Genomic DNA, 72089 nt, shown 5'->3' on the forward strand with positions numbered 1-72089 from the left:
ACTCTTCAGACTCCTCTATGGGATTCTCCAGGCAAGAATACTGGAGTGGATTGCCAGGCCCTCCTCCAGGGGATCTTCCTGACCCAGGAATTGAACCCAAGTCTCCCGCATCCCCTGCATTGCAAGTACATTCTTTATTTGCTGAGCCACTGGGGAAGCCCCATACTAGACAGTAGTATCCTAGAAATCTGTAATTATATATTATTCATCATTTTGTCTCCATTCCTAACTGGTACATAGCGAGTTATTCTGAATGTTATTTAATGTCCTTAAACACAGATTACTGACATGACTGCAATTTTCTGATTATAATCCAATTTACTGTATCACTACACACAGAGAATGAGCTAAACAGAGACCTCCAACACAGAATTCCCTTTGACATTCCTTCTTATTATAAATTAATAACAGGAACTATAGGCTACATATTAGCATATTGTAAGTTTGGTTATCAAAAGTTATTTTTCCTAAGTGAGGTTATTCTGGAAATGCTAAGAACATTAAGTTTCTAGGCAGCCAAGTACAGATCCAGTTCTTACATTATAATGAATCTACAGAGTATGTCCAGAATTTTCAGATAACTCTTCTGTCTCCTTAAACTTTGATGGTGACCATGGTAATTATTAATTAAATCAATAAAACCAAGAGCTATTTTTTGAAAAATAATCAAAATGAATAAACCTTTATCCAAGCTTTTTAAGAAAAACAGGGAGAAGACCCAGCAGACAAAAAGAAAGAGCAGAAGCTACAATGGGTATCACATGAGTACAAACAATAATAGGAGAATACTATGATTAGTTATATGCCAATGAATTAGGCAACCTAAATAAAATGGATAAATTCCTAGAAATATACACTCTTCTTAGACTGCATTAAGAAGAAATAGATAATCTGAACAGACCATTATTGGAACTATATTTGAATCTGTAATTAAGAAACTTCCAATAAACCAAAGTCTAGGACTGCACAGCTTCAGGGAGGAATCCTACCTCCCTGAATTAATTAATTAGAAAAAAAAAGAACTAATACCTACACTTTTCAAACTGCTCCATACAACTGAAGGGGAGAAACCATTCCTAAAATCATTCTCTGAGGTCACTACCACCCCGATACCAAAACCAGACAAAGATATTGCAAAAAAAGAAAATTATAGGTCAGTATTTCTGATGAATATAGACGCAAAACCCTCAACAAATTAAAACAAGCTGAATTCAACAATACCTGAAAAAAGATAATAATACCATAATCAAGTGGATTTATTCCAAGGATGCAAGAATGTTTCAATACTCACAGATCAATCAATGTGATACACCACATTAGCAAAACAAAGGATAAAAATCACAGGATCATCACAATGGATGCAAAAAGAATCTGATAAAATTCAGTGCACACTCTTGATAAAACTCTCAACAAATTTGGTATATTTTTAAAGAAAACAAAAAAACAGTTTGAGAAAATGAAAACAAACACAGAAAAAAAAGTCAACTAATCAAATTCTCTATCATCTTTCATCTGATAGAGAATAGGTCCCTATCATCTCAAGAGACATACAAAAGAATCTGATGTTGATGAAGTATTCCTGGGTTCAGAGGGATATAAGCACGAGAATGATGACACTCATTGCTCCTCTGATCTGGTAGTTAGAGGCCTTACTGGTCATGGGTCCATAAATCCAGCAGAAAGGAAGGCATCAGTAAGCTCTGTCTGTTTGGTAATGTAATGTATCCTTTGCCTTAATTGGCAAGCATCTCATATGACTGAATACTTGAATAAATTCCTTCTGTTGACCAATTAAACTGTTATAGTCATGAAACTTCATTTGACCATGGAACTATTTAACAGTATATATTAAAAACGAAATTATGCATATAGTATTCCCTAGAAACTCCACTTCTTATAATATAGCCTTTGGAAGCATTTGCACACACGTATAAGAACACATGTTGAAATATTTGTTATTACCTTATAAAAGCAAGCATTTGATAAAACTAAAATGTTCCTTGATAGAAAATGTTATAGACATTCAATATCCCAAAACATTATTGGAGTATCACCACCACACAAGTCTGAATGAACCAACTTTTCCTTGCATAAAATATATATTTTTGGCTTTACCAGAGCAGTTGTCTCTAGTACCATAAAGAGTATTAGTCCCAACCTAATATGGATAGAGAACTACAATTTACAATATTGTATAATCCTCTGATAATATACAGTTTCATACTAAAAGAATAGTAGGATTTTGCCAATATGGTCCAGAGTATGGAGAACACGTATGTGAGAGCATTTTAAAATTATTATGCCAAAAAAGACAAAATATGAAGCTAAAGTAGAATTTATTAACATATAAGTACTCACCTGAGATTTAGAGAGTAATGTATTAACATGAATAAGTGCAGTGGTGTTAACAGCCTACTAGATTGGTTAGTTAAATCTTGTACTCAATGAAGATATTTCACGAAAATGTCCACCAAGGGGCATTAAAAAGAGTCTTAATAATCAGATGGACTAAATAACCATCCAGTGAATTTCAGTTAGCTCCCTAACCACTCCAGGATTTGATTAATGAGCACATGTGCAAAGAGGCCACGGTAACAGGGATGGAAGCTATAGATGGGCTCAATACTTTCCTTCAACAGACTTCCCCTCAACAAAGCTGATCTGTGTATCTCCATCACAGAGTTCCAACCTGCCAGTAGAGGAAACCAATCAGCATCATTTCTGGGGGAAAATAGCTAGCTACCTGGCAATATATGGATTACATTGGACCTCTTTTTTCATGGAAGAGGCAGTGATTTACCCTAGCAAGAATAGATACATATTTCACAATGAATTTGAATTACTAGTCTGCTGTCATGGCTTCATATTGTGGCAACTCAGTTAAACCAGACCTGTTCCCAGAATTTCCTTCCATGTATGTTTCACATTAGGATTCACCACAAGAAAAGTTTGAGATTTGGAGGAAGGAAGTGAAGCAGTACCATTTTTGTACCAAGGCCAAGACAGAGAAAGTACCGTTATAACTCATGCATGCAGCTGGCTCACCTCGCTGATGTGGGGCAACTTGGGCCTTCAGCTCCTTTCACTTCTGCTGGATTTCCACCTCAGTTTCTCAAAGTCCTGGGCCAGATGCAAGTGCATGTTTATGATGAAGAGCATCAGCTTACTCCGCAGGTCACCTGCATCATCAAAATTGGAAGCAAGGAGAGACAGACACAATTCTAGTTTATCCTTGGTCTCCTTCACTTCATTGGAGAAGGCAATGGCAACCCACTCCAGTGTTCTTGCCTGGAGAATCCCAGGGACGGAGGAGCCTGGTGGGCTGCCATCTGTGGGGTCACACAGAGTCAGACACGACTGATGTGACTTAGCAGCAGCAGCCTTCAGTTCATGTGCATTTCCCTTCCAGACTGCTAGTTCTGCAGGCTTTAGGCTCAGCAGAAGGTTCAATTGGCAATACACTTATACTGTTTAATGGCATCCACCATCGCATAAACCAGTCCTTCCCCATGTCTTTATAGCCCCAGGGATGATAAGAGCTTACTGTTCTTGCGAGCACTGGGATCCTTTACAGTCCTTTCTTGGTTCTTGTAACCCTACCTAAACCTTATTAGTAAGAGAGATATCAGAAATAACATATGCTAGTGAGAATACTAAGAGAAGAAAATCCTTGGGTACTGTAATGGGAATGTAAATTGGTAAAGGGCTATAAATACCAGTATGGAATTTCCTCAAAAAATTAAAACTAAAGCCTTATATGATCCAGCAACTCCACTTTTTGGTCTATACACAAAGGAAAAGAAATCACTGTCTTGAAGAGATATCTGTACCCCCATGTTTGCTGTAACATTATTTACGATAGCCAGGACATCAAAAGAACATAAATGTGTGCTGACAGATGAGTGGAGAAAGAAGATGTGGTATGTACACATGGCAGAATGTTGTTCAGTCACGAGAAGGAAGGGAATTCTGCAATTGTGACAACAGGGATGGACCTGGAGATTATTATGCTAAGCAAAAAGAGTCAGACAGAGAAATACAAATATTGTATGATCTCACTTATATGTAGAATCTTAAAAAAGCTCTGAACTCATAGAAATAGGGAACAGATTGGTGGGTTACCAGAGGTGGGTGGTGGATGACAAGGGTGAAAGTGGTCCAAAGCTACAGATATTCAGTTATGTAATAAATATGCTTGAGAAATTTAATGCACAGGAGTGGTGACTATAGTTAACAGTACTGTATTATATCAGATGGTCTCTGATTTATGATGGTTTGACAGAGTTTTTTCACTTTATTATGGTGTGGATGTAATATGCAATCAGTAAACCATACTTCTAAATTTTTATCTTTTCCTGCTCTAGCAATTTGTGGTGTGAGGCTGTCCTGTGGTTCTGGCAGTGGCAGTGAGCCACAGCTCCTTGTCAGCTTCACAATTGTGAAGGCAAACAATTGATATACTCTTAGCCATTCTGTACTCATACAACTATTCTATTTTTCACTTGTAGTACAAGATTCAATAAATTATGTGAGATACTCAACACTTTATTATAAAATAGACTTTGTGTTAGATGATTTTATCCAACTGTGGGCTAATGTAAGTGTTCTGCAAACACTTAAGGTAGGATAGGCCAAGCTATGATGTTCTGTATGTCAGGTCTATTAAATGCACTTTTGATTCAGATATTTTCAACTTATGATGGGTTTATTGGGACATAACTCCATTGTAAGTTGAGGGAGATCAGTATTTAAAAGTTGCCAAGAGAGTAGCTCTTAAGAGTTCTCATTACAAAAAACAATTTGTATGTGAAGTGATGGATTTAATTAAACATATGTGGTAATAATTTTGTAATATATGCATATACCAAGTTAGTAGGTTGTATACTTTATATATGTTATATGTGTATAACATATACAATGTTACATGTAATTATATCTCAATAAAACAGGAGAAAATATTTTACCATACTTGCTTTGTAACATACCTATCCATCTATCCACATATCAACACATTTTTTATTCTTTCCGAAGTGAATTGAGGATCTGTGTCCTGCATTCTAAGTGAATCACCATTCATTTATATCAAACATTTATTGAGGTCAGTCTGTGCTATACATTGTTTCATAAGAACCAGAAGACTCGCTTTTTAAAAGGGCATGTTCAAATGAATCATTCTTTTATAAAGTAAAATTTGCATTGATTTTATTTTTATGCACATTTTTCTCATTGAGTTTGTTTGGATGAAGGTCTTACACTTGCCAAAAAGATGGAATACTGGATATGTTGCTGGGGGTCAGTCCTTGGAGGGTTCTGGAAGAGGAGAGCTTTGAGCAGGTTTTGAAGAGAAGAGGCAGACTTTGCTTTTCTTCTGCTAGAAATACTGTCCACGACTCTCTGTCTCCTGGTCCTTCCGATCTCAGGTTCTTTGACTGCTTAACATGAATGATGGTCCACCCTATTATTCTCTTCAATGCAATTTTTTAAAATGTGAAAGAGGTTCAAGCATTTTTCTCCTGCCTATTCAGTATTATGGGTGTTTGAGCTGATTGAAATGTATAGTGAAGTCCACATGATTCTGATTTGTCTTCACAGTCCCCAGGCCTTCTGCCTCATTTTAAATCACCAATGAGTCAGTAATCATTGACAGATAAAATTGCCAAAGCTGATATTCTAAAACAGCCAGTCAGTTTTGTTTCCTCTCCAGTGACTCATTACAAGATTTTTCTTTCAGATGTCTGTTTCAAACCAATTGGGTTCTAGAGACAATTCCCCTGACCACATGAGCTAAGTGAACAAATGTAAGTATCTGCAGCATCACCTGGTTGCTATTCTGCAGAGATGTTAATTAATTACCTCGTTTAAGTCTTTCAGCTTTTTATAAAATGGCAATGGCACAAACATAAGCTCAGTTATTGAGGTACTTCAGCTCTCTGAAGATGCTGTGGTCTGGGAACAGGTTGGTGGAAAAATGAAAAGTCCAGTTAACAAAAGGAAAAAAATTAAACTTGACTATTGGTTTCAGAAAAATAGTCTTAGTGGGCAAATCTTCATTTGCAGATATCAAATGGATTTTTAGTTGTGGTTAGATAAGTTATAATGTAGGGAAGAAGAAGCAGATCTCATTAGGACTATGGATTATGGAGAAAGGTGAATAACTGACTTTGATTTTTATGTGGTCCTTAGACATGTGTCTTAGGCTTCCAGAGGGAAACTACTGTCACAAAGGACATAAAGGTCAGCACAATGCAATGTCTTTAGCACAGGGAAGTCACTTGAGAGTTCAGGCGATGATTTAGAAAAGAGTTTATTTACTTCTTACATCATTAACCATTTTGATAAGAGTGAAGGAAATTAGTAACCTCAGACGTTAGAAGGCAAGACCACTTATTTCGTTTTATTTCTGTATTTATAGAAAAGTGAAAAAAGGAAAAAAATCCCCTGGAGACTAGTTCTCCATGGTATTTCTTGGGACTAAAATTAAATGATGTACACAGAATCTGGAGAAGGACAGACTGATCATTTGTCTTTCTGAGAACAAACTTGATCCTGTCTGCAGGTCTCATTACTAACCTACTGTTTTCAGCTGTGATTTAGAAAAACTGCTATAATGGTATTGAAGGAAAATTAATCCTTCTACTATTATCCATGTTTGTTGGGCATTTAGCTATTTTTTCCCTTTTTAGTTTTGGCCACCACAATGTAAAATACCTAAGATTTAGGAAAAAATAATACATTTAGGAATCCAGAGGTATGAAAATTGATTTTAAGCAGAAAGGTGAAAGGAACAACTTAATTGTTACTTAATTCAAGGACAGTAGGATTTATTTAAAAGGGTTCTTGACAATGTCTCTATCTTACTTTCACAGAGCAACAGATAAATAGACATAGACTTGGAGAACTAGAAAGTTCATTTGAAAGCAGAGAAGTTTTAGACTGTCAAATTAATAAAGCATAGGGACAGCCTAACCAGAGAGATACTGAATATTTAAGTGTTATATCTCTGATGATTTAAGTATGCCAGTGATGTATTATTTGTGCTGGATCAGAAATTTATTTATATTCTTACTGGTTTATTTAGTAGGACACTAAATCCTATGGGATTTAGTAGTAGGACACCTATTCTCTTCATTTTCTTCAACTATAATCATGAAATGGATGAGAATCTCTTCTAGGAGACCAAACCCACATATATCTTCAAAACAATGATAGTGTTTAGAGAGCAAATGTTAAAGAGCTGTTGTAACTTTAATGACCTTTAGTTGAGAAGACATGGCAGTAGATGAAAGTCCTGGAGAACAAAAGATTTCAAGTGTTCTTTCAGAGCAAGCTCAGTTTAACTCAGAGCAAAAAACAGCTCAGTGTCACTCTTTGAGGAGCACTTTTTTGCCTTCCCTGGGTTTGTGTATTCAACCAGGGGCAACTCTTATCTTTGAAGACACAAGCGGAATCCATGATAATGTCTTCTGGTATTCAGTTCTTTATTTACTTCCTTTCCTATTTAGAACATCAGATTCATTTCTAGACTCCCCATTTTTCCTCTTTCCGTATCCAGTTCTTCCTCTGATGTACCTCACTTAGACTCATTGTACTTGGATGGTACCTGATGTTCCAAATTTATTTCGCTTTTTGTGTGCTGTGCTTATTCACCAGTCGTGTCTGACTCTTGCGACCCCGTGACTGTAGCCCGCCATGCTCCTCCGTCCATGGGATTCTCCAGGCAAGGATACTGGAGTGGGTTGCCAATTCTGGCTCCAGCGGATCCTTCTGACCCAGGAATCAAACCCTAAAAAGGCAGACTTTTTACCAACTGAGCTACTTTTTAGGAAATCAAAAGTCCCAATTGCTTAAATGCCTACATAAGAAGTAGCTGTTGCTCCCAAAAAGTGATCAGAAGAAATAATTTACAAAGCAATGTAAATAGTTGTCATTTCTTATTGTCTAATCCTTGGGGACATTAATATGTTATTTCCTAGATTTATCGTTTGAATGCCTAGAAAAGCTCCAAAAATATCTACAAAATTAAGGAATGGATTAGGAATGTGGTCAATGTGTTTGTGTGTGTGTGTATGAAGAGATCATGAATTCTTCTACAAAGTTTACATTTATATGGAGTATGGCTCATTGTTTGCTCCTACTCTTTCAAAAAATAACTAGTTAACCATTATTTAGAGATCCTTCTTCCTTTGCTTCTCTTTCATCATCTGTCAGTCCACTTGGTCATCACCCTTCCCTCTCTACATCCACCTGTCCATCCATCCATCCACCCACCTACCCATCCACTCAGTCATTTACTAATAACAGACACTAATTAGAGTCACGTCTTGTGAGGAGAATGGTAGTGGGGGGCCTGGGAGAGTAAACAAATGTAAGACTCCGATCTTTCCCTGAAAAAATGCATCATTAATGTACGGTTTCTCAACCTTGGCATATTTGGGGCTGGGTAATTCTTTGTCGTGGCAGGCTGTACTGTTATCTTGTGCATTATAGGATGTTTACCAGCGTCCCTTGCCTCTACCTACTAGGTGTCAGTGACAACTTCACTCTCCCTTCCCAACACACTTCGCCACAGTTGTGATAACCAAAAATGTTTTTAGACATTGCTAAATGTACTCTGTGGGGAAGTTTTTCATCATCCTCAGTGAGCACATTGTTTTAAGAAGAGAGATTTAGGAGGGCATAATTTTCCTGCATTTGATAAGTCCTACAATAAAGGTACATACACTGCAGAAGTGTTTTGAATACATTCTCTTTTTTCTCACCTATGATTATTACTAACACACTTCTGCAGTGTAGTTCATAGTTCAACCCCAAAAGGAGATTTTATGTTTCAGGAAATTATTCACCGTATCTCATGACTGATTTCTTTTGCTCTACAGTGATTTTGTTATTTCATGTGACAAATCTTCAGCCATGAATTATTCAGCCATACAGCTAATTAGATCCTACTGTTGTTTTTCTTTTTGATTATGTAATTTCTGTTGAAATGACTGCAGAGATACTTAATATAAATGCTTTTTTAAAAAGTAGTTATTAAATGTTAAATTATTAAAAATGAGCTAGCGTACAGATCAGGATGGGGAGAACTGGAATTTGTAATCACTCAGCAAATTAGATTTTTGAGGGGTATGTGTCTCTTCTTTTGAACAAAAAATTTTGATTTCTTTTAAACGAGGTTATTAATACCTCTATATTAGTAATTTTCAGGCACAGATTTTCAGTGGTTTATGTCACTAACAAAGGTTGGCAATAGGTTTATTTTAACAAAGGTTAAAATAAATAATATTCTACTAAATCTAACTGGGTATGAGAATTACCCAGTTTAAGCAATGATTTGCTCATGTAGGAGATAATAATAATATAAATCTCTTATTAATATTTTTCCTTTTCTTACATCATTTTAGTTATTGACACTCCAGTGCTGCTTTCTCTCTTATATTTTATATTGAAGCATATCTTCCTTCAGCTTTTGGAGAGTTATGATGAAATGTCATGTTTCTTTATATATTTTTATTTCTAACATTCAAGGAATTGTTTGAATATAGCTTCAACTACTTCCCCCTCCTCACTTGATCCTATAAAACTGGGTATGTATAGGGATTCTTTAACTATTGGCCATGGGTGAAAGTGGGAAGAACCTGCAATTTTCTTTTGCTGAGGTTTCTTATGATTAGTAAGTTTCAATGCTGGCAGAGTTGTTCTATTATAGTGTGGGCAATTATTAGTTCTTTATTTTCAGAGCTAACTATTCCTGATTGTTTAATTCACCTTGGTTATATAGCTATAAAGAGAGGTTAGTGGGGAGGATCTTCTCTGTTTCACTTAGAGATGCAGAGTAAAGTTAAATAGAGGTACAATAGACACTTGGCTATAATAGTCCAATGTTCACGTCTGGGGGTCTTTAGTTAAGTACACACAAGCTTCTACTACAACTCTAGATGTCTTGGCAGAAAGAATACATATAACACAGAAAGAGAATGACTTTCTTATACCATTTGCCATTTATTATAGAAAAGGTGGCTAATATATTGTTTATGATATATATAATGCAAAAGCTCCAACTGTTTTATGACAACATTCTCAGCCTGTATTACTACTTGGGCTGTTGAGTTCCATAGTTTTTTACTTGTTGTATAGAAGATTATTTTGTTTCCTTCAGGCTCTGTTCTTAAAGCTTCAAATGTCTCTTTATTGTACAGTCCTTATTAAATTTGGTGACTAAATATATATTTACTCTATCAGCAACTTCCTTAATTTCGTAGATTTGGGTTTTTCTTGTTTATTTTCATATAAAAACTCTGCAATGAAGTACACTATTTCATAGTCTCCTAACTGTCAGGGTGATTTATAGTGCTGGACATTTCATTATGCATCATCTCAATATATCCAGATTGTAACCATATCTTATTGTCTCACTCAGCTCAGTTCAGTTGCTCAGTAGTGTCCTACTATTTGCGACCCCTTATCACCCTGATCTAAGTCACCATCATCTCTTGCTTGGATTATTGCAATAGCTTCTAATAATCTCCTTGATTCTATCTAGCAATATCACTGGAACTCTTTATACTGGGATAAAATTTATTTAAAATGTTGTGTTTTTTCTGTTCTTGACTTTATTTCTAGTGTTCATACTACTCTTGGTACATAGTAGGTGCTTGATAAATATTGTTTAAGGGAATGAGTTAATATGTAGGAAAGATTTTAGTCAAATCATTCCCAAATATTTTTTTTCCACCACAAATATTTGCAAGATATTATATGAGGATAAAAATTTAAAGGCATGATGATTTATAACCTTGAGTAGTTTAATTATATGAAGAAAGTAGACATGTGACCAACTGTAAATAGAGTAAGTAAATATGGATATATAGATATGTTATGAAGGTTAGACAGATGAGGTACCATTTGATCTGGATACCAAAGAATTAAAAATATTTTGGGAAGTATAAAATAAGGAAGGATCATTTCTGGCTTAAGCAATGAAATTAGTCATAGGATCTTATAAATCTTTTTGTCATAAAATAATCTTCTTTGCCTATCTAGTATATATGATTAGTTATTACATATAATAATCAGGGAGAGTATGGTTAACACTGATCACACTGATAAAGCAATTTAACACTGAAGACCCTTTGCTTGTGTTTTCATCAGGTGCACCTCTGGGTACCAGTCCATAGACTGCTCACCATTCCTTGTGTTAGCAAGGCCACCTGGCACTCAGTTATTGTCATATGAAAGTACAGGAATAATGGCTAAAAGGATAATATTTGATTTTGGTGAAATTCTCAGGTAATATTTGACTTTAAAAGTGTATGCACTTTTCCATAGATGGCAGTAATGTAACAGTATTAATTTTAATTGTCTCATTTTCTTCCTTTAGGTAACAGGAGAATGAACAACTAAAGGAATCAATGAGTGGAGGCAACCACTCTGTGGTGTCTGAGTTTGTGTTGCTGGGACTCTCCAGTTCCTGGGAGATCCAGCTTCTTCTTTTTTGGTTTTCTTGTCTTTTCTACATGTCAAGTATGACAGGAAACCTCCTTATTGTGGTTACTGTGATGTCTGACCCTTACTTACACTCCCCAATGTATTTTCTGTTAGCAAATCTCTCCATCATTGACCTGATATTTTGCTCTATTGCAGCACCCAAGATGATCTGTGATCTTTTCAGGAAGCAAAAAGTCATCTCCTTTCGGGGCTGTATAGCTCAGATCTTCTTTAGCCATGCTGTGGGAGGCACAGAAATGGTGCTGCTCATCGCCATGGCCTTTGATAGATATGTGGCCATATGTAAGCCTCTCCACTACCTGACCATCATGAGCCCACGAATGTGCATCTTTATTTTAGTGGTTGCCGGGACTATTGGTCTTACTCACTCATTGACTCAACTGGCTTTTGTGGTACACTTGCCTTTCTGTGGCCCTAATGTCTTGGACAGCTTTTACTGTGACCTTCCTCAGCTCATCAAACTTGCTTGTACAGATACTTATAAACTGAAGTTCATGGTCACTGCTAATAGTGGATTCATTTCCTTGGGTGCTTTCTTCTTGCTCATCCTGTCTTATGTATTCATCTTGGTCACTCTTCAGAAACACCCCTCAGGTGCTTCATCCAAGGCTCTTTCCACTCTGTCAGCTCATATTATTGTGGTGATTCTGTTCTTTGGTCCACTGATTTTTTTCTATCTGTCGCCCTCTCCTTCAACACATCTGGATAAATTTCTAGCCATATTTGATGCAGTTTTAACTCCTTTTCTCAATCCAGTCATCTACACACTCAGGAACAGAGAGATGAAGATGGCAATGAGGAGAATGTTCTGTCAGCTTATGACTTTTAGGCAAAAAATCACTAGATAGCTTTATTGAAACAAAAAATTAACAAGTGGCTATTGATAGACTTTCTGTCCCTAACAGCCATTCCTTATGAAGAAGGGACCATCTTTCTGAGGTTTTATCTTTTCCTTTCATTTGCAACATATGCCTCTGTTTCTTTATTTTTGCTACTCTCTGTGTTGGTTTCTAGGCATTAGGTAAAACTGCTCCCTCTCCCAGTCTTGAAAGAGTGGGCCTGTGCAGGTGATGAAGCTTATGATTCAACCCTGCCCTAACTCTTTCTTGGCTGTCTCTCAAACATTTGTGAGTGCACAAACAGCCCTTTTCTTTTTAATGGTCCTCAGGAATTGAGGATGTGCCAAGACCTATCAGTGTTCCAAAGGGGAGGATCCTAGATTCAGGCTGATGGGAAGGTAGGCCCTCAGGCAGCAGCATTTAATGTATGAAATAGATTCAGTCCTGAGGGGCCACAGCATAAGCCCCAAGGTCCACCAGAGTCAGGTGATCTGGAAGTGTTCCCTGGGTGGTAAGCACAAAAACTGGGGCTCCAGATGCGTGTATTAGCTCCTGTTTGGGAGATACCAGTGAGCTGTAGTGAGGCAGAGGGATAGCAGAAAGATGCCCTGCACTGGCCTAGGTTCCCTGGAGACAAGTCCCTCATGGGCCCCTCCAGGAACTAAACCTGAAGCCGCTGCTCAGGCTGACGCTCCAGGACAAGATGAGCACAGAAAGACAGGTGGGTGAGTCTTCTGTATGTCTGGTGCCCTGGAGGTGGCAGCCTGCCAAAAACTGTCTCTCCAGTTGTTACGGTCCTGAGGGAGCGAGGAACGCAAGGCCTGGCGCCCTCAGAGCAGGTGATCGGAGGGCTATCCGTGGGCACCAGCTGTGTGTGAAAGCCCTGGGACGATCCCGGCAGCGCCAGCGGGGCGGGAGCCTCAAGATGGCGCCGCCAGTCTCGCTCCAGGAGGGCGCCCTGTAGGCCTGCAGCTGTTTGTCAGACCTCCATTCCTGCCCGCCCCAGGCCACCCTCCGGGACAAGCACAAAGCAAATGAGCTTCTCCGGCAACTTCTGGGCGGCCCTGGATCTGCTGTTTCTGAGCTGGGCCCTGGGCAGGTGAGTCTGAGCATGAGACCTTTAAGAGCCGTTTCTCAGATGTTCTGTGGAAATGGCCCTGTTGGTTTTCAAAGCTAGACGTTTTGGAAGCTCCTCATTATGGTGCAGGTGTTTAAAATCTGGTGGTGCTTGGTGTGGGGTTCAAACCGTTCGTTTCTCAGGGAGACACTGGATTTTGAGTTCCCGCCTGACTGTGGGTTGCTGCGCGTGGGGTGGGGGAGGAGGTTTACGGCCGCATTGTGCCCCAGCCTCCTCTACCTGCTTCCTTGTGGGCGCCTCTCCTTGGTCTGGCCCAGTAGGAGGTCCTCAGTCAGTTTTCAGAGGAAGTTGTTCCACGTGAAACTGTAAATCCATTGTGTCCACAGGAGGAGCAGACTGCTCCTGCTATGCCGTCATCTTGAACCAGAGCAGGGACTTTCTATTTTTATAGGAAATAATTGATAAAAAAATCTGTAATAGGAATAGAAGTGTTTAACTGAGCCAAAGTGAGGACTACAGCCCGAGATACAGATTCAAAAAGCACTTGAATTGTGCTCTATGGACTACAACAAAGGGGAGGCTTATTAAGGCAAAGAATGCAAAATTAGTTGAATTTTTGGTCAAGAATTAGGTTTGAAACTGGTAAGAAGTAAGATGCTTGTTAAGTATGGGTTGGGTTGGGGTCTGAAATGGTTGCAGAGTTACAAGGGAAGACCTTGAGACTCTTAAGGTTGCAGTTCACAGCTGTTAGCAGATATGATTTTGAGAATGACTGGTGGTGTCCTTGAGTTTGATACAGTTCAGAAAATTCAGGTTGTCAGTGATACAGGAGGGTGCCTCAAACCACATCCATGATGGCCACCTAGCTCTATTTTCAATGCCTGAACCATAGTTACTCCATTTTATATTTTTAAATGCTTTCTTTTCTTTAATGGTTAAAGCAGATGTATAGTGCGTGTTTACCAGGCTGCTTTGGTTCACCTAAAGTTCCAGTTAAATTGTGTCTAAGGCAGAATGATTCCCCCATACCTCAACATATGAAAATTTCTTTCATCACTACTATACATCACTGAGTGTTCATAGACCTTCGCACTCAGATGGTGAGTCTATTTTGTTCTCCCTGGAGAATGCATTACTTCTTTTTTTTTTTTTTGCTGAAAAGAAAGAGGAAATTTTCTACTAAAGGTGTAGAAATCACAGTTTATATTAACCCTTACTTTTCAGTTCCCATCCTGGTGCCAATAATACATTTTACACATATTAAATAATGATGTAAATATGTTTGTTTCTCAGGATGAGCACATTACTGTTTTTTAGCTACTCCACCCTATAATTGGTAGTTCATTAGCATCATGCTTTATTATTTGTTTGTATTTAATATCTCCCTTTTTACTTATTTTCTTTGTTTCAGTCTTTAATGGATAAAAAGCAGAAACCAGCTTTCAGATCTGTGGTTACTTACACATTTGAATTCACAAACCTTGTTTTCATGCTTTGTTCCATATGTTGAAGAATGTTCTTAACTTTATGTTTAGCCAAGGAGATCAGGTGTTGGCAGACTTATTCTGTAGAGGTCCAGGTTGTAAATAGTTTTGGATTTGTGGGCTATATTGTCTCTGCTGCAACTGCTCAATTTTACTGTGGTAGTATACAAATAACCATAGACAACACATAAATGAAAAGGCATTGCTGAGTTTCAATAAAACATTATTTGTTAAAAACAAGAGACAGGCCATTTTTGGGTACTAACTATATCATTCCCCCAACTATCAGTGTTTCTCTTAAAACAAGAATCTAAAATGAAAGGCAGTATAACATTGCACAAAATTTGCAGTTAAAATTCAGAGATTATGGTCCCAGCCACACCAACCCACTTGCTTTGTTATTATTTCTAAGTCACTTAACCTCTCTGAATTTCATTTTCCTCAAAGGCTCCCATAGAACTCATAGGTTATGACTGAATGAGATGATATTTGAAAGGGCTTTATCAATATAAAAATTAGCCTGGGTTCATTTCCTGGTCTGTAACCATTTGCTTGGAGTCGATCAGCTTAAGAATAAAATTTTCTTTGTCTTGCAATGCACATTATCTTCATTTTGTACTCTTTGTCTCCCTCTCTCCCTCACCCCCCTCTCAAACACATGCGTGTGCACACACACACACAAATATCTTGTGATGTAGCTCTATTATCTTGTCTTTTCATAGTACTGTTGTATGTACTTTCATTACCTCATATCACCTGCCAATTAAATATTTAATAGTTTATTCCTTCAGTTCATTGGAAAAATACTAATGGGAAATATTTGCAAAGTATATATTATGTGTCAGGCAATGCTCTTAGCTTTATCTGTATTAACTTGTTTAATCCTCATTGTTATTTTTCTTATAAAATTGGTTTAATATTGATCCTTAAAGAGTCTTACCTTTCCTTTCTTCATTTAGGGCCAATTTGTCTATATTATTATCCTCTTGTATTTATGTAGTTCTTTGTTGATAGTATAACCTTTCTAAATTAAATAAATTATGTTATGAACACAGTTGAATTATGTTATATACATAAAGCTCAGCTATTATATAATTAATATTTAGTAACATGGAAAGTTGCTCAAGATAGATTAATAATTGAAAAACATGGTAACAAAACAAGTTTTAAAACTTGCTATATTTCTAAAATATACTCTCTCTATATATGTGTATGTATATATATATATATATATATATATACAAGCCAAAATATTAGTAGTGATATTTCTTCCTGGGGGTGGGATTTAGATTTTTTAAAAATTATTTTATCTGTAATTTGAACATATTTTATAAGAAAGATTTTGTAATAATTAAAGAAGCTACTAAAATAGTCAAATATATTTTTAAAAAGTTCTTAAGCTTTGTTACTTTTCACAGCTTTTTGATGTTGAACCTTGACAAGGGCATTTTGCTAGCCTATATAAATCATAATCATTGGTTGTAATTTATTTGTCTTTATAATTTGCCTCAAAAAGAATTCTAACACTCATAATTTTAGTCTCAAAAATTGCATTGCTGTTCTCCTAGTGTGTCTTGGAAATCATTATACATTTTATCATCCTCTCTGATAGGGACATATGTCTAAGTGGTCTGCAGATCCTTCAGTCATTGAATGAGTTGACCTCTGAGTCTGGTACCACTAGGAATAATAGGATGCTTTCACATGGAATTGCTGGACCCTATAAAAATGGAGGTTACAATGGAAATTTCTAATTCTCTGCATGATTCTTGAGAAAATATACTTTGAACTGATTGACTCCAGTTTTAACTTTGGGTATTTGCTGTTGAACATAAGATACCAACTGGAGTTGTCACCAAGAATATCCTGCAAGCTGATTTAGAGACAAACACTGAAAGGCAGCCACACAAAAGAAAGCTAAACTCCTCTTAGCAATTTTAGAATGTAGTCAAACATGGTATTCCAAACATAGTAAGTCTGCCATAGTTCACATGGCAGACTTAGTATATTTGGAATACTGTATGTGCAGTATTCCAGGAGTTACAGATAGATGATGTGTAAATATTACAAACTGCCCTTAACTTTGGAAATTTGTACTCCAAAGTTGAACTGGTTCTTTGCAGAAGGAAAGATAGTTTATATTCATTACAGGTTAGTAGATGGGAGATAAAGAAATGAGAAAGAACTTCCTTCATGTGGATTTAGCAATAGTTGAAGTAAAGAGCTAGTTGATGTTATGGTCTTTGATTAGTCTGTTTGGTGTTGATTTAGTTAGATTAACAAGCTCCCAAAATCAGAGTTATAGCCATAGTAAAGGCCATCTGTGCTAAGCCTACAGCAAACATTATTCTCAATGGTGAAAAACTGAAAGCTTTCCCCTTAAGATCAGGAACAAGACAAGAGTATCCAGTTTCACCACTACTATTCAACATAGTTCTGGAAGTCCTAGCTACAGCAATCAGAGAAAAAAAAGAAATAAAAGGAATCCAGATCGGAAAAGAAGAAGTAAAGCTCTCACTGTTTGCAGATGACATGATACTGTATGTTAGTTTTAGTTTAGTTTAGCTGCTCAGTCACATCCGACTCTTTATGACCCCATGGATTATAGACTACCAGGCTCCTCCATCCATGGGATTTTCCAGGCAAGAGTACTGGCGTGGGTTGCTATAAAGATAGTATCAGAAAATTACTTTGGAGCTAATCAGTGAATTTAGCAAAGTTCAGGATACAAAATCAACACACAGAAATCATTTGCATTTCTATATATTAACAATGAAAAATCAGAAAGAGAAATTAAGGAACCAATCCCATTCACCATTGCAACAAAAAGAATTAAACATCTAGGAATAAACTTACCTAAGGAGACAAAAGAACTGTACACAGAAAATTATATGTCACTGATGAGAGAAATCAAAGATGACTTAAAACAGATGGAGAGATATTCCATGTTCCTGGATAGGAAGAATCCATATTGTGAAAATGACTACTACCAAATGCAATCTACAGATTCAGTGCTATCCCCATCAAATTACCAATGGCATTTTTCAGAGAACTAGAACAAAAAAAATCCACAATTCATATGGAAACACAAAAGACCCCAAGTAGCCAAAGCAGTCTTGAGAAAGAGAAATGGAGCTGGAGGAATCAAGCTTCCTGACTTCAGGTTATACTACAAAGCTACAGTCATCAAGACAGTATGGTACTGGCACAAAAACAGAAATATAGACCAATGGAAAAAGATAGAAAGCCCAGAAACAAACCCATGCACCTATGGGTACCTTATTTTTGACAAAAGAGGCAAGAATATTCAATGGGGGCAAAGGCAGCCTCTTCAATATAAATGGTGCTGGGAAAACTGGACAGCTACATGTAAAAGAATGAAATTAGAACACGTCCTAACACCATACACAAAGATAAACTCAAAAGGGATTAAAGATCTACATGTAAGACCATAAACTATAAAACTCTCAGAGGAAAACATAGGCAGAACACTCAATGACATAAATCAAAGCAAGATCCTCTATGACCCACCTCCCAGAGTAATGGAAATAAAAGCAAAAGTAAACAAGTAGGACCTGATTAAACTTAAAACCTTTTGCTAAGGAAACTATAAGCAAGGTGAAAAGACAACCCTTAGAATGGAGAAAATAATAGCAAATGAAACAACTGACAAAGGATTTATTTCCAAAATATACAAGCAGCTCATACAACTCAATGCCAGAAAAACAACCCAATCACAAAGTGGGAAAATGATCTAAACAGGCATTACGCCAAAGAAGACCAACAGATGGCTAACAAACACGTGAAAATATGCTCAACATCACTCATTGTTAGAGAAATGCAAATCAAAACTACAATGAGATATCATCTTACATCAGTCAGAATGGCCATCATCAAAAAGTCTACAAACAATAAATGCTGGAGAGGGTGCGGAGAAAAGGGAACACTCTTGCACTGTTGGTGGGATGATATATTGATACAACCACTGTGGAAGACAGTATGGAGATTCCTTAAAAAACTAGGAATAAAATCACCATATGACCCAGCAATCCCACTCCTAGGCGTATACCCTGAAGAAACCAAAATTGGAAAAGACATGTATCCCATCGTTCATTACAGTACTATTTACAATAGCTAGAACATGGAAGCAGCCTAGATGTCCATGAACAGATGAATGGATAAAGAAGTAGTGGTATATATACACAATGGAATATTACTCAGCCATAAAAAGGAACGCATTTGAGTCAGTTCTGATGAGGTGGATGAATCTAGAACCTATTATACAGAGTGAAGTGTGTCGGAAACAGAAAGATAAATACTGTATTCTAACACATATATATGGAATCTAGAAAAATGGTACTGAAGAATTTATTTACAGGGCAACAGTGGAGAAACAGACATAGAGAATAGACTTATGAACATTGGGAGAGGGGAGAAGGTGAGATGTATGGAAAGAGTAACATGGAAACATATTACCATATGTAAAATAGTCAATGGGAATTTGCTGTATGTCTCAGGAAACTCAAACAGGGGCTCTTTATCAACCTAGAGGGGTGGGATGGGGAGGGAGATGGGAGGGATTTTCAAAAGGGGAGGTATATGTATACCTGTGGCTGGTTCATGTTGAGGTTTGACAGAAAACAGCAGAATTCTGTAAAGCAATTATCCTTCAATAAAAAATAAATTAATTAAAAAATAGTAGGGTGATGGGTATTATTTCACCTCAGAGCAGAAACTGTAGTGCCAGTAGCCTTTAACCAATATAAAAAGGAGCCTGAGCCATCTCACCTAGTGTGTGTCTACACTTGAGTGTTTGTCTTTTATCTTTATTTGATCTCTAATCCTAAAGAATCAACTGGCATCTATTTTTGAGATAAAGGTATCCTTCTATCTTTGTTGAAATTAGCTACCACTCAGGAAATTTTTATTACACAACAGTCCTGGAATATTCAAGTTATTGATTTTAATGAATGACTCAATTTGTGATAACATAGTTTAGTTGATCTTAAGACCTTTAAAATCCAGTGTACTCAAAATAAATCTTTTATCTTAAAATGACAAAAGGCATCCAGCTTTAAAAAAAGAAGTTAAAATCCTTCTCATCAATTGATAAAAACACTCTGTCTAGCTTCATTGCTTTCATATAATTATCTTTCAAAGAAAAATTATTTTTGTCTCCTAAGATGTAGTCCTTATCTTAAAAGGAAAAAATATAATTAAACAGCATTTTTCAGCTGCATTCTCATCACTTCCTATCAACAGCGTTGGAATTTATCCAATTTCCTTTGCCAGAAGAGAATTTTGAGGATTTTAAAGCTATAATGAGAAAGATTTTATTAGTTTATGTTGTAAGTCAGTCTCTTCTGGTTAGAGGCCAAAGGATGATGTATTTGGTAATTTATTTTTATCTATTTTGTTCTCTCTCATGTCAGTAATTACTTTCCATATTTTCAATGTATTTAAATACAGATCTTTCTATATTATCTGGGTTTTTAGTTTATTTTAATATTTTAACAGTATAAGTCCTATAAAGTGGCTGCATCCATAATCTTTTAAAAGGTTATCTTTTCTATGGGTCACTAGTTATGAATGGGAAGAAATAACCCACAAGTTAAATGTCCATTACCTATGGTGTTCCAGGCTCATGGGGAGGGAAAAGGGGAGAAAACTGTTTATGAACAATTTTTCATATAGTTGTATCAGACTCCAAAGATGGGGAATTCAGTTTTATCTTCTAGCAAGAGAAAGAGCAAGAGAGGAAAAAATAAACTTTCTTTTAATCCAATATGACATTTTTACAATTTGTTCTGTAGTTTTTTGATAGATTCTTATACTGTCTGTATATGTACTACTTCTTTATGACTTCTAATATGAATGTTTTTCCTTAAGAATCTGGCAGCTTTATTAATGCATGTTTTATGAATAATTATAACATGTCTGAAACAAAATAATTCTGCTTCTCAAGATTTTGTGTCTTGACAAATTCTTTATAGTGTTGTCTCTTCCAGGACCACCTCCCCCACCTCATCTGCCTTTAAAATCAACTTATGTTTATACAGCAAGAGTGTTTGAGGTGAAAGCACTGTAAAATGCCTTGACAATGTTTCTGTCTATCTCTATTATCAGGATCAAGTAAAGAAACCCGATTTATACTGGGTCAGCCTCAGGACTATTCATAACTATTCACAACTGAGGAGTATTCATAACTTTATTTCATGAAGCACATACTAAAACAAATCACTTTGGGATCTACTTTCAATATTTTTGCAGACTCACTTCTCTGCAGTGAGACAGATTTGGTCAGTGGCTGAACATCATTTGATTTCCTCTCCTTGAACATCATTTAATTGCACTGGAGGGAAGACTGGTCTTTTTATCTTAAAATAATCAGGTCTTGCTCTGGGTAACAGGAAAATATTTTCTGTTAGGAGAAATTGAGAATGACTTTGAAGTTGGTTTAAGAGATTATTGGGTACCCTTTCAATGGAATACTGGATATTGTCTAGTGGATCCTCTGGGATTATATGTTTCTATAGGAATATGTTGGGCTTCCCTCATAGCTCAGTTCGTAAAGAATCCACCTGTAGTGCAGAAGACCTCGATTTGATTTCTGGGTTGGGAAGATCCCCTGGAGAAGGGATTGGCTACCCACGCCAGTGTTCTTGGGCTTCCCTTATAGCTCAGCTGGTAAAGAATCCACCTGCAATGCAGGAGTCTTGGGTTCGATCCCTGGGTTGGGAAGATCCCCTGGAAAAGGGAAAGGCTACCCATTCCTGTATTCTGGTCTAGAGAATTCCATGGACTATATAGTCCATGGGGTCACAAAGAGTCAGACAGAACTGAGCAACTTCCACTTTCATAGGAATGTGGGCCTTTGTCTTTGACTAGGGTATTTAATAATCCTATAGAGATAGAATTTAAATTGTAAAATACTGATGGTAATGCACATGTGTCTTGTTTAAGTAATGGCAATGATTTCTGTTCACGGCAGTGAAAATACATCTTTGTTCAGTAAAGAAGGTAAGTACTTGTAAGTCAAATTCCCATTTGAGGTGGATGTAATATCTTACTAGTTCCGTCATTAATTAATTACCTATGTATGAGTGTCGTGATTTTAGCCTTTGAAAATTATCCTTTTACCTCTGTGTTCTGGCCAACTAGCTCTGCAGACACCTGTGTAGACCTAAATGGGTGACATGACCTAGACTCTGGAGACCCACTAAGAGTTAGCCCACTGGGTTAAGGCTTGATACTGCCAACCAATTAGCAAAACTCAGACCATTGTCCCATGATAGGACAGAGTCAGATCATGGACTTTTGTCTTTAACTGACTTACACTTAAAAAATTTTTTTATACTGGAGTATAGTTGATTAACAATGATGTGTTAGTTACAGTTGCAAACAGCAAAGTGATTCAGTAATACATATATATGTATCTATTCTTGTTCAAATTCGTTTCCTATTTAGGGTTATTAAAAATATTGAGCTGAGTTCCCTGTGCTATATGGTAGGTCCTTTTTGGTTATCTGTTTTAAATATAGCAGTATGTACATGTAACAGGTTTAATCTTTTTTTTTCTTTGTTTTTCTCTATTCTTCCTCAGAATTAACAGTCTTTGATTTTTCAGTCTGTTGCTGGATTGAATTTAATGCTATGTTTACAACCAACTTGTTTTTTCTCTCTTTTAATTTTTATTTTACCACACCAATGAAATGGACACCAAGACTAGTTAGATATGAAGACAAGTGCTTTATTTAAAACTCCTATACTAACGACTCCTTCAATAAATTTTGGTTGGGTTTTATTTTATTGAGACATGGCTTACACAGCATTTGTTAACTTAGACTAGTGTGATGGTACAGCTTGTGAATTTTCAACATTCCTGTGATTTTTTTTTTCACAATTTGTCATTTATGATTCAAGGTGGCCATTGCTTATGATTTGTTTTATTCGTAAGAATTTATTACTTATCAGAATTTATTTCTCCTACTTTATTTTCTCAGTTCCTGAAACTGCTATTAAATTTGGAAAGTCTGATAAAAGCTCATGAGTAGAAAGGGGCTGCTTTTCATAGCATTGCATGATCTTGGATCCTTACCCAGTAATTCCATGAATTTTCTTTTCCTTATCTCATTAGTGCTTCCAATAAATTTACAGGAAAAAAATCCAAGAACAAAATAAAACAAACTGGCTCTCTCCCAAATTAAAGACTGGCTGCAGATGGGGGTCAGCTTTTGCTGAAACCATAGAAAGGGTTCTAGCTCTATGTTTTTGGTACACATGTGATTCAGTGCTAAAATCATCTTTTCTGTTACCCTCTGTTGGAAGTTGCTATCTGAGTTGCAGACACTTATTCAGAAAAAAAAATGGTTTTTTGGTGTTTCAGTTGACTTGACTTTGTAGAACTGCAGAGAGAATAGTGGACTCAGAGACTGAAGTTTTCTGGCTATCAAAAAAATCTGTAAAACTTAATGATTGTGGGTTTACTTACCACAGGAGTAGTGAGTAATTTTATGGTCTTAGTGAACACATTTTCGTTCTAATTACAAACATTTTATTTTAACTTAAGTGAACACCTACAATTCTCTGTGACAAATATACTTTCCAAGTTTAACTGCGTAGGTGGTTACACTTATAAGTCCTTCTTTCCAACAACCATCAAGAGAAAGAATCTCAAAATTAAGAAAATAGATTATATGTACATATGTTTCAGCTTTATTAATATATTACTGATACTTATGTAAATTTACATATGTAAATTGAAGGTGTACAATGTGATGATTGATACACACACAAATCAATAAATGTAATATACACATTAATAGAATGAAAGATAAAAAATTATATGATCATCTCAATAGATACAAAAAGCATTTGACAAAGTTTAACAGCCTCTCAGATAGAAACTCTCAACAAATTGGTTATATAAAGAATGTACATAAACATAATAAAGACCATAAATGACAAACACAGAGTAAAGAACATGCAATGATGAAAGTTTGAAAGCTTTTCCTCTAAGATGAGGAATAAGACAAGGGTGCCCACTCTGTCACTTCTATTAAACATAATATTGGAAGTTCTAGCCACAGCAACTGGGCAAGAAAAAGAACTAAAAGACACTCATATTAGAAAGAAAGAAGTACATTTTCTCTGTTGTGGATGATATAATCTTACATATAGAAAAATCCCAAATAGTCCACCAAAAACTGTTAGAACTAATAAACAAATTTAGCAAAGTTGTAGGATACAAAATTGACATACGAACATCACTTGTGTTTCTATACACAAACAATGAACTATCTGAAAAAGAAATAAAATAATTTCAATAGCATCAAAAAGAATAACATATTTAAGAATAAATTTAACTAAGGACGTAAAAGATGTGCATACTGAAAATTACAAGATTTTGATGAAGAAATTAAGGAAGACACAAATAAAAGGAAAGATATCCTCTGTTCATGGATTTGAAGAATTAATATATTAAAATGTCCGTCTAAAAAAAAATGTTCATCTATATACTGAATCCATGTATAGACTCAATACAATCTCTATCAAAATTCTGATGGTGCTTTCTTCACAGAAATAGAAAGTGCAATCCTAAAATTTGTATGGAACCACAAAAGACCCTAATTGGTCAAAGCAATCTTGAGAAAGAAAACAAAGCTGGAGACATCACGTTTCCTGATTTAAAGTTTTACTACAAACCTATAGTAATCAAAATAGTATGGTTCTGGCATAAAAACAGAAATAGAGACTGATGGAACAGAATCAAGAGCCCGGAAATGAACCATGCATCTATGGTCAAATAATATCTGACAACTGAACCAAGAATAGTTAACCAGGAAAGATAGTCTCTTTAATAAATGGTGTTGGGAAAACTGGATATTCACAGACAAAAGAGTAAAATTGGACCCCAAAATTGTGCCATCACAAAAATTAAATAACTACTAGAAACATATTGGTAAAAACCTTCCTAATATTGACCTTGACAATGATATTTTGATATGACACCAAATCTATAACAACCAAAGAAAAAATAAACAAGTGAGATTACATCAAAAACTTATGCACAGAAGAAATCAACGAAAATGAAAAGAGAAAACTTACTGAATGGGACAAAATATTTGCAAACCACCTATTGGATAAAGAATTAATATCCAAAATGTATAAAGAAGTCATACAATTTAATAGCAAAGCAAACAACCCAATCAGGGATTTGAATAGACATTTCTCCATAGAAAACATACAAACGACCAAAAAGTGCCTGAAAAGATACTCAGCACCGTTAAATCAAGGAAAAGCAAATCAAAACTGCAATCAGATATCAGTTCACACCCGTTAGAATGGCTGTTTTCAAAAAGACAACTGATAACATGTGTTAGCAAGGCTGTGGAAAAAAAGGGAACAATTGGGTACTGTTGGTGTGTTGGTCATTTAATGGACCGGAACCTGGTGGTCTGGAGTCTACGATGAGAAAGTGAAAGAAGGAAAGAGGCTAATATTTCCTGGGTTACGCAGCCGGCTTTCGTGCTCCTGGGAATCAGCCAGAAATAGAGAGAGAGAGAGAGAGAGAGAGAGAGAGAGAGAGAGAGCAAAGACACTGGGACCAAAGCTCTGATGGTTTTCTAATGGTGTGGGCATATATACTGTTTTACAAGGTAGTTATTCTCAGCAAAGATAAAGATTAAAATTCCAGACTTACAAAACACAAGGGGATCTCTATTAAAGAGAGAAGAGGGTACTTATCACCATAATGAGAAACTAATAAAGGAAATGCCTGGATTCCTCAGCCCCGGGAAAGGTGTGCCTCTCCTCTTAATTCCTGAATATTCAGGAATTAAGGGCCAAAGCTTTCCTGACAGCTCCAAAACAGCACACAGGAAGCCTCCTGTTAAATGCTTCCTGACTTTGGTGGGAATATAAATTAGTGCAGCCATAGTGGAAAAAGGTCTGGAAGCTCCACAGAGGATTAAAAATAGAATTACCATATGATCCAAAAGTTCCACTATGGGCGTATACCTGAAGAAAATGAGATCACTATGTTGAAAAGATATCTCCACCCCTATGTTTATTGCAGCACTATTCCCAATAGCCACACCATGGAAACAACTTTAGTGCCCATTAATGGATCAATGGATAAAGAAGCTATGAGATTATCTATCTATTATCGATCATTTATCTAATAGAATATTATTTGGACATAAAAAGAAGAAAATTTGGCCTTTTACAACAATATAGATGGATCATGAGGGCACTATGCTAAATGAAATACATCAGACAAAGAGAAAAACCTATTTTCCTTTACATATAGAATCTAAAAAAGTCAAATCTGCAAGAGAGGGTGAAATAATGGTTGCTAGGGGATTGGGGAGTGAGGAGTGGGGAAGGTGGGGTGACGTTTTTCAAAGGATACAAACTTCTAGCAAGAAGATAAGTAAATCCTGAGGATCTAAGGTACAGCATGGTAACAATAGTCAACTATACTGTATTATATACAGTAAGTTGTTTAGAGAGTAAATTTTAAATGTCATTATCACATACTAAAAATAGTAACTATTGAAGTGATGAAGGTGTTAACTAGCCATACTGTGGTAATCACTTCACAATGTATATGTGTATCAAATCACCATGTTTTGCACTTTAAGTTGCACAATATTGTATGTCAATAATATCTCAAAAAAGCTGGGGGGAAAAGCCATTATATTTATAGACATTTTTGCAAAGAAATTTTACTATGGTTGCTATATTAGACATAAAACTGATTAATGTTCAACAGGCCGTCAGTATCTGGGGTTCGTTTCAGTGGACTGAAATTATGTACATTTATACTGAACAGAAAGTTTGAGTCAAAAAGGGAACTTCACTGAGTCTATACTTTTCAATCAATACTTAAGAGCAAGATTAATTAAATACATTCTCCTAGATCATTCTTACATGGCCTTCACCTTCACACCGTGTTGAAAGGATATACCCCAACACTTATTTCTAAAATTTGTACTTTTTACATATACTTATTGACCTGTTAAATTTATTTCTTTATGAGTTATCAACCTATTATATTTTTTTCTTTCTACTGGTTCTATTGTATTTGAATTACTAAAGCAGAAAAGGGTCTATGTCTGTAATTACTAATTTCTGCTCCATTATTTAAAATGTATTTTATTTTAATGTTTTTCATGTTTAATATGTTTTAAATCCAATAAAACTGCACTCTGGGTCTTATTTTGAATTAAATAATCTTAATGTACTTTATTGTGTATTCTTGCATTAACAGTTTTGTGGTGAATTATCCTATATTTTTCAAATTTGCTGAGCTCTAGCAATTCTTGTAGTTGGCTGCCTGTAGTTTCTCCAGGGAGTAAAGGGTATGTGCACACATCTCTGCGTCGCTGTCTCTGTTTCCACCCTATCTCTCTTTTACTCTGTTTCACTCCAGGCATTCCCATCCTTTTCTAATATTCTGTCTTCGTATTTATTCATGCTTTTGGTGTGGTTTACTTGCTAAGTCATATCTGACTCCTTTGCGACCCTGAGGACTATCCCACCAAGCTCCTCCATCCATGGGATTTTCCAAGCAAGAATACTGGAGTAGGTTGCCAGTTCCTCATACTAGCTGCTCCTAATTATTGTTGGACCTTTGAACACACACAGAGACTTAAGTTGATGAAGTGTGTCAAGATCTCTAAGTTCTGCAACACTTTTTACAGGAAAGTATTGAACTTTCTTCCAATTAAAAACTAGAAAATACATTTTCCCTTTTCTTTAGAGATTCCCTTGTATCATATAATAAAATAAAGGTAAAAAGAATGTAAAAATAAAAATGGTTAATCTTTTTTTATAAGAAAAGTATACACCCTTTTTTCCTCCCTCTCAGGCCTATGGGACAATTCCCTTGGCCTGATGACCTCAGTCTGAGCATCCCAGAACTCTAATGCATTGCTTGGTCACCACTTTCTTCTAAAGCTAATTAGTCACATCTCTCAAAATGGTAATGTTTCATATATTAATAACTTCTTGTCCTAGGGATGGTGGGTAGAAGGATGTGTGCTATGCTTATGCACAGGGGAAAATTTATTTTGTAGCTCAGACTCCCTGACCATGCTGCCATCTGAGAACTTTTAATCGATTAGGTTGGTGGGGTAGAGGGGTTGGTGGACTGTATTCCATCACAAGAAGAATCTCCTTCTCAGGTTCCCAGGCTTCCAGAGAGGGAGACAGTAACAGAATGAGCAGGAGCAGAAATTGTACAGGAAGAGCCAGTGAAATTATATGGAGAAAGGCACAGGAATGAAAATGAGGTGTTTTTTTTTTTCTTCTAATTTTATTGAGAAATAATTGACATATACCACTCACATGGATCTACACTCTTAACTTTTGTATATATCATACAGCAGTGTTAACTATAGTGATAATATTGTTGTGAGGTTGATTTTTAATATGAATTTAGATTTGAGAATCAAGATAGGGGAGAAAAAGTAGATACCATAAGCTTACAAATTGCTGTCCCTGCCTTGAAGATCTCTGGTCTGTATTCTATTTTCTCCATATGTCAGGTCATTTTGGAGTCACTTGCTGTATCACCTAGAGTGTAATTTAGTTAAATTATTTCTAGCCCCTAAGGATCTCTATCTCATTTGATACTCCATTCTGCTTATTATGCCAAACAAATGTGCTACTCGAAGATTCTAAGTATCAGGTTCCTGAGTATTTCTGAATGCTGCTACAGAAATATTCTGTCTAGCATTTGTCCTAGTTCATGATTCCCATCTTCAACAAGATTCTCATAGCTGCTTGGAAATTTTATTTATTTTTTAGCTATGTATAGATTTCTGCCTTCTACAAATTTTGTGCACATAGCATAGTAGTTAGTTGGTAGTTTAGTCACTAAGACATGTCCAACTCTTGTGACCCCACGGACTATCGCCTGCCAAGCTCCTCTGTCCATGGGATTCTCCAGGAAAGAATACTGGAGTGGGTTACCGTTTCCTTCTCCAGGGGATCTTCCTGGCCCAGGAATCCAACCTGGGTCTTCTGCATTGCAGGCAGATTCCTTACCAACTGAGATAGCATATTGCCTTATTTTTCACATTTACTTCTCAAAACTTTTATCCTGTATTATTGAGATTTTGTCATTTCTGGTCTTCCTTTCTCCACTTGCTCACTGTTACCTCCCTAAAATCTATATTTTCTCTTTAGTTTTTTTGTTTCACCTGATCCTTTAATGGCAGAAAAGATACTTCAGCTGTAAATCTGTGCCTTTTTCTTAGTCTTTTTCTTTTTGATCTCTTTGTAAGTGACAGCCATCCTTACTTCTTAGATATTCCTTTCTCCCTTGTTTTTTGTTGTTATGCACATGAACAGGGTTTTAAAGTGCAAATAACATATAAAATAGTAGTAATCATAATGTAATGATGATGATTACAAATACAAGGTATTTGATCTTTTGGGGCCATGTATGGTTTCTCTATTAACTTTATCTCTTTAGATATTATTCTTTAAACAAAAAAATTTTCCCATGACTTCAAATATTAGAACTTTCAAATTTTTGTTTCTAGCTGGACTCTTTTTTGCCTATCATCAACTATTATGGCTTTTAATGTATAAGTGGTCCCCTGAGACTTTGGTGAATCTTTTACTGACACCAAAACCTTGGTGTATTTTGGTTCTTTCCCATTCTAATCAGCAATCATCTTTCTCCCTTCTCCTCAACCTATAGCAGTAACATGGGGATTTAAGTCTAGATTCTGCCACTGGTAGCTGTGAAATTTTAGGCAAGTTAAATTATGTATGTGTAAATGCTTATGTGTATAGGATAGAAAATTTTTCTGAGTAAATTAGGATTCTTTTTTTCACATCTTTATTAAGATATAATTGATGCATTGTATAAATTTCAGGTATACATTTTTCTGAAATCTTATTTAAAATCTATAATAGTAGTTTTTAGATCATGAACAAATAACTATATTTGGATGATTTAGCCAAGTAGTCATGTATTTGGAATCAGAATGGTTGATTTTTTCTTTTTTTTCCCCAATAATTTGCTAACTTCTTTGAATTTGGGATTACTTATCTGTGAATGAAAACAGTCCTATAATTAGAAATATCCACCAATATGTCATTATAAGGATCAAATATGTGAAAGGACTTAATAAATACATGCCACATAAATAGTGTATCTATGTGTCTCCAGCTCTAAAATTCTATCGTCAAATATTTCAGAAGTTTTTAAAGTATGGTGAAAAATATCTGTATTTTCTTTTCTGACTTTAGGAATAGCATGTAATGTGACTAATTATATATGAAAACTGGCAGATAGAAACTATAAATTCCCTGCTATCAGAAACTCTTTGCTTCTCTCTTTCTGTCTCTCTCTATTTCCTTTTACATGCTTGTTATTTTTAGAAACTTCAGAAGTTAAACCATATACCACTATAAACCTTGAGATGAGGCTGTCCTATTATATAGCTGGAAATTTATAGCAAGAATATCGGGTATTCTCTTGAGAGTGGTTGGGAAAAATGTTAGTGCTCAGTTTGATTTTGGAAACTTCCCTTATGCCTACTGGACTTAATAGAAAAAGATGGTAGATCAGAAAAACAGGAACTGTGGGAAATTATGGTCCTGAAAAGATGGGCTTTATTTCAGAGTTTTATTGTCTAGACAATTAAGAAATCTTTGCTATTTATTTCATTCTCTGTTTTAAGAAACAAAAGAGCCAGAAGAAATAGTCTTTATCCTCCTCAAACTTGCAGTACCTTTGGGGAAAGAGAATTTATGAAATTGAAACCGTTGAAGAATTATGCTAAGTAGCAAAGGATTTGCCCCCTAAATAAAGCATCGATTATTGTCTCTTCTCAGAATGCCTTCCGCTCTCCTCTCAGCTTATTAAACTCTTACTAACTTTTAAAAACTCACATCAGATCCTTTCTGCTTTGTAAAATTGTCTGTAAATTTCCCAGTGGACTGTTGTTTATCCTTCCTGGTCAACATTAACAAAACAAAATAAAACAACACCCGGAGCTTCTCCTATGAGGCTACATATTGTGGCTTATTTTTATATAGGAAATTATTGTTTTCCAATTAAAATTTATTTTCTGACTTCTAGGAATACAAAAAGGTAAAGATTAATATAGAGTTACTAGGGAAATGGTATTTTGATGGAGGGAATGGGATTTTGATTTACCTTTAAATGATGAACAGTGATTGGAATGTTCTGTATTGCACTAGCCAATGCATAATTGGCTATATATGACTGTTATATACTTGAAATGTTCCCAGGGCAACTGAGGAAATAGATTTTTAGTTTCATTTAATAATGAGCTAGTAATCAGTTGCTACCGTTAGCTAGATGTGACTAGTGGTTAGTGTTTTGGACTAACTAGATATAGGTTTGGCTTAAATTTTCTTACTTTAATGTTTTTCTGGTATGCAGAATCCAAAGACATATGTGTACTAGAAAACCTAGGTTCCTGGACTAGGTGGTCACTAATGAGGTTTGTGGGATAATAGTTTTATGATCAGTTTCACTAATCATGCATAACTGAGGTATATAAACACACATTAAAAGGCAGAACTTTGGGCTCTTTTTTTTTTTTTTTTCCTTTCTGTTGCTGGGTTTCTCTTGCTGAGATTCCAGGTCTGAGGCTTTTTGTGCATTCATGTACCTTTATCAGCTCTTCACTATTTATGCTGCAATCTCCCTCTTTTTTCTATACATTTCATCTTCTAGCTGCGTATCTAAATATTAAGGAAGCAGAAGGGCTTGAGACACAGAAGTGTTTGACCCACAGGAAGGAGAATATATTTTCCATATGGTAAATGCAAACATGGGTAAGAACTAGAGAGATTCATGTAATAGTCCAGAGTTGGGATTATGAAAGAGTCAGATTTGGTATCAGGTCCCAGACAGTTGGGTGATTTGAAGCAGAGAGATGAGATAAGGAGGGAAATGGGGCTAAGACAGAGGGAGCGATAGGAGAGGGACAATGGACAACTATGACATGAGTGTGCATTTCTTCATCTCCAACAAATTCTAAAAGATTAAGACTCCTATAGCTCTAAACAAAGTTCACAAATCTCAGAGATTGTGAAGAATCTTGTCAGATAGATCGAATTGGCTTCCTTAAATTCTTTGACTCCTCATAACAACCCTGCCTCCCTACCAACCTTATACATCTTGGCCATATGCTGGCTGCTAATCACAAACTAGATACTTTCACTTATACATCTGGTTGCCCATGCAAATACCCTGTGCCATGAATATCCATTCTTTCATTGGACCTGTCAGACTCCAGAGTCACCTCTATGCCCCATGCCTGGCTCTCTTATGTTCACCTCTGTTGGGGCTTTGTGTGAATTGCAAATGTGATTGTAGGTGTGATTGCGAATGTGATTGTAAAATAGATTATAACAGATATTTTGTGCCTGAGATGAGGTGAGGTTAAGAAATGAGACAACTTGAATGGTTGAAGAATTGTTCTATGAACAATTAAAAAACAGAACAAATGTGTTCTGGCAAATGCCATCTCCACCTCTTCTTTCCTTTTCTCTTTGTGGTACACTGCTCCACCTTTCCTGCCCCTCCCAGTCCTTGCTATGCACATCTATTATCTTATTTGTTCCATTCTCTTGTTTATAGATGAGTAGTTCTGGGGGATATGATGAAAGGTATGTTGCATGTGATAGTGACTAAACTGCTTTAAGTAAACACAGGTAAAATGCTTTTTTAGTGATGATATGGTCCTGAGAAAGAATTGAAGGGATATATAACCTTCACAGCATGAAGTTTCTTATATAATCATTATAATATTGAACTTTATTAGCATTCTTATTTTCATTTATTTTTCCTTTTCTTTTGTCTGGAAACATTCAAGCTGATAAAGCAATGGATGGAGCGAATCACTCTAAGGTGTCAGAGTTCGTGTTCCTGGGACTCACCAATTTCTGGGAGAGCCAACTCCTCTTTGTGTTCTCCTCCATTTTTTGTGTGGCAAGCATGATGGGAAACTCCCTCATCATTCTCACTGTGATGATGAACCCTCACTTACACTCCCCCATGTACTTTCTGTTGGCCAACCTCTCCTTCATTGACCTGGGAGTTTCTTCTGTCATTTCTCCCAAGATGATTCATGATCTTTTCAAAAAACATAAAGTCATCTCCTTTAGTGGCTGCATCACTCAGATCTTCTTTATCCACGTCATTGCTGGGGTGGAGATGGTGCTGCTCATTGCCATGGCCTTTGACAGATATGTTGCCATATGTAAGCCTCTCCACTATTTCACCATTATGAGTCGAAAAATGTGTATTTTGCTCCTGGTTGCTGCATGGATAATTGGCTTGATTCACTCTGTGGTTCAACTAGTTTTTGTTATAAAACTGCCATTCTGTGGCCCTAATGTATTAGACAGCTTTTACTGTGACTTTCCTTGGTTCATCAAACTTGCCTGCACAGATACCTACAGACTGGAGTTCATGGTCACAGCCAACAGTGGATTCATATCCCTGGGATCATTCTTCATATTGATCGTCTCCTACATTTTTATCCTCATCACTGTTCAGAAACACTCTTCAGGTAGCTCATCTAAGGCCCTCTCCACTTTGTCAACTCATGTCATGGTGGTGATTTTGTTCTTCGGTCCTTACATCTTTGTTTACATCTGGCCTCATCCCACATCACACCTAGACAAATTTCTTGCTGTTTTTGATGCAGTTCTCACCCCTTTTTTAAATTCAGTCATTGAGGAACAAAGAAATGAAACTGGCAATGAGGAAAGTGTGCAGTCAATTTATTATTTACAGAAGGATTTCTTAAATGACAAGAAGTATAAGGGTTTCCTTACCAACTTCAAGTAATGTTATATTTCTATTATTTTAACATCAGGAGTTTCCAGGTATCACATACACATTTAGGTTTCCCAGGTTAAAATAACATGGTTCTTATAAAAATCTTAGCTGAGAAACTGTGTTGCTGCCTATGGTTGGAGGAAGCATGTAGTGTGGTAAAAAAATTTCTTCTGGAGAAGACCAAATGTTTGTCTCTCAAGAGACATTGCAATTCAATCTGATGAATTTACTATAGTCTAGACTTAAAAACTAATATCTTCAGTGTCAGAGTGGGTTATATAAGGGAATTCCGATGGATACTAGGTAAATTAATACTAGATCGAAATATATACATCAAGATGCCCATTTATTAACCTGTCACAAAAAAATCAGTCAAGTAGTTTGAACTTCTACATAAGTGTAACTCATTATTTAATATGTAGGGAAATTTCAGAGACATTAAGCAGTGATAATAATGTTAATGAACAGGAAATCAGAGCAAGAACAGTTACTCCAATTATTAAAATATTAATTATATCAGATTTTGATACTTAATGCCTATTTCTTCACACCAGGATATGATTGTCATTACAATTGGAGAAATAGGATCTTTTGGTCAGGCCTTTTATCTTGACTGTGCTGGCTGATCATCACAAGATTTACCTTTGATTATTGTTCATACTATGTTCCAGGCTATGTAACCCCTATGCTCTTACACATGCATTCTTATTTCCATAAGTAACTAGCCATGCTCCTCCTTTTCCTTCTGCTGGCATGATTATTCCTGTTGCATTTGGATGATTTGAGTCCTTGCAAGATTTCCAGGTAGTGCTAGTGATAAAGAATTCCAAAGAATTCACCTGCCAATACAGGAGATGTAAGAGACGCAAGTTCAATTCCTGGGTCAGGAAGATCCCTTGGAGTGGGAAATGGCAACCCACTCAAGTATTCTTGCCTGAAAACTTCCATGGACAGAGGAGCCTGGTAGACCACAGTCCATGGAGTTGCAGAGTCAGACATGACTGAGCACAGCACAGCACAGCAAGCTAAACTTTAGTTTGGGAAGTGTTTTATATATGAGCATATTCTATTTTATAGGAATGAGGGATTTACATCAATAGATTTAGAAACCTCAGTTCATACTCATTTCAACAAAGAGGAACCAAGGTCCAGTCTCAAACCTGTAGTGCAAATGACTTAGCCATATACATCCTTATATAGACACCATACCTCTTAACCAGTTAATCAGTCTTACTATTGTCTTATAAGTGGTCCTTATTTACCTTCTAATTTATTTCACTTTGTAATATGCTAGCTTTCTCTTTTGATTTCCTTTGCCTTATATCATTTATTCATTTTTTTAGTCCTCTTTTTTTTAATGTTTAGAAAACTGATACCTATATATCAGTGTCAGTTTATTAGCTCACACTATTCTCTGAACAGTTCAGTTCAGTTCAGTCATTCAGTTGTGTCTGACTCTTTGCGACCCGATGAATCGCAGCACGCCAGGCCTCCCTGTCCATCACCAACTCCTGGAGTCTACCCAAACTCATGTCCATTGAGTCGGTGATGCCATCCAGCCATCTCATCCTCTGTCGTCCCCTTCTCCTCCTGCCCTCAATCCTTCCCAGCATTAGGGTCTTTTCCAATGAGTCAGCTCTTTGTTTTTTTTTTTTTTTTTTTTTTTTTTCCAAAGAAAAAGAACTTTTTATATTCATCTGTATAAACACATCCGCTAAGGCAAACGCAATCCAGGGCCAAGGCTGCTGCGCGGGGGCCAGTACCTCCTAATTCCTGCAGATTCTAAGGCCAAAAAAATAAAACCTCTGCAAGGCCAACAGGAGTTGTGTGGACTCTTGGGGCATCTTACTAAAATAAAGAATTATCGAGTTTAAAAAGCAGTGACGCTGTCACGACACACACGGAAAGTTGCATAACTGTGGCCTCGGCGGCCATTCACTTGTTTGGACTGGGGGACGGGCACAGCTTCACGACACAGCAACGGACACGGACACGCACACACACGGACACGCACACACGTGAGCGTGCACATGGGGAGCCGCGCAGGGCCGGGCTGGTGGCACAGGCTTGGCCACGGCCCATCTGGGGAGGGGCACAGGGCGGGGGGGGGCTGGGGGCCCCGTGCACCCTCAGGGGGTGGGTGTGACGGGACAGGTTCCCGTCGCTGGTGCCAAGGCGGTGAACGTCATTCGGGGAAGGACGGCGTGAAAGAGCCCAGCCAGGCCCCCTGCTCCCCACCACCTGGTCCGTGCAAACCACTTAAAGCACTTCTTGGACACCTCCTAGAGAACGGAGGTGTGCTGGTTTCCTTCCCCATGAAGGGGCCAAGCCCTTCCCCCTGCCCCCTCTTCTCCAGGGACCCTCTGGCTGCTGTGGGCTGGTATGGGGTGGGGGTGCGGCAACCAGGGAGTGGTGTTTCTGCCCCCAGAGCCTTCCCGGCCCATGATCCATGGCATGGCCGGCAGAGTGTGGGCCCGTGAGGTAGATTGGCAGAGCTGCCCCCTCACCCTGCCTGGCTGGGGCCCAGAGGGCTGGGGTTTCCATGTCAGCTGGGGGGCAGGGGTGGGGCAGATGGGCCAGGGCCTTGGGTCCCTTGGCCAGGATAGAAGCGCCCCCCTTGATTCCAGCAGAGAGAGGAGGCAGGGCTGCAGGAACAGGTGCTGGGGGTGGGGAGCCGGGTGCCACCGATCAGCTCTCTGGGTCTGCGATTCTTGCCATCTGTCGCTCCCCCAGTCTAGGGAGGGGCCCCAGGGCCGCGGGGGCGGTGCGGCCTGCAGGTGAAGGGCAGGTGGCCTCTGGGGTGGGGAGGAGGTGGAAAGGGGGAGGCGCAGGGAGGAGAGGAGTGTGTGTGGAGGGCAGCCCCCCAGCAGGGTGCGCCCTAGAGCCAGGAGCAGGCACGGCTGGGGCAGGCAGCGGGCAGCCAGGAGGCAAAGGAGCAGGACAGGCCGGGCAGCTGGTGTCACGGCCTCAGGAACAGCAGAGGGAGCGGGGAGAGGCCGGGCCGCTCTGGGAGACCCCCTCGACCGGCTCGTTCACAGACATCTGTAGCTTTTTTAGCATGGTCCCTTCGGGCAGAGCCGAGGATCAAGCTGGGCCTCCGGTCTGCCCACCCTTGCTACCCTCGCCGGCCGGACCAGGCGCCAGGGCCGGGGCCACGTGGTGGGGCGCAGCCTCGCTACTTGAAGGTGGACTGCAGCTCCTTGAAGGCCGCTTTCCGCTGCTTCATCTCCTCCGCCTGCTTCTTCCTCTCCTCCTGCTCTGCCTTGATCTCCTCCTCGAAGCGGCTGGACACGTTCATGGCCTGGACCTTGGCCTCAAAGAAGCTCTTGGCCCCCTTGACACCCTCGGTGGACACATCGATCTCAGAGAGGCGGGCCAGCACGTGCAGCCCGCTGTCCTCCTGCAGCTCCCCGGCTGCTGCCTTGCGGAAAATCAGGAGGAACTCCCGGAAGCTGAGCTTGCTGTCAAAGTCCTCATCCACCTCCTTGATCATGTTTTTCAGGCCCAGGTGGGTCTGGGGGGCTCCAAGTTTCTCCATCATGAGCTTTAGCTCCATCAGGTCAATGAAACCATCCCGGCCGGCATCGTACTCCTTGAACATCTTCTCCATGTCCTTGATCTGCTTCCTGGAGAACTCCTTGAACTCAGTATAGGGGTTGAAGACGCGGCGGCTGGGTGACTGGGGCTCGCCGATGCCCTGGTTGAGGTCGGCGCGCCGCAGCAGCTTGGCGCTCAGCTCTTCGTCCGCGCTGCCCAGCGCCTCGGCCGTCTCGTCCGGCGCTCCCGCCGCCGCCGCCGCCGCCCCGTTCAGCCCGGGCTGCTCCGGGGCCTCGCCGCCGCCCTCGCCCTCCATCTGCAGCCGCCGGCTCAGCTTGCTGGCCAGCTCGTCCGTGGCCATGGTGGCCCGCGCTGCGCTCGCCTCGGCCCGGCGTCTGCTCGTCGCCTGAGTCAGCTCTTTGTATGAGGTGTCCAAAGTATTGGAGTTTCAGCTTCAACATCAGTCCCTCCAGTGAACACCCAGGACTGATCTCTTTTAGGATGGACTGGTTGGATCTCCCTGCAGTCCAAGGGACTCTCAAGAGTCTTCTCCAACATCACAGTTCAAAAGCATCAATTCTTCAGCACTCAGCCTTCTTCACAGTCCAACTCTCACATCCATACATGACTACTGGAAAAACCATAGCCTCAACTAGATGGACCTTTGTTGGCAAAGTCATGTCTCTGCTTTTAAATATGCTATCTAGGTTGGTCATAACTTTCCTTCAAAGGAGTAAGCGTCTTTTAATTTCATTGCTGCAATCACCATCTGCAGTGATTTTGGAGCCCCCCCAGATAAAGTCTGGCACTGTTTCCACTGTTTCAGCCTTATCTAACTCAATGTAACTAAGCCATGCTGTGTGGGGCCACCCAAGATGGATGGGTCATGGTGGAGAGGTCTGACAGAATGTGGTCCACTGGAGAAGGGAATAGCAACCCACTTCAGTATTTTTGCCTTGAGAACCCCATGAACAGTATGAAAAGGCAAAAAGATAGGACACTGAAAAATGAACTCCCCAGTTTTGTAGATGCCCAGTATGCTACTGGAGATCAGTGGAGAAATAACTCCAGAAAGAGTTAAGGGAAGGAGCCAAAGCAAAAATAATACCTAGTTGTGGATGTGAATGGTGATAGAAGCAAGGTCTGATGCTGTAAAGAGCAATATTGCATAGGAACCTGAAATGTTAGGTCCGTGAATCAAGGCAAATTGGAAGTGGTCAAATAGGAGATGGCAAGAGTGAACATCAACATTCTAGGAATCAGCAAAGCAAGATGGACTGGAATGGGTGAATTTAACTCAGATGACCATTATATCTACTACTATGGGCAGGAATCCCTCAGAAGAAGTGGAGTAGCCATAATAGTCAGCAAAAGAGTCCGAAAGGCAGTACTTGGATATAATCTCAAAAATGACAGTATGATCTCTGTTCGTTTCCAGGGCAAACCACTATTCTCAGTCTCCCTATAATTTTTCTGAAGTGGTATTTTTGAAATGAAAGTTTCACTATTTTTTCTTTCCCATGGATTAAACAACATTCAGTAGTTCCAGCTGGGGTTCTCTGATTCCTTGCTGTTTTTGTGTGTTGATTTAGAGAAATGCCTCCTTCTCTCAGTCTTTCCTCTTTATGCCTTTGTGTCAGGTCTATATCCATATTAGATAGATTCCCCAACTACATAGTGAATGAGTTTCTGTACTATCCTATGCAAAAGTTTTTCAAGGTCATTCTTTCTTATTCTAAAATAATACCTGTTTTTAGTGGACATCTACTCTGTTCTTTGCCCCAATGAGCAACCTTCTTCTTCTGTTAAATGTATCTTTTTCTTGTGGTAAGTATGTGGTATGGTTAGCAGATGACATGTAGATCCTACCTCTCTGAACACTGCTGGTTTTTCAAATGTTGGGCTTCTGAACCAAGTCATAATGACATATCTCCAAGCCACAGTTGAATGCTGCAAGTATGTCTCTGACCACAAAAGTCCAAATCTGAGCTTCTCCCCAGGATGTTAGACTTTGGAATAGAAAAATCAAGCCTAAGTCCTTTTTGGAGTGTGATGTATAGAAATTACTAGCAATCATATTTCCTCTGTTAGAAATTGAATCTGAGATAATTTTTAAAAAGATATGGTAGAGAAGAAGATGTAGTATTTAGGTTTGGCAGTATTCAAGTTCTTGATTCTAGCTGTCTTGGACATTCAGCTTCTGCACTCAGTTTGATTACTAGCTGAGCTGTTAAATAAGCCAGTACACCCATCCTCTGACATAAGCTTAAGTTGTGATTATGTCATTTATAGTCAAAAAAGTATTGATAAGTACATCTTTGATTGTAAGTGATTCTTTCAATTACTTATGATGTGAAATACCTATTTTCTTATTTCTTTAATAAAATATTATATTTGTCAATAAAATAGAAATATGCTCATTATGTTAGATTTATATGGATATTAGAGATTAAAATAGAAATTACCCATAAAAATTATCATCTGAATATAATTATGAGTAATATACTGGCATATTTATTCCCAGTATTTTTTTATGCCTACATAAATATACATTTACACAATTGTGATTTTATGGTCTCTACATTGTTAACCTGACTTTCAGAATATTTTGAGAATTCTTTTACATTATTAAATATTGTAATATAAAATGTGTACATAGAATTGCATTATATAACTATATCATACTTATATTTTTTATTCTTCTGTTGGTCAATTAAAATTATGTTAAATTTTTTGCTGTGCTTTGAAAATTCTTTTCTATACCCCTGTCTGTATTTAATATTACTTCTTTTATAGATTGATATATTCAGAATTAGTAGGATTTAACAATATTTAAACTCCTTATTCATATAATCATCTCTCATAAAAGATTTGTACTGTGTGGAAAAGAATCCGCTTGCCAGTGCAGGAGATGTGTGTTCAGTCCCTGGGTCAGGAAGGGACTGTGTCATCTATGTCACCACAGAGCACTGAGGTAAGCTCCCTGTGCTATACAACAGGCTCCCACTAGCCATCTGTTTCACACATGGTAGTGTATATACGTCAGTCCCAGTCTCCAAGATCATGCCACCTCTCTTCCTCCCCCACCCTGTGTCCATGTGTCTGTTCTTGTGTCTCTGTCTCTATTCCTGCCTAGCAAATAGGTTCATCTGCACTGTTTTTTGTTTGATTCCACATATATACATTATTATGTAATATTTGTTTTTCTCTTTCTTTCTTACTTCATACTGTATGACAGATTATAGATCCATCCATGTCTTTACAAATGATCTAGCTTCATTCCTTTTTACAGCTGAGTAATACGCTATCGCATGTATGTACCACGTTTTCTTTATCCATTTGTCAGTGGTCATTTAGGTTGTTTCCATGTCCTGGCTATTGTAAATGGTGCTGCAAAAACAATGGGATGCTTGTGTCTTTTTGAATTATGGTTTTCTCAGGGTATATGCCCAGTAGTGGATTGCTGGGTCATATGATAGTTATATTTTTAGTTTCTTAAGGAACCTCCATAGTGGCTGTATCAATTTATATTCCCAGCAAAAGTGCCAGAAGGTTCCCCCTTTTCCACATCCACTCCAGCATTTATTGTTTTTGGATTTTTTGATGATGGTCATTCTGATACATGTGAGATGGTACCTCATTGTAGTTTTGATCTACATTTCTCTAACAATTAGTGAAGCTGAGCATCTTTCATGTGCCTTTTGTCATCTGTACATCTATTTAGATCTGCCACCCATTTTTGATTCAGTTCAGTTCAGTTCAGTCACTCAGTCATGTCCAGCTCTTTGCGACCCCTAGAACTGCAGGACTCCAGGTCTCCCTGTCCATCACCAACTCCCAGAGTTCACCCAAACCCTTGTACATTGAGTCGGTGATGCCATCCAATCATCTCATCCTCTGTCATCCCCTTCTCCTCCTGCCCCCAATCCCTCCCAGCATCGGGGTCTTTTCAAATGAGTCAGCTCTTTGCATCAGGTGGCCAAAGTATTGGAGTTTCAGCTTCAACATCAGCCCTTAGAATGAACACCCAGGACTGCTCTCCTTTAGGATGGACTGGTTGGATCTCCTTGCAGTCCAAGGGACTCTCAAGAGTCTTCTCCAACATCACAGTTCAAAAGCATCAATTCTTCGGCGCTCAGCCTTCTTTGTAGTCCAACTCTCACATCCATACATGACTACTGGAAAAACCATAGCCTTGACTAGATGGACCTTTGTTGACAAAGTAATGTCTCTGCTTAGGTTGGTCATAACTTTCCTTCAAAGGAGTAAGCATCTTTTAATTTCATGGCTGCAATCACCATCTGCAGTGATTTTGGAGCCCCCCAAAATAAAGTTAGCCACAGTTTCCACTGTTTCCCCATCTATTTGCCATGAAGTGATGGGACCAGATGCCATGATCTTAGTTTTCTGAATGTTGAGCTTTAAGCCAACTTTTTCACTCCCTTCTTTCACTTTCATCAAAGGCTCTTTAGTTCTTCCTCTCTTTCTGCCATAAGGGTGGTGTCATCTGCATATCTGAGGTTGTTGATATTTCTCCTGGCAATCTTGATTCTAGCTTGTGCTTCTTTCAGCCCCACGTTTCTCATGATGTACTCTGCATATAAGTTAAATAAGAAGGGTGATAATATACAGCCTTGACGTACTCCTTCTCCTACTTGGAAAAGTAATTGTTCCATGTCTGGTTCTAACTGTTACTTCCTGACATGCATACAGGTTTCTCAAGAGGCAGGTCAGGTGGTCTCTTAGTCCCATAAATTTTCCACAGTTCATTGTGATCCATGCAGTCAATCTATTTGGCATAGTCAATAAAGCAGAAATAGATGTTTTTCTGGAACTCTCTTGCTTTTTGGATGATCCAGTGGATATTGGCAATTAGATCTCTGGCTCTTCTGCCTTTTCTAAATCCAGCTTCAACATCTGGAAATTCACGGTTCACATATTGCTGAAGCCTGGCTTGGAGAATTTTGAACATTACTTTGCTAGCATGTGAGATCAGTGCAATTGTGTGGTAGTTTGAGCATTCTTTGGGATTGGAATGAAAACTGACCTTTCCCAGTCCTGTGGCCACTGCTGACTTTTCCAAATTTTCTGGCATATTGCATGCAGCACTTTCACAGCATCATCTTTTAGGATTTGAAATAGCTCAACTGGAATTCCCTCACCTCCACTAGCTTTGTTCATAGTGACGCTTCCTAAGGCCCATTTGACTTCACATTCCAGGATATCTGGCTCTAGGTCAGTGATCAAGCCATCGTGATTATCTGTGTCGTGAAGATCTTTTTTTGTACAGTTTTTCTATGTATTCTTGCCACCTCTTCTTAATATCTTCTGCTTCTCTTAGGTCCATACCATTTCTGTCCTTTATTGAGCCCATCTTTGCATGAAATGTTCCCTTGGTATCTCTAATTTTTTTGAAGAGATCTCTAGTTTTTCCCATTCTGTTGTTGTGCTCTATTTCTTTGAATTGATCACTGAGGAGGGCTTTCTTATCTCTCCTTGCTATTCTTTGGAACTCTGCATTCAGATGCTTATATCTTTTCTTTTCTCCTTTGCTTTTCACTTCTCTTACTTTCACAGTTATTTGTAAGGCCTCCTCAGGCAGCCATTTTTCCTTTTTGCATTTCTTTTTCTTGGGGATGGTCTTGATACCTGTCTCTTGTATAATGTCATGAAACCTCCATCCATAGTTCATCAGGCATTCTCTCAGATCTACTCCCTTAAATCTATTTCTCACTACTGTATAATCCTAAGGAATTTGATTTAGGTCATACCTGAATGGTCTAGTGGTTTTCCCCACTTTCTTCAATTTAATTCTGAATTTGGCAATAAGGAGTTCATGATCTGAGCCACAGTCAGCTCCCAGCTTTGTTTTTGCTGACTGTATAGAGCTTCTCCATCTTTAACTGCAAAGAATATAATCAATCTGATTTCGGTGTTGGTGTTGACCATCTGGTGATATCCATGTGTAGAGGCTTCTCTGGTGTTGTTGGAAGAGGGTGTTTGCTGTGACTAGTGCGTTCTCTTGGCAAAACTCTTATTAGCCTTTGCCCTGCTTCATTCTGTACTCCAAGGCCAAATTTTCCTTTTACTCCAGGTGTTTCTTGACTTCCTACTTTTTCATTCAAGCCCCCTATAATGAAAAGGACATCTTTTTTGGGTGTTAGTTCTAGTAGGTCTTGTAGGTCTTCATAGAACTGTTTAACTTCAGCTTCTTCAGTGTACTGGTCAGGGCATAAACTTGGATTACCGTGATATTGAATGGCTTGCCTTGGAAACGAACAGAGATCATTCTGTCATTTTTGAGATTGCATCCAAGTACTGCCTTTCGGACTCTTTTGTTGACTATAATGGCTACTCCATTTCTTCTAAGGGATTCCTGCCCATAGTAGTAGATATAATGGTCATCTGAGTTAAATTCACCCATTCCAGTCCATTTTAGTTCGCTGATTGCTAGAATGTCGATGTTAACTCTTGCCATCTCCTGTTTGACCACTTCCAATTTGCCTTGACTCATGGGCCTAACATTTCAGGTTCCTATGCAATATTGCTCTTTACAGCATCAGACCTTACTTCTATCACCAGTCACATCCACAACTGGGTGTTGTTTTTTCTTTGACTCCATCCTTCATTCTTTCTGGTTAGATTGCTTTTTGGATATTGAGACACATGAACCATTCGTAAATTTTGGAGGCTAATCCCTTGCTTGTCTCATCATTTGCAAATATTAATATTTCCTCCCATTCTGAGGAATAATATATTACTTTCCAACACCAATTGTTATTCTCTGCTTGGCACATTTTGATGGATAAGAAAATTGGAAGTGGAGGATTAAGATGATAATCAACTTTTGTTTGAAGTATTTTGCATAGTAATTATATGGAGAATGAGTCAAGCATTTCTTAATTATTAAAAAAACAAGATAAAATGCTTACCACCCAGAGTTATCATAAATATTAAATAAAATAATTTATATAAAAATCCAACAGAAGTTGGAAAAATAGAAACTCCCATGTTAACTCTCTTTCTCCTTATTTATTTGGTATATAGCAACATGAAAAATGCCTAAATATTACCTAGTGCATAAAATTAATAGAAATCTAAGATGACATTTTTCTGTTGTCATTGTGGGTATAGCTGAATTTCTTTATCATTAGAGTATTTAGGGCATCTTCCTGTAACTCACAAGCTGATGGCAGAGTTTCTTCATTGCTGCCTTCATCTCTTTGTTCCTGAATGTATAGATGACTGGATTCAGAAAAGGAGTGAGAACTGCATCAGAGATAGCAAGAAACTTGTCCAAGTGTGATGAAGAGAAGGGCCAGGTGTAGAAGAAAATTAATGGCCCAAAGAATAAGACCACCACAGTGACGTGAGCTGACAAAGTGGAGAGAGCCTTGGATACACTACCTGAGGAGTATTTCCAAACAGTGACCAGAATGAAGACGTAGGAAATAATCAATATGAAGAAGAAACCCACAGAGATGAGTCCACTGTTGGTGGTGACCATGAACTCTAGTCTATAGGTCTCTGTGCAAGCAAGTTTAATGAGTCGTGGGAGGTCACAATAAAAGCTGTCCAGTACATTAGGACCACAGAAGGGCAAGTCTATGACAAAAGCCAGTTGGGCCACTGAGTGGATGAGGCCAAGGACCCAGGCAGCAGCCAAAGTCAAAGCACACATTCGCGGGTTCATGATGGTCAGGTAGTGGAGAGGCTTGCATATGGCCACGTACCTGTCAAAGGCCATGGCGATGAGTAGCACCATTTCTGTGCCCCCAAAGGCATGAATAAAGAAGATCTGAGTTAGACAACCCCCAAAAGAGATGGCTTTGCATTTTCTGAAAAGGTCATAAATCATTTTGGGAGCAGTAGTAGAGCAAAACCCCATGTCAAGAAAGGAGAGGTTGGCCAGCAGGAAGTACATGGGGGAGTGCAAGCTAGTGTCAGCACTCACAGAGAACACAACAAGGAGGTTTCCCATCAGGCTTGCCATGTAGAACACAGAGAAAAAAAGGACAAGAAGAAACTGGATCTCCCAGGAATTCGAGAGTCCCAGGAACACAAACTCAGACACCATGGAGTGATTGGCTCCACCCATGTCTCTGCATTCAGAGGTGACTCAATTTTACTTGAAAAAGAGTAGAAAAGAGATCAAATTTGAGAGTCAGTGATCGTATGAAAATACCACCCTAATTCACAGAAGCAAAACACCTATAATATAAGCCCTTAAACTGTAGTTGCAGAAAATATGCAGTAATTATTTGCCACAAAGCACTGCTTCTTACTCCCCAGCTTCCCTAGGTTTTGATAAAAAGATTAAAATATTCTGCTGAATCAAAAGGGTTATGAGAGGAAGGATAGGAGTGCCGTGGAATACCATGAAGGGAGTAAAAGAGGAAATAGAAATGAGCTTATTGATTTTGCTCTCAGTCTGTTACTCATGCCCATTGTTGTTGTTTGTTGTTCAGTGGCTAAGTCGTGTCTGACTCCTTGTGACCTCATGGACTGCAGGATGCCTACCTTCCCTGTCCTTCACTATCTCTTGGAGTTTGCTCAACTCATGTCCATTGAGTTGATGATATCATCCAACCATCTCATCCTCTGTTGTCCACTTTTCCTCCTGCCCTCAATCTTGCCCAGCATCAGGGTCTTTTCCAATGAGTTGACTTTTTGCATCAGGTGGCCGAAGTTTTGGAATTTCAGCTTTAGCATCAATCCTTTCAATGAATATTCAGGGTTGATTTCCTTTAGGATTGACTGGTTTGAGCTTCTTGCTGTCCAAGGGACTTTCAAGAGTCTTCTCCAACACCAAAATTTGAAAGCATCAATTCTTCGGTGCTCAACCTTCTTTATGATCCAATTCTCATATCCACACATGAGTATTGACCATAGCTTTGACCATACAGATCTTTGTGGGCAAAGAGATGTCTCTGGTTTTTAATACACTGTCTAGGCTTGTCATAACTTTTCTACCAAGGATCGTCCCTGTAGCTTAGACAATAAAGGAATCTGCCTGCAATGTCGGAGACCAGGGCTCGATCCTTGGGTTGGTAAAATCCTCTAGAGAAGGGAATGACAATCCTCTCCAGTATTCTTGCCTGGAGAATCCCATAGACAGAGGAGCCTGGTGGGCTACAGTATGTGGGGTCACAAAGAGTTGGACATGACTGAGTGACTAACATTCCTACTTCTTCCAAGGAGCAAGCATCTTTTAATTTTATGGCTGCAGTCACAGTCTGCAGTGATTTTGGAGCCTGAGAAAATAAAATCTTCCACTGTTTCCATTTTTCCCGCATCTATTTGCATGATTTGATGGGAATAGATACCATGATCTTAGTTTTCTGAATGTTGAGTTTAAGCCAGCTTTTTCAATGTCCTATTTCACTTTCCTTCAGTTCCTATTCACTTCCTACCACTAGGGTAGTGTCATCTGCATATCTGAGATTATTGATATTTCTCTGAGCAGTCTCGAATCCATCTTATGAGTCATCCAGCCTGGAACTTCACATGATGTACTCTGCATATGCATTAAATAAGCAGGGTGACAATATACAGCCTTGATGTACTCCTTTCCCAATTTTGAACCAGTCCTTTGCTCCATGTCTAGTTCTAATTGTTGCTTCTTTGACCTGCATAGAGATTTTTCAGGAGGCAGGTGAGGTGGTATGGTATTCCCAGCTCTTTAAGAATTTTCTGCAGTTTATTGTGATCCGCACAGTCAAAGGCTTTAGCATAGTCAATGAAGTGGAAGTAGATGTTTTACTAGAATTCTGTTGTTTTTACTATTATCCAGTGGACATTGGCAGTTTGAGCTCTGGTTCCTCTACTGTTTCTAAATCCAGCTTTTGCATTTGGAAATTCTCAGTGCACATACTGTTGAAGCCTTGCTTGAAGGATTTTGAGTATTACCTTGCTAGCATATGAAATGACTGCACTTGTGCGATAGTTTGAACATTCTTTAGCATTGCCCTTCTTTGGGATTAGAATGAAGACCAACCTTTCCAGTCCTGTGGCCATTGCTGAGTTTTCCAGATTTGATGGTATATCAAGTGCAGCACTTTAATAGCATAATCTTTTAGGATTTGAAGTAGCTCAGCTGAAATTCCATCACTTCTGCTAACTTTGTTCGGAGTAATGCTTCCTAATGCCGACTTTACTTCACACTTTACACTCTGGCTCTAGGTGAGTGACCGCACCATTGTACTCATTTGGAACATAAAGACCTTTTTCATACAGTCCTTCTGCGTACTCTTGCCACCTCTTCTTAATATCATCTGCTTCTGTTAAGTCCTTGCCATTTCTATCCTTCATTGTGCCAATCTTTGCATGGACTGTTCCCTGGGAATCTCTAATTTTCTTGAAGAGATTTCTAGCCTTTCCCATTCTGTTGTTTTCCTCTCTTCGTTTGCATTTGTTCACTTAAGAAGGCTTTCTTATCTCTCTTTGCTATTCTTTGGAGCTCTGCATTCATTTGGAACTCTGTATATCTTTCCCTTTCCTTTGCCTTTTCTTGTCTTCTTTTCTCAGCTTTTTGTAAGGATTCCTCAGACAACCATTTTGCCTTCTTTGTGATGGTTTTGGTCACCACCTCCTGTGCAGTGTTGTGAACCTCTGTCCATAGTTCTTCAGGCACTCTATCAGATCTAATCTCATAAATCCCTTTGTCACTCCCAATGTATTCCCACTGTATAAGGGAATTGATTTAGGTCATACCTGAATGGTCTAGTGGTTTTCCCTACTTTCTTCAATTTAAGTCTGAATTTTGCAATAAGGAGTTCATGATCTGAGCCCAGGTCAGCTCCAGGTCTTGGTTTTTCTCACTGCATCAAGCTTCTCCATCTTTGGCTGCAAAGTACATAATCAATTTGATTTCAGTGTTGACCATCTGGTGATGTCCATGTGTAGAGTCATCTTGTGTTGCTGGAAGAGGGTGTTTGCTATGATTGGTGTATTCTCTTGGCACTTTGCTCTGCTTCATTCTGTACTCCAAGGTCAAACTTGTCTGTTACTCCAGTTATCTCTTGACTTCCTACTTTTGCATTTGAATCCCCTATGATGAAAAGATGTTCTTTTCATCATAGTTCTAATAGGTGTTCTAATAGGTCTTGTAGGTCTTCTTAGAACCATTCAACTTCAGCTTCTTCGGCATTAGTGGTTGGGGCATAGACTTGGATTACTGTGATATTGAATGGTTTGGCTTGGAAAGGAACTGAGATCGTTCTGTCATTTTTGAGATTGCACCAAAGTATTGCATATCAGAATCTTTTTGTTGACCATAAGGGCTACTCCATTTCTTCTAAGGGATTCTTGCCCACAGTAGTAGATACAATGGTCATCTGAATTAAATTTGTCCATTCTCATCCATTTTAATTCACTAATTCCTAAAATGTCGATGTTCACTCTTGCCATCTCCTGTTTGACCACTTCCTATTTGCTTTGATTCAAGGATCTAACATTCTAGTTTCCTATACATTATTGTTCTTTACAACATTGGATTTCACTTTCACCATCAGACACATCCACAGCTGGCCATCATTTTCACTTTGGTTCAGCCTCTACTTTGGTTCAGCCTCTTCATTCTTTCTGTAGATTTTTTTCAGTTTATATCTATTTGCCTTTTCAAAGGCAAGACAATCTTATTGTTCTCAAGACAATAATACTGAAATGGTTTGGCACTCCCTTCTCCAGTGTACCATGTTTTGTTAGAACTCTCTACCATGACCCGTGGATTTCCCCGAACCTGACAATTCTGAGACATTCATTTTCCTTACCCCCTGATTATCTCCTATATGCAATGCTTTAAGTTTCATTAATACTCTCTTATGTTTAGCCTCGCTGTTGCAGTTTTATCAAATCATAGTCACTTTTTCCTCAAGCCCTAATAAGCTATCTGCTTTTGTAGCTCAGCTTAGGCAGTATGAATGATCACAAGGCTTGAGCTGTGAGAGCAAATAGCAGAGTTAGGACAAGCCAGAGAGAGATCTGTGAGGCAGACTCTAAACATGGATGAGCTAATGCAATGTAGCAAACAAAATTCCATGTGATATTAGTAAATCATTTTCCATGCCATGTTCACTTAATGGTTCGTGGGATGTCAGAAAGAAGACTACATTTGAAATCAGAAGAGTTGTGATCAATTCTTAGCCCTAAATTCGTACAAAGTTGGAGCAAGTCCTTTCTTTCATCCCTTCCACACTCAACTCACTTTTTAAAAAGCGTTTCATAACTTTATTGTTGCTACTCACCATATTTATGAAGGTTTCATAAAATTGCAAATAGTTGCAATACAAAAGGCAGTTATTACAATGCAACATTGTTCATCAGCATCTCTTGAAAAACCCAGTATAATTACTGGGCAACAATATTGCATGGGGAAATTGAATAACTATCAGTTCAGTTCAGTTCAGTTGCTCAGTTGTGTCCAACTCTGCGACCCCATGGACTGAAGCATGCCAGGCATCCCCGTCCATCTGTTTTTCTAAATTGAGGCATAATTTACACACAATAAAATGCACAGATCTCAAGCACTCAGTTTTATAAGTCTTAGCAACATTAACTCCTTGAACTCAATTTTGCCATCTAGAAAATAAAGGAACTGAACGGGTGATGCTAAAGCATCCTTTCAAGTCTAAGATTTCTGTGACCTTATAGCACAATGCCAGCCCAGTACGTAACGAACCTGACTGTAACGATGATATTTTCTGTGTTGAGTCCTACCATATTCACCTCTTTTCCCTCATCTGCAGTTGATTATAAATCCCATATCCCACAAAAAGCCATCCCTTTGTATTATATTAGTCTCTCTCTTCTCTAATTACTTTTGTCCCACTTATATGATTATTTAGCATATATTGTAAATTTTCTGTGTCATTTATTTTGTCCTTTATCATAACTATCTGTAATCAATCAACAAGCATTTTCTAGATAAATACTAAGCACAAGGCATTGTTCCAGGACATTATGGATTCCATCAATTATTCAAATATTCACTACCCTTAAGGCATTTACATTTTTTCACATACTAAAAATATAAACAATAAAAATTCTTACATGAAGAATGTGAAATAAGTAGCATGAGCATAGAGTTTTTGAGGCATAAAAGATACCCATGAGTCAGAGTGATCAGGGCTGTCTTCAGAAAGAAATCAAGATCTGTGATGCAGTTTAAGATATGGATATAATTTATTTTGATATATAAATTCATATCTACCTCTTAAAAAATTACTGAGACATGATCAGAGAATGTCTCCCAGTCTGAGGCATTGTTTAATAAGCTAGCTACAAAAATAATGATAACAAGCTGAAATAAAGTAAAAACAGTAGCTACCATGGGTAAGATAGAACAATCACATCTTTACAGACACTACCTTGTTTCATATTTACAAAAGCCGCAAATGTTACTATCAACTCCTTTTCACAGTGAAGGAAATTGAGACCACAAAGGAGAAAGAAAGCCATAGGGTAGAACAGTAAATGATGGAACTGGTATTAATTCCCTGTCTTCCTCTTAACCAGTACTATTCTCATGACTTTCTGATTATTTAACATACCTTACTCCGTTTCTGGACACCCTATGCTTTCCTCTTAGAATCCTAGGCAGATCCTTGGTGAGAGATGGAAGCTTTGTCCTTAAGTGTTTACAAGCATTTGAGTTTCTTAAGCTGTTTCAAACACATTCATAATTCATGCTGGTTATTGAGATAACCATTGTAGAAAAAGGAAAATCTGTGTAATACCTGCATCTCAGAGCTCCTGGTTGAGTTCCCAGACTGCAGTGCTCCTCGTCCACATGAACTCTTAGTTTCCCATAGAGGAGACTCTGCTCATGGTGCAGCCTCATTAACAGAGGAAATAGAGCTGCTCAGTGTCCACATTAAGAAATAAAGCCCAGCATTTCACCAAGTCAAATTCTATTCCCACCTACAAAACTGCCTCCTGCCTTTTCTAATTCCCTTTCTTGAATCTCAATTTTGGATAGCAATGAATAAAGAGAAAAAAAGTAGTTTCAGTTTCCGACTGCATATGCTCTTCTCATTTGTATTAATTCTTGCTCATTAAGCTCAACTGAAGCTGCTTCTATTGTACAAGGTAGAAATTAATTTATCTCTTTACAAAATGATCCTGTCACCAGAAATGTCTTTTCAATACTGGCCTTTGGGGACTTCAACATTGTACACCAGTATCCTCAAGCTATTTCTATATTTGTCACCAACCTACTCATATAAAGACCTAAGAAGACCTAACTCTGTTACAAAAGAGTTAAATACCTTAAACTTTCCTTGGTTAAAACTAGCATTGCTTCATGTACAAATAGTTATAAAGTGCTATTATTATGAAAGATATGACTAATTGGCACACAGGAGAGTCCTGACCAAATAATACTGCAGAGACTTTGGACTGCCAATATTTCATTTAATCAGGGGAATTGTCACCCAGAATCCTGGCACATCAGCAGAGCAAGGTATGGATTAATCACAAAAGGGAAGAAAAAGAGATCAGAAAAAGTTTTACCAGCTTTACAATAAATGCTAAAGGAACTTCTCTAGGTGGAAAACACAAGAGAAGAAAAAGACCTCTAAAAACGAACCCAAAATAATTAAGAAAATGGTAAAAGAAACATACATATTGATAATCACTGTAAATGTAAATGGATTAAATGCTCCAACCAAGACAGACTGACTGAATGGGTACAAAAACAAGACCTGTATCTATGCTGTCTACTGGAAACCCACTTTAGACCTAGGGACAAATACAGAGAAAAAGTGAGGGAGTGGAAAAATATATTCCAAGAGAATGGGAATCAAAAGAAAGCTGGAGTAGCAATACTCATATAAGACAAAATAGACTTTAAAATAAAAAGACTGAATTCAATCATTTAATAAAATCTTTATAAATTAAAAAAAGATAAAATATTATTTTAAAGTTTTTTGATTCTTATACTGATACATTTTCAAATTTATGATCTGAGCTCTGAATTACATGCATCAGAATTCAATAAAAGCAAATCTAAAATAACCTAGAAAAAAATGTAGAGTTTCAGATTTATGAGGAAAGGATTTAAAAATCTTTTGTGTATATATGTATATATAAATATACTTGATATATTGAGCTGCATACTTAAAAATGGCTGAGGTGGTAAATTTATATGTTCTTTAAGCACAATTAAAATTTTAAAAATATATTTAAAAAGGAGCTTATTGACTCATTTTATTGGGATGTCCAGTAGTGGAGCCAGCCTCAGGGACTCCAAGGATCACTTGCACACTTTAGATTTTTCTCTGTCATTTACTCCATTTCTCTTGTTCCTTTCTCCCCCCGCCTTTTTTTCTCCCTTCTCTATTGACTGTCTCTTTGAGAGCATGCTAAGTCGCTTCAGTGATGTCCTACTCTTTGTAGCTGTATGGACTGTAACCCTCCAGGCTCCTCTGTCCATGGATTCTCCAAGCAAGAATTTGAAGAGGAGCATTTCCCAAATGCAGGATGTGGGGTAGAGCCATCAGTGGAAGGAGTGAAGTGATTTAGGGCAACCAAAAAGTTTTCACATATGATTTTTCTTATTGAAATAGAAGTTAATAACCACTGCTGTGGTGTTCTTCCTCCCCATCCTCATAGGTAAAATACTAGTTCTAAAATATTGATTTACCAGTCCCTTACACATGTTAAAGACATTAACTCCTATATCATATTTGTGTTCAAAATGCTTCCCCTAATTTGTTATTTTCTTTTTAATTTTACTTATTATATTCTGCAACATTAAAGTTGTACTTTTTGTGATTTTAACTCCATCTAGCTTTTAAATTGTGACTTCATAGTTTTATTCAGGAAGTCCTTTTCCATTCCAATACCTAATGAATATTCATGAACATGTGTTTCTGAAATATTTATCCACCTGAATTTCTTTTATGCAAATAAAAGGAGAGGATCTAAATTTTTCAGATTTGCTTATTAATTTTTTAAGCACCTTTCAGTGAATAATCATTTCCTTTCTGGTTTGTACCAATTTATATTACATTATTATGTAAAATATAGTCCTTGTCTCTCAGACCCACATGTAACATGTCTTTGGACATTTTCTCCTGGATGCTTCATATGCCTTTTGAATTAACAGATTCAAAACAGTGTTCATTATCATCACTGAAGACCAAGTCCTCCACTATCATCTATTCAGTCTTAAAAAATAAGAAACCCAGGAGTGATTCTTTCACTCTCACCTTCTTCCTCTCCCTCTTCCATTCTCTCTCTCTGTTTTTCTCTCAATTTGTTACTCATGAAGCAAACATCTTGCGCCTACTAAGTGCTTTAGGGGTTATTGTAGACTTTTGGGATGAATCAGTAAATAATGGAGCACTTTGTTTTGTTGTGAAGCTTATATTCTAGTGGAGCTATTCAGACAATAAGTAATAAGCAAAGCAAACTAATTTTGTAGTAAGTTGAGAATAAATAAGTACAGTAGTAATATAATAGAGTAGGTTAAGATGGATCTGAGACATCAGACTGAGGGGAGGGAGTTGCATTTCTTAGAAGGGTGGATTAGGTAGGGATCATTGGGAGGTGTCATTGAGCAAAAGCTTGATACAGATGAGTGAGTTAGTAGTGCAGATATCATAGGGAAAGTCAACCACCCCATCAGAGATATAGCCAGTATAAAGGCTTGTGTTCTCAGGAAAGATCAAGATGTCTACTGTGTCTTAGTCAGTATAAAAAAGTGGGAAAATAGTAGACTACTCAAGGAGGTAAAGGGAAGCAAATTTAGGGGGTTTCTGTAGACCACTGTAAAGACTTTGGCTTTTACTGTAAGGAAGAGGGGGTCCTGTGGAGGGTTCTGAGAAGAGAGGTGATATGATGTCACTTACATTTATAATTATTTTTATGTCTGGTTGTCCTGCTGAGAATAGCTTAGGAAAGGGTGGTGCAGTGGTGTCAGCAGTGAGAAGTTAGGAGTCTATTGCAGAATTTAAGGGAAGAGGAAGATGGTGGCTTGGGTAACAGTACAGATGCTAAGATGTTAGTGGTGAGATTTTGAAGGATTGGTGTTTAGTCATTAGGTTATGCCCAACTCATTTGTGACCCCATGGACTGTAGCACACCATAGTCCTCTGTACATGGGATTTCTTAGGCAAGAATAGTGGAGAGGGTTGTCATTTCCTTCTCCAGGGGATATTCCCAGCCCAGGGATTGAACCCACATCTCCTTCTTTGGCAGGTGGATTCTTTGCTACTGAGCCACCAGGAAAGTCCCTTTGGAGGATTAGCAAGTGGGATTTTTTAATTGAAGGAATAGTGGATGTAAGAGAAATGATTTCAAGTTTTTGACTTAAGCACCTGCAAGGATGAATTTGTCATCACTTAAGATGAAGGTTGAGCTATTTCAAATCCTAAAGGATGATGCTGTGAAAGTGCTGCATGCAATATGGAACAAATTTGGAAAACTCAGCAGTGGCCACAGGAGTGGAAAAGGTCAGTTTTCATTCCAATCCCTAAGAAAAGTAATGCCAAAGAATGTTCAAAGTACCGCACAATTGCACTCATCTCACACGCTAGTAAAGTAATGCTCAAAATTCTCCAAGCCAGGCTTCAGCAATACATGAACCATGAGCTTCCAGATGTTCAAGCTGGTTTTAGAAAAGGCAGAGGAACCAGAGATCAAATTGCCAACATTCGCTTGATCATCAAAAAAGCAAGAGAGTTCTAGAAAAACATTTATTTCTTCTTTATTGACTATGCCAAAGCCTTTGACTCTGTGGATCACAATAAACTGTGGAAAATTGTGAAAGAGATGGGCATACCAGACCATCTGACCTGCCTCTTGAGAAACCTGTATGCAGGTCAGGAAGCAACAGTTAGAACTGGACGTGGAACAACAGACTGGTTCCAAATAGGAAAAGGAGTACGTCAAGGCTGTATATTGTCCCTCTGCTTATTTAACTTATGTGCAGAGTACATCATGAGAAACGCTGGGCTAGATGAAGCACAAGCTGGAATCAAGATTGCCGGGAGAAATCTCAATAACCTCAGATATGCAGATGACACCACCCTTATGGCAGAAAGTGAAGAGGAACTAAAAATCCTCTCGATGAAAGTGAAAGAGGAGAGTGAAAAAATTGGCTTAAAGCTCAACATTCAGAAAACTAAGATCATGGCATCTGGTCCCATCACTTCATGGGAAATAGGTGGGGAAACAGTGGAAACAGTGTCAGACTTTATTTTTTGGGGCTCCAAAATCACTGTAGATGGTGATTGCAGCCATGAAATTAAAAGATGCTTACTCCTTGGAAGGAAAGTTATGACCAACCTGTTTAGCATATTAAAAAGCAGAGACATGACTTTGCCAACAAAGGTCCGTCTGGTCAAGGCTATGGTTTTTCCAGTGGCCATGTATGGATGTGAGAGTTGGACTGTGAAGAAAGCTGAGTGCCGAAGAATTGATGCTTTTGAACTGTGGTGTTGGAGAAGACTCTTGAGAGTCCCTTGGACTGCAAGGAGATCCAACCAGTCCACCCTAAAGGAGATCAGTCCTGGGTGTTCATTGGAAGGACTGATGCTGAAGCTGAAACTCCAATAATTTGACCACCTCATGCGAAGAGTTGACTCATTGGAAAAGACCCTGATTCTGGGAGGGATTGAGAGCAGGAAGAGAAGGGGATGACAGAGGATGAGATGGCTGGATGGCATCACCGACTCGATGGACAAGGGTTTGAGTAAACTCCGGGAGTTTGTGATGGACAGGGAGGCCTGGCGTGCTGCGATTCATGGGGTCGCAACGAGTCGGACACGACTGAGTGACTGAACTGAACTGAACTGAACTGAAGATGAAGGTGTAGGTAAGAGAAGAAGCTCAATTTAGTACTCTTTGCATCTAATACATTATTTATAGTTTGTGCAAGTGAAAATGTGAAGTAGGCATCTGAATAAACAAGTCTCATTGACCTGGTAGAAATCTGAGCAAGAGACTGACACATAAATGTTATTTAAAGATGTGATACTAGGTAAGATAACCTAGAGCATGAATATAGAAGAAAAGACACGAAGTTAAAGACATGAGCCCTGATATCCTCTAACATTAAGAGTTTAGAGAGAATATGAATAATGATTAGTAAGACCAAGAAGGAGCTATTGGATAAATAGAAGAAAAACCAGGATTGTGTAGTGCCTGGTAAACCAAATGAAGAAAATATGAAGATTGCAATAAATACCTGGGTTTAAGAATGAGACTAAGAGTAATTCATTAGATTTAAATATGGAGATCATTAGATAGTGGAAAAACAAGTGTTAGGGGAAGTTTTTCATTGAAATGGATTATTTGAGAGAATACAAAAGAAGAATTAGACAAAGAGAGCAGAGACAACTCTTTTGAGGAATTTTACTGTAAAGGTTTTTAGAGAAATGGAAGTAGCAGAAAGGAAAGTCACATCAAAATTTTAGTAAGACAGCAGCTGTAACACATGGTGAAAGCCATGGGGATACAGTAAAGAGGGGAACATGGGTGATGGTGAACAGAGATGGACAAGCTGGAGTAGTTCTTGTATGCACAAGAGAGAAGGGTTGTATTATGTGAGGTAGAGTTTGGTTAGATCCTAATTCCTTTGGGTTAGCAAGAAGAGAAGAAACTTGTCATTTGCCATCCTAAGCTAGAATCCTGTATCTATTTTCAGAAGTGGTGTGGCAACTAATGATCTTTGTTATAGTTGTTGCTTTTGCCTGATAATTTGATTTTGCCTTATAAAACAATGTGCATCATTGTACCTTTATTCTGGTGGAGGAGGTATGCTATAGAGAAGAACAAGAAAGAATATTTTTGGCTGAGTAATATTCCATGGTGTATATGTACCACAGCTTCCTTATCCATTCATCTGCTGATGGGCATCTAGGTTGCTTCCATGTCCTGGCTATTATAAACAGTGCTGCGATGAACATTGGGGTGCACGTGTCTCTTTCAGATCTGGTTTCCTCAGTGTATATGCCCAGAAGTGGGATTGCTGGGTCATATGGCAGTTCTATTTCCAGTTTTTTAAGAAATCTCCACACTGTTCTCCATAGCGGCTGTACTAGTTTGCATTCCCACCAACAGTGTAAGAGGGTTCCCTTTTCTCCACACCGTCTCCAGCATTTATTGCTTGTAGACTTTTGGATAGCAGCCATCCTGACTGGCGTGTAATGGTACCTCATTGTGGTTTTGATTTGCATATTACTCAGCCATTAAAAAGAATTCATTTGAACCAGTCCTAATAAGATGGATGAAGCTGGAGCCCCTTATACAGAGTGAAGTAAGCCAGAAAGATAAAGAACATTACAGCATACTAACACATATATATGGAATTTAGAAAGATGGTAACGATAACCCTATATGCAAAACAGAAAAAGAGACACAGAAATACAGAACAGACTTTTGAACTCTGTGGGAGAATGTGAGGGTGGGATATTTCAAAAGAACAGCATGTATACTATCTATGGTGAAACAGATCGCCAGCCCAGGTGGGATGCATGAGACAAGTGCTCCGGCCTGGTGCACTGGGAGGACCCAGAGGAATCCGGTGGAGAGGGAGGTGGGAGGGGGGATTGGGATGGGGAATACGTGTAGATCCATGGCTGATTCATGTCAATGTATGACAAAACCCACTGAAATGATGTGAAGTGATTAGCCTCCAACTAATGAAAAAAAAAAAAAAAAAAAGAAGTTAAAAAAAAAAAAAGAATATTTTTGGTTATGGTTTTAAAGATGAAGCTAAGCTTTATTGACTATATAATTTGGCTTAATACATAGATTGAAATTATGCTATGAAAACCTTACTCTGCAGTGCTGTTCTGAGGACTCAATAAAATAATATGCAAAAGGACTGGTTTCCAAAGTCACTTTATTTTCATATTTTAAAATGTTACTTTTTAAGAGAATGCTCAAAAATTTTGTCCTCAAGTCTTTAAAAATATTTTTCTGTGTTTTTCACATTCTTAAGATGAGTATGTACTACTGAGATTATCATAAAATTATTAAAAATGGGAAAGATCACTTTAAATTTTGCTGTGCAATGCATATTCAGGCACCATAAAATAAAGATTCAAAATAGTTCTAGAGTATGGCAGAAATTCTCTTTGTCATAAGAAAATGATAAACCTTTTATTTCCTCTCATTAACAGCTTCTTTGCTTGAACTATACTAGGAAAAACATCATAGGTGATAACTCCCCAGGCCAAGTGATTTCAGTCTCAGTAGCATCACTTGGTCGCTGCCCTCTGGGGCTGTAATTAGCTTCCACTCTTATTGTGACATCATTTTATACACAGAAGTGTTTGTGTCTATAATGATCCTGAGTAGGATCTGGTTGATTTTTGGATGGAGATATCTGAATCTTTAGCAGATCTCTTGGTTCCTTTGGCAAAAACAGGTAGGTGAGGGTTATTTAAGTAGTATGAAAATCAGAGAGCAAAGTTTTCTATGTTCTAAATTTAGAGATGATTTTGGTGATGTGATTAAAATGTTCTCAAGTCAGATCTGCTTTATTACAACAGCCTCTTCATTAGACTTCTTCTCCTGTTTTTGTTGCTTCATTCCAGTTTATCTGTCATATGAGAAATCAATACTTTTTTTTTTTTTTGAGCTCTGGTCTCATCATTAATTCCTTGCTTCTAAGTCTTTGCTCATCTCCATTAACTCTACTCCACCATCTTAAGTTCAAACTTAAGGTCAGGTAAAACTAGTCTCAATTTTCTTATTTTCCACTGTTCTCTTAACTTCCATCCACCAGACAACTTGCATTCTTCACCATTATCCCAGAGCACCTTGAACTTGTCATTTCTCATAGTGTAGTATCTGCTTGAAATGATTGTTCAAACTCTATCTTCATGTATCATAGCATTTACTAGTGATAAAATCTCTTCAGTGCCCCATTTCCCATTTTGTCTTCTCTGATTACCATTGCTGTGGTTTTCTCCTTCTACTTTACTCAGGTATTTGTAAGTCTGTAACAGTTATCTTACTGGGCCTAATAGATTTATGTAAAATGTTAGATAGGCGTTGTCTTTCTAAACAAACACAGAATGGTCAGTAAACATAAAATAAATAAGAAGGGATGGTAGAACAGGAATTAAGAAATCTAGGACTACATTCACTTGAGTTGCCATCTGCATCCATAACATTGCTTGATATGCATATAAACTGCCTTTGTATTTTCCACATGTACAGGGTTGCCAACGGCTATGGCTAAATGATGCCAAGTGAATGTTGGAAAAGATGGTAGTTTAGGAGCAAAATTCTTATTTCCTGAGAGGCACATATTTGTGGGTTTGCTTCTTCCTTCTAAGCAAATGTATGTGAATTTTTATATGATCAAGCACAATCTTTGAAAAATTCCATGAAGCATCCCCTCCCCCATACAGATGCAAATGAACCAGTGTTATCTGAGGTGGTCAGAAAAGGCTTCAAAATAGTTGTTAAGAGAATTTATTCATGGCTTTGGCTGTAGGGAGAGGAGTGTTGGGGAAATGGTACAGTCTGACATTATGTCTCGGAGCATAAACTTCTTAGAAAACAAGCCCTTTGTCTTCACTTAGGAGTTCTTGGGAAATATTCCTCATAGAACCTTTCAAGCTACAGGAGACTAGTATGGACATGAAAACCTGACTTGACACTGGTTCCACTTAATTATTTTACTCTAATATACTCAGAATTACAGATTTTTTTTTTTTTAAATTCTTGGAAAAGTTAGCAGGTAAAGAATCTGCCTGCAATGAGGGAGACCTGGGTTCAATCCCTGGGTTGGGAAGATCCCCTGGAGAAGAGAATAGCTACCCATTCTAGTAGTCTGGCCTGGAGAATTCCATGGATTTCCTTTAAAGTGATTGGATTTCACTTTTAAAGTGAAAGCAATCAGAATTCCATGGATTTTTCTTTTAAAGTGAAAGCAACTTTCACTTCAATACTTGGAACTTAGAATTGGGACATATAGCTAGATGGTCCTTTTATGTATTTAGTTCAGTTTAGTTCATTTGCTCAGTCATATCCAACTCTTTGGGACCCCATGGACTGCAGCACGCCAGGCCTCCCTGTCCATCACCAACTCTCAGAGTTTACTCATACTTGTGTCCATTGAGTCAGTGATGCCATCCAACCATCTCATCCTTTGTCGTCCCCTTCTCCTCCCACCTTCAATTTTTCCCAGCATCAGGGTCTTTTCTAGTGTCAGTTCTTCACATGAGGTGGCCAAAGTATTGGAGTTTCAGCTTCAGCATCAGTCCTTCCAATGAATATTCAGGACTGATTTCCTTTAGGATGGACTGGTTGGATCTCCTAGCTGTCCAAGGGACTCTCAAGAGTCTTCTCCAACACCACAGTTCAAAAGCATCAATTCTTCGGTGCTCAGCTTCCTTTATAGTCCAACTCTCACATCCATACATGATTACTGGAAAAGCCATAGTTTTGACTAGATGGACCTTTGTTGGCAAAATAACATCTCTGCTTTTTAATATGCTAACTAGGTTGGTCATAACTTTTCTTCCAAGAAGCAAGCTTCTTTTAATTTCATGGGTGCAATCACCATCTGCAGTGATTTTGCAGCTACCCAAAATAAAGTCTGTCACTGTTTCCATTGTTACCCCATCTATTTGCCTGGAAGTGATGGGACCAGATGTCGTGATCTTAGTTTTCTGAATGTTGAGTTTTAAGCCAATTTTTTCACCCTTGTCTTTCACTTTCATCAAGCAGCTCTTTAGTTCTTCTTTGCTTTCTTCCATAAGTGTGATGTCATCTGCATATCTAAGGTTATTGATGTTTCTCCCAGCAATATTGATTCCAGCTTGTGCTTCCTCCAGCCCAGCATTTCTCATGATGTACTCTGCATATAAATTACATAAGCAGGATGAAAATATACAACCTTGATGTACTCCTTTCTCTATTTGGAACCAGTCTGTTGTTCCATGTCCAGTTCTAAATATTGCTTCTTGACCTGCATACAGATTTCTTAGGAGGATGCAGGTCAGGTGGTCTCGTATTCCCGTCTCTTGAAGAATTTTCCACAGTTTGTTGTGATCCACACAGTCAAAGTCTTTGGCATAGTCAATAAAGCAGAAGTAGATGTTTTTCTGGAACTCTCTTGCTTTTTTGATGATCCAGTGGATGTTGGATATTTGATCTCTGGTTCCTCTGCCTTTTCTAAATCTAGCTTGAACATCTGGAAGTTCACGTTTCACATACTATTGTAGCCTGTCTTGGAGGATTTTGAGTATTACTTCACTAGTGTGTGAGATGAGTGCAATTGTGCATATTTGGACATTTTTGGCATTGCCTTTCTTTGGGATTGGAGTGTAAACTGACCTTTTCCAGTCCCGTGGCCACTGCTGAGTTTTCCAAATTTGCTGACATATTGAGTGTAGCACTTTCACAACATCATCTTTTAGGACCACTTATTGTGCTCCCACTTTTTATGGTAGGTGCTGCATTAGGTATATGTTACACATATCATACCAACTAGTTCCCACCATGCCCTACAAGGGAGATATTGTGAGGAAACAGGGTCAGAGAGGTTAAGTAACTTTTCCATGCTGATGTAGCAAGTGAGTATTTTTAATCTGGATTTAAAAACAGTACTGATAGAAACCCAAACTACTCACAGCTGTACTGTAGTCATCTCAAATCAGGATGGTGGTTGTGATTTACATTTGTATTGCATTGTAAAACATGATCTTTCTATTCATTATTACCTGTGATATTTACAGAAATTGTGTGAGCCTGGCTAGGCAAATACTGAAGGAGTTTGCCTTTTCAAACTGAATCACTTGCTTAGTGGTGGGAGCCAGATATTTACTTTTATCTCAACTCTGGCACTAGTGGTGAAGAACCTGCCTGCCAATCCAGGACACATGAGAGATTCAGGTTCAGTCCCTGGGTTGGGAGGATCCCCTGGAGAGGGAAATGGAAATCCATTCCAGTAGAAGTGGAATTCCTGAAGAATTCCATGGACAGAAAAGCCTGGCGGGCTACAGTCCAAGGGGTCAAAAAGAGTTGGACACGACTGAGCGACTTTCACTCACTCACTTTGTCCTTTTATACTCTCTTTTTAAAACTCTTCCTTTTATCATCATACTGCATATCTCTCCTAATTTCTCCCTTTCTGTGTCTTTCTTTTAGTTTTTTTCTATTTTCTCTGTTCTCTATTCCTTTCCACCTCTCAGATTATTGCCAAACTTCATGAAATTGAGTGTTGTAAATTGAGAGAAAAGTTTCCTCCTATTTCAAAGCAAGATATGTTATAGAGTGTGGGGTGCCTCTAGGTGGACACTGTTAGTTGTGGTTGCTCTCTATTTTGAGATGAGAAACATTCTCTGCATTTGGAATTTATTTGAAAAGATGATGGAGAGAGGAGAACAGCAGAGCAATGGTTTCTGGAGTTTGTAGGGGTTACTAACCAACCTCTCATTCTGAAAAAATACACTCACTTTCATACCTAGTTATAAACTTTGGGTGATATGCAAATGAAAATTTTAAAGCATTATCATTAATAGCAATAGATCCACAGGTTACAGACCAAGGTGTTAGCATTCATATTTAAAAAGACATCACATTCCATCCTCTTCCCGAAATCCTTTACCTGTCTAGAGGATACTGGTCCTTCCTTTCAATTTCTATTCTTTCCCCCTCACACATTCAAAAAATATTTTTCTCTACTGTTTGTATGGCACATATTGTATATTTACTTATATTGTAACTATTATGTGTGCAATTTATGTCTTTCCAGAGGATTTATAGAATTTGTGACTTACAGAAGTTAGGAAAAGACACCCAGACCATTTATGGCCTGGAATTGTCAATAAAAACTTTATGAAATAATTAAAACTTTTTTTAACTTTTGAGAAAAGTAAATATAGAGAGGCAGATATGATAGTGTGATAATAAATATTCTTTTAAATATTTTGTTATTGTTGTGTTGTTTCAAAGAAGCAACAAAATAAGGGTGAGCATACAGTCTGGCAGTAATGAATAATCCTATTTCTGTATATGGTTTATTTCTAACATTCAATGGGTCACTTTTTTCATATTTGGTTATTGTTATGCAAAATAATTTATTGACTATCATAGGGTGTTTGTGTAAATGCTGGTGTATGGTGTCAGTTTTAAGTCAAGAAATTACATTTTTAATTTTGATTTTTTGCCTTTTTTCTTAGATTGTCTTCTACAGGATCAATAATTTCTGGATCAGGAATCCAGAGACCTGGGTTCTTGTCTGCAGTTCTGTGAACTGAACAATTCATGTTTCATTTTTAAAACTTTATTTATTTTTATTGAAGGATAGTTGCTTTATAGTATTGTGTTGGTTTCTGCCAAACCTCTACACAGTTTTCATTTTTGAGTCTTAGGTTTTTCATCCGAATAAGGGTAAATTTAGACTGGACCATCTCTTAGATGGAAGTATTGGTAAGAATCCACTGGTTTTCTTAACCTTCGCCACACAGAAGTCTTCATGGTTTTTCATCAGTCACTGAATATTTCTGGCTCTTTCCCCAGTATTTCAGTCATTCTTCCATAAATTTTCACCTCACTGGCCCTTTTCATTTCATTTCTTTCCCATAGTGAGCAGTCTATGTTGTTGTCAGTTCCCTGGCCCAGACTCGGAGATTTCTGATGCCTGAAAAGGTTGATACTATAGAAAGTGTGTATCTTGAGATTATAGGCTGTAGGATCTGGAAGTGACAGCAAAGTCATTTGGTTTAATTGACTATAGAGAGACTCAGTTCTGTAGTGTGTGAGTCAGAATTGGGGTTGGATCACAGTGAGAGCTTCTGCAAGTTTTGGGGGAGAGGGATGTTTTAAGATCAATGAGAACAACTTGACATGCACATTTTTCTTTTTTTTTTTTTGAGAATATTCTTTAAATTTCTGGAGCTGTGTCTACAAAAGAAGAAGAATGTTATTAAGTCTGCTCTTCTGCATCCCAGCATCTTCTAAAGGAATTAAAACCTCATGAACTGTTTTCAGGGCTCACCTTCTACCAGAAATTCATTATGGTTGGTATTTGGACACAGAGCAATGGACTCTTCTCCACCCCCTCCTTGTCCTCTCCCCCAAAACGCACAAACATACTTAAAGCTTAAAAAGCACTAATTCTTTAGTATCACATTTGGATGTATGTGCTCAAGCCAAAGAGATGAATCTGGTGCCCTCCTATAATGTTACTAAGGTTTTGACATTCTTCTCATTTCAGAAATGAGCTAAAAGCTTAAAAGTATAAATGATCTTGGAGGTATAACACACCTGCATGGATTTCAGACACAGTAATCATGATGATACCAAATATCAAAGCAGGTAAAGTAATGGAAAATTTTGAATACTTTAAGAGGATAGAGATACCACTGAGAAGGAAAAGAGAGTGGGTAGGTGTAGCTGAGACATTGATAAGGAAAAATGTAATATTTCAATATTCCCAATTGTTGGCAATAAACACCTTAATATTTATGGACTAATAGAGGCTGTTTGCAGGAGTATTTCACATCACCTGTGGTGATATAGGCATATGGTTTAGCAGAAACAAGGGTGAAATGCCAAATATTTGTACATGTCTTAGGCCTAAATTAAAGTCTTGCAGGGCCAGGTGTAGGCTTTATTGAATAGTGTGGCCAGTTGAGATCTCTACTTTAAAAAATGGGGAGATTTACCTTGAGGATATTATGCTAAATGAAATAAGCCAGTCATAAAAAGATAAATACTGTATTGTTCCTCTTGTATGAGGTATGTAAAGTAGTCAAATTTATATAAACAAAATAGAATGTGGTTACCAGAGGGGCTGGAGGAAGGGGGAAAAGGGAGTTGTTGTTTCATGGGTTTAGAGTTTCAGATTTGCAAGATTAAAGTTCTGAAGACCTTTATACAACCGTGTGGGTATGCTTAATACTACTGAGCTATTCTTTTAAAAACGATTAATATACATTCTTTTTAATGGCTGAGTAATATTCCATTGTGTATATGTACCACAGCTTTCCTATCCATTTGTCTGCCAATGGACATCTAGGTTGCTTCCATGTCCTAGCTATTGTAAACAGTGCTGCAATGAACACTGGGGTACATGTGTCTCTTTCAGTTCTGGTTTCCTCAGTGTGTATGCCCAGCATTGGGATTGCTGGGTCGTAAGGCATTTCTATTTCCAGATTTTAAAGGAATCTCCCTACAGTTCTCCATAGTGGCTGTACTAGTTTGTACTCCCACCAACAGTGTAAGAGGGTTCCCTTTTCTCTGCACTCTCTCCAGCATTTATTGTTTGTAGACTTTTTGATAGCAGCCATTCTGACTGGCGTGAGATGGTACCTCATTGTGGTTTTGATTTGCATTTCTCTAATAATGAGTGATGTTGAGCATCTTTTCATGTGTTTGTTAGCCATCTGTATGCCTTCTTTGGAGAAATGCCTATTTAGTTCTTTGGCTCAGTTTTTGATTTGGTCCTTTATTTTGCTTGGGTTGTTTATTTTTCTGGAGTTGAGCTGCATGAGCTGCTTGCGTATTTTTGAGATTAATTCTTTGTCAGTTGCTTCATTTACTATTATTTTCTCCCATTCTGAAGGCTGTCTTTTCATCTTGCTTATAGTTTCCTTCGTTGTGCGAAAGCTTTTAAGTTTAATTAGGTCCCATTTGTTTATTTTTGCTTTTATTTCCAATATTCTGGGAGGTGGGTCATAGAGGATCCTGCTGTGATTTATGTCAGAGTGTTTTGCCTATGTTTTCCTCTAGAAGTTTTATGGCTTCTTGCATTTAGATCTTTAACCCATTTTGAGTTTGTTTTTGTGTATGGTGTTAGAAAGTGTTCTGGTTTCATTCTTTTACAGGTGGTTGACGAGTTTTCCCAGCACCACTTGTTAAAGAGATTTTCTCCATTTTATATTCTTGTCTTCTTTGTCAAAGATGAGGTATCCATAGGTGCATGGATTTATCTGTGGGCCTTCTATTTTGTTCCATTGATCTATATTTCTGTCTTTGTGCCAGCACCATACGGTCTTAATGACTGTAGCTTTGTAGTATAGTCTGAAGTCAGGCAGGTTGATTCCTCCAGTTCCATTTTTCTTTCTCAGGATTGCTTTGGCTCTTTGAGCTTTTTTGTATTTTCATACAAATTGTGAAATTATTTGTTCTAGTTCTCTGAAAAATACTGTTGGTAGCTTGATAGGAATTGCATTAAATCTATAGATTGCTTTGGGTAGTATCGTTATTTTGACAATATTGATTCTTCCAATCCATGAACATGGTATATTTCTCCATCTATTTGTGTCCCCTTTGATTTCTTTCATCAGTGTTTTATATTTTTCTATACAGAGGTCTTTTGTTTCTTTAGGTAGATTTATTCCTAAGTATTTTATTCTTTTTTGTTGCATTGGTGAATGGAATTGTTTCCTTAATTTCTCTTTCTGTTTTCTAATTGTTAATGTATAGGAATTTGACCCAGTTCTAATGAGGTGGATGAAACTGGAGCCTATTATACAGAGTGAAATAAGTCAGAAAGGAAAACACCAATACAGTATATTAACACATATATATATGGAAGTTAGAAAGATGGTAATGATGACCCTATGTGTGAGACAGCAAAAGAGACACAGATGTAAAGAACATACTTTTGGACTCTGTGGGAGAAGGTGAGGGTGGGATGATTTGAGAGAAAAGCATTGCAACATGTATATTATCATATGTGAAACAGATTGCCCATCCAGGTTTGATGCATGAGACTGGGTGCTCAGGGCCAGTGCATCCCACCTGAGGGATGGGATGGGGAGGGAATTAAGGGGGGTGTTCAGGATGGGGGACATATGTACACCCATGGCTGATTCATATCAATGTATGGCAAAAACCATTGCAATATTGTAAAGAAATTAGCCTCCAATTAAAATAAATTAACTAATTAAAAAAGAAAAAAAGGATTAATATGGTAAATTTTATGTTATGTGTTTTTTAACCACAATAAAAAAGTGGCAGGATTCAGAAGAGCAGTAAGTCTGACTGAAAAGACAAAAATAATGAAATTATATCCTCAATAATACCCATTTACTCTTTCTTTTACTACTCTTGCCTATATCTGATGTTTCATATTCCTCAGCTTTATTTATGTTAATCACAATCAACATGCTATTCTATAGTTTGTTTCTTAATTCATTTCCATCTCAGGTTTCAGAAAACTCTCACTCCTAGGTGATATCCATCAATTAATCAGTTTCCTTCCAACATTGCTCTATGAGGATAAATTATATGGAGAGAAGAAATTGAAAATGATCATAAAAGAGAGAGGGACAATGTAGGTTTATTTTTAACTTTTTGAGGAACTTCCATACTGTTTTCCATAATGGCTGAGCCAATTTACATTCCCACCAACAATGAGGGTTCCTTTTTCTCCACATCCTCATGAACACTTGTTATATGTTGTCTTTTTGATAATCAGTATTCTGCAGGTGTGAGGTGGTATACTGTGGTTTGATTTATATTTGTCTGATGATTAGTGATGTTGAGCATCTTTTCATATGTCTGTAGGTCATCTGTATGTATTCTTTAGAAAAATATTTATTCGTGTCTTCTGTCCATTTTTATATCAGGTTCCTTCTTTGATCTTGAATGAATTCCTTGTATATTTTTTATGTAGACTCCTTATTGAATATACCATCTGCAAATATCTTCTCCAATTCAGTAGTCAGCCTTTTCGTTTTGCTGATAGTTTCCTTCAATGTGCAGAAATTTTCTAGCTTGATGTTGTTCCAATTTTTTATTTTGCTTTTGTTTTCTTTACTTAAGGAGACAGATCAACCTCCCTAACCCCCAAATATTGCTAAGACCAATTATTAGAGTGTGCTGCTTGTTTTCTTCTGGGAGATTTTATGGTTCAGATATTAAATTTAAGCCTTTTATCCATTTGAGGTTGTTTTTGTATATAGTGTTACCAAGTGGTCCAGTTTTATTCTTTTACATATAGCTGTCCAGTTTTCCAGCACCATTTATTGAAGAGAGTGTCTTTTCCCCACTACATATTCTTAGCTCCTTTATTGTAAATTAGTTGACCATATAAGTTTTATTTTGGGGGGAGCTCTCTATTCTGTTTCAAAGATCTGTGTGTCTGATTTTGTGCTGGTGCCATAAATTTTTGATTTTTATAGCTTTGTAATATAGTTTGAAATCAGTGAGCATGACACTGCCTGCTTTATTCTTCTTGCACAAGAATGTTTTGGCAACTTTGGGTCATTTGTGTTTCCAAATAAATTTTGGACTTGTTTGTTCTAGGTTTGTGAAAAAATGCCATTAGTATTTTGATAGAGATTGTATTGCATTTGTAGATTGTTGGGTAGTATGCACAATTTTAACAATATTTAAAAATATGCATATTTTAATAATATGTCCAATCCATGAGCATGGAATATGTTTTCATTTATTTGTATCTTCTTCAATTATTTTTTATCAGTGTAGTTTTCAATAAAAAAGATTTTTCACTTCATTGGTTTCATGTATTTCTAGGTATTTTGTTCTTTTTCATGAAATTATATTTGGGATTGTTTTCTCAATTTCTCTCCCTGATTGTTTTTCCTATATATAAATACAACAAATTTCTGTATACTGGTTTCTGTATCCTGAAAACTTACTGAATTTATTTATTAGTTCTAGTTTTTCTATGTGTGGAATCTATAGGGTTTTCTGTGTATAGTATCATGCTACCTGCAAACAGTGGCAGTTTTATTTCTTTTATTATTATTTTTTAGTCTTGTCTGATCTCTATGACTATGTTTCCAATAACACGTTGAATTAATGTGGCATTAGTGGGCACTCATCATCTTCTTCCTAATCTTAGAGAAAAAGCTTTCAGTTTTTCATCATTGAGTATTTATGTTAGTTGTGTGTTTGTTGTATATAGCCTTTATTATCTTGAGGTTTATTTCCTCTGTACAAACTTTGTTGAGAGGTTTTATCATAAAAGGATGTTAGATGATATGGTTTCTTGAGTTATATGTATGTTTTCATCACCATCATCACCATCAACATCATCGTTATCCTGATTATTTAGCAAGTGTGAAGAATATATTATCAAATATTTGTCATTTAAAATGTGAACAGTGCTGCATAAGTACAAGCATGCCACATTTTATTTTCTTCACCGATAGTGTTTTTCACAAACTGGAGGATTGTGGCAATAATGCATAGGGCAAGTCTGTTGGTGCCATTTTCCCAACAGCTTTTTCTCACTTAGTGTCTCTGTGTCACATTTTGGTAATTTTCATAATATTTCAAACTTTTTCATTATTATTATATTTGTTATGATGATTTATAATCAGTGTTGATCTACGATCAGTGATGTTATTACTATGATTCATTAAGGACTCAGATAACAGCTAGCATTTTCTAGCAAAAAATGTATTTTTAACTTAAGGTATATATATTGTTTTACCCAAAATGCTATTACATATTTAATAGACTACAATATATTTTAACAAAGCTTTCACATGCACTAGGAAACTAAAAAATTCATGTGACTTGATTTTCTGTAATATTCATTTTATTGCAGTGGTCTGCAACTGAACCCATCTTATCTCTGAGGTATACCTATAATTAATGCCACTCATATCCCTAATAATAATAATAACTTCTTTCATATTTTCTTCATTCTCAGTATTTCAGCAGGAGCCCTGTTGGCTGGATCGATGGATGGAGGGAATCACTCGGTGGTGTCTGAGTTTGTGTTTCTGGGCCTCACTCACTCATGGGGGATCCAGCTCCTCCTCCTGGTCTTCTCCTCTGTGCTCTATGCAGCAAGCATGACTGGGAACATCCTCATTGTGTTTTCTGTGACCACCGATCCTCACTTACATTCCCCCATGTACTTCCTACTGGCCAATCTCTCCTTCATTGACTTGGGAGCCTGCTCTATCTCTTCTCCTAAGATGATCTATGACCTTTTCAGAAAGCGTAAAGTCATTTCTTCTGGAGGCTGCATTGCTCAGATCTTCTTCATCCATGTCATTGGTGGGGTGGAGATGGTGCTGCTCATCGCCATGGCCTTTGACAGATATGTTGCCATATGTAAGCCTCTCCACTATCTGACCATCATGAGCCCAAGGATGTGCATTTTGTTTTTGGCTGCTGCCTGGGCCCTTGGTGTCAGCCACTCACTGTTCCAACTAGCATTTATTGTTAATTTGCCCTTCTGTGGTCCTAATGTATTGGACAGCTTTTACTGTGATCTCCCTCGGCTCCTCAAACTGGCCTGTACAGATACTTACAGACTTCAGTTCATGGTCACTGGCAATAGTGGGTTTATCTGTGTTAGTTCCTTCTTTATACTCCTCGTCTCCTACATCTTCATCCTGTTAACTGTTTGGAAACGCTCCTCAGGTGGTTTATCCAAGGCCCTCTCCACTTTGTCAGCTCACATCACTGTGGTTATTTTGTTCTTTGGTCCAACCATGTTTGTCTATACATGGCCACACCCCAATTCCCAAATGGACAAGTTTCTTGCTCTTTCTGATGCTGTTCTCACTCCTTTTTTAAATCCAGTCATCTACACATTCAGGAATAAAGAGATGAAGACAGCAATGAAGAGAGCTTTCAGACCACTCATGATTTTTAGAAAGATTTCATAAATAGTGTTAGAAGGATTTTTATCTTAATCATCATTTCACCTGTATCTGGAATTTTAGAATTAGCTTTATTTTGTTCATTAGAGATTAATTTGAGTATTACCACACTCTTTAAGAATGCTCCTCTTCCTTAAAAATAATGAAGATTTAAACAAATAAACCTTAATTGATAACTTATGTTGATTTATATGGGATTACACATATGTGTACTAATTATAATCATTTCTTTCTAGCTAGATGTTTGTTTCTCTTTTCTCTTGTGATTATAAATTTATTACTGTTTCAATATATCAATGTATTTGCTCATCATCTGCCTCTTGAGGTAACTAATATGCTAATTATTCATTTGCCATTAAATCTAAGTAGACTATGAAAAGATGGATATGAGTATTACAGTCTCCTGAGACTCACTGAACAGTATCAACAGCAATAACAACAAAGAGATATAATGCAAAAGTTGATACAGACATTTAAATCAAATCATAAAAAAATACATAAATAACCTGAAAAGGAAACAAGAAAGAGTAAAGAAAAGATTGAAAGCTGGGACAAACATAAAATAAATGATAAAATGGTAAAGCTAAATGACCATTTTAATAATCTCATTAAAAATAAAGGCTGCATACTAATTGAAGACAAGTATTATCAAATTAGGGAAAAAACCCTAAACATATGCTGTATACAAGAAACTCACTTTAAATATTATATATATATATATATATATATATATATATATGTTATATGTAGAAGAGTGGAAATTATACCATATAATGCTAATCAAAAGAAAATGGAAGTAGTTATATCAGTTAGAAGACAGGAAACCTATATAATGCTATCAACCAATTTGATCCAGTAATCATTTATAGAACAACCTACCTGACAACAGCAAAATGTATACTCTTTTCTCAAGTGCACATGAAATATTCTTGAAGACAGAACATATTCTGGACAGTAAGGCAGATGTACCAAGTTAAAATAATTAAAATTACACAAAAAATTCTCTGAAAGTAATAGAATTAAACTAAAAATAAATTGAAGGCTGTCTGAAAAATCTCCTAATAACTGGAAATTAAACAGTATACTTCAAATGATACATAGGTTGTGAAGAAAGTGATAAGGGAAATTACAAAGTGTGTGAGTTGAATGTAGATGAAAATACAATATCAAAATTGGTGTTATTCAGCTAGAGCAGTGTTTAAAAAGTTTATACAATTAAAAGCTAATATTAAA

The 72089-nt window shown here is 37.7% G+C and overlaps 4 protein-coding genes and 1 pseudogene across 4 annotated transcripts; 3 read left to right on the top strand and 2 right to left on the bottom strand.

Moving 5' to 3' along the window:
* The first annotated feature begins 8986 nt into the window (after positions 1-8986).
* On the top strand, positions 8987-12353 carry LOC133066857 (olfactory receptor 4F15-like). Its single transcript, XM_061158255.1, has 2 exons — positions 8987-9010; positions 11403-12353. Exon 2 carries the CDS (start codon positions 11409-11411, stop codon positions 12351-12353), a length of 945 nt encoding a protein of 314 aa, XP_061014238.1. The 5' UTR covers positions 8987-9010; positions 11403-11408.
* A 20437-nt stretch (positions 12354-32790) lies between these two features.
* LOC133066508 (olfactory receptor 4F3/4F16/4F29-like) lies at positions 32791-33718 on the top strand (annotated as a pseudogene).
* A 1706-nt stretch (positions 33719-35424) lies between these two features.
* LOC133066509 (EF-hand domain-containing protein D2) lies at positions 35425-37687 on the bottom strand. Its single transcript, XM_061157658.1, has one exon. The coding sequence runs from the start codon at positions 37646-37648 to the stop codon at positions 36926-36928; it is 723 nt and encodes a 240-aa protein (XP_061013641.1). The 5' UTR covers positions 37649-37687; the 3' UTR covers positions 35425-36925.
* Positions 37688-39399: 1712 nt separating this feature from the next.
* Positions 39400-45385, bottom strand: LOC133066858 (olfactory receptor 4F3/4F16/4F29-like). Its single transcript, XM_061158256.1, has 2 exons — positions 44454-45385; positions 39400-39463 (listed from the first exon to the last, which is right to left on the bottom strand). The coding sequence occupies exons 1-2, from the start codon at positions 45383-45385 to the stop codon at positions 39400-39402; spliced, it is 996 nt and encodes a 331-aa protein (XP_061014239.1).
* Positions 45386-69923: 24538 nt separating this feature from the next.
* LOC133067273 (olfactory receptor 4F3/4F16/4F29-like) lies at positions 69924-70862 on the top strand. The gene has a single exon (XM_061158425.1). It carries the CDS (start codon positions 69924-69926, stop codon positions 70860-70862), a length of 939 nt encoding a protein of 312 aa, XP_061014408.1.
* Positions 70863-72089: the final 1227 nt, after the last annotated feature.

Source organism: Dama dama, chromosome 12 (genome assembly GCF_033118175.1).
Source record: "Dama dama isolate Ldn47 chromosome 12, ASM3311817v1, whole genome shotgun sequence".
NCBI lineage: Eukaryota > Metazoa > Chordata > Mammalia > Artiodactyla > Cervidae > Dama > Dama dama.

What these genes read in the sequence shown, in the direction of transcription:
- LOC133067273 (XM_061158425.1), top strand. Translation starts at nt 69,924, where the DNA reads ATGGATGGAGGGAATCACTCGGTGGTGTCTGAGTTTGTGTTTCTGGGC.
- LOC133066509 (XM_061157658.1), bottom strand. Translation starts at nt 37,648, where the DNA reads ATGGCCACGGACGAGCTGGCCAGCAAGCTGAGCCGGCGGCTGCAGATG.
- LOC133066857 (XM_061158255.1), top strand. Translation starts at nt 11,409, where the DNA reads ATGAGTGGAGGCAACCACTCTGTGGTGTCTGAGTTTGTGTTGCTGGGA.
- LOC133066858 (XM_061158256.1), bottom strand. Translation starts at nt 45,385, where the DNA reads ATGGGTGGAGCCAATCACTCCATGGTGTCTGAGTTTGTGTTCCTGGGA. An exon ending in CTTGTGAGTTACAGGAAGAT is followed by an intron (nt 39,464 to 44,453) that starts GCCCTAAATACT and finishes CAAGACAGCTAG; the next exon opens with AATCAAGAACTTGAATACTG.